The sequence below is a fragment of the Alosa alosa genome, chromosome 2, assembly GCF_017589495.1.
Source record: "Alosa alosa isolate M-15738 ecotype Scorff River chromosome 2, AALO_Geno_1.1, whole genome shotgun sequence".
NCBI lineage: Eukaryota > Metazoa > Chordata > Actinopteri > Clupeiformes > Clupeidae > Alosa > Alosa alosa.
The window spans coordinates 10,977,486-11,049,574 of NC_063190.1; the positions used below are offsets into that span (position 1 = coordinate 10,977,486).

At 39.7% G+C, this 72,089-nt stretch overlaps 1 protein-coding gene and 1 pseudogene across 5 annotated transcripts; both read right to left on the reverse strand.

The window, feature by feature from the left end:
- Nucleotides 1–4,098: 4,098 nt before the first annotated feature.
- On the reverse strand, nt 4,099–20,428 carry LOC125290186 (protein mono-ADP-ribosyltransferase PARP14-like). 5 transcript variants are annotated; one of them, XM_048237133.1, is made up of 17 exons: nt 19,869–20,422; nt 19,630–19,718; nt 18,549–18,588; nt 17,529–17,789; nt 15,988–16,215; nt 13,187–15,816; nt 12,703–12,939; nt 11,078–11,299; nt 10,835–10,949; nt 10,464–10,613; nt 9,686–9,748; nt 9,347–9,532; nt 6,858–7,091; nt 6,169–6,780; nt 5,933–6,075; nt 5,557–5,734; nt 4,099–4,880 (listed from the first exon to the last, which is right to left on the reverse strand). In XM_048237133.1, exons 1-17 carry the CDS (start codon nt 20,050–20,052, stop codon nt 4,597–4,599), a joined length of 5,856 nt encoding a protein of 1,951 aa, XP_048093090.1. In that variant the 5' UTR covers nt 20,053–20,422; the 3' UTR covers nt 4,099–4,596. The 5 variants fall into 5 exon arrangements, with proteins under 5 accessions (XP_048093090.1, XP_048093085.1, XP_048093088.1 ...); XM_048237128.1 differs by lacking the exons at nt 4,099–4,880; nt 5,557–5,734; nt 5,933–6,075 and having other exon boundaries at nt 6,701–6,801; nt 6,886–7,091; nt 18,549–18,585; nt 19,869–20,428; XM_048237131.1 differs by lacking the exons at nt 4,099–4,880; nt 5,557–5,734; nt 5,933–6,075 and having other exon boundaries at nt 6,701–6,801; nt 6,886–7,091; nt 17,529–17,786; nt 18,549–18,585; nt 19,869–20,427.
- A 28,879-nt stretch (nt 20,429–49,307) lies between these two features.
- On the reverse strand, nt 49,308–56,501 carry LOC125290254 (annotated as a pseudogene).
- Between the last annotated feature and the right edge of the window lie 15,588 nt (nt 56,502–72,089).

Consider the following 72,089-nt stretch of genomic DNA (forward strand, 5'->3'; position numbering starts at 1 on the left):
AGTACTTATAGGCCTACATCAAACTCATATGGACTTTGTTTTGTGCACCCTAATGACAGCATCACGCTAGAAAAGTTCCTCAGAATGGACCAAACTGTTTGTGAATGTAGACTTCATGACGATGTGCTTGATTTTATACACCTGTGACAATGGGTCTGAATGAAACATTCAGTGATTCAAGGGTTTCGTGTCCTAACACTTTTGTCTGTAGCCTACAGTATATATTGCCATATAGGCAATGTAAAGAAAAGTATGTTTTTTAGAAACTTGCCAACTGACTATATATTTAAACAACACAAATTGTGTTACTGGTACGCCCACAACATACAGATAATGTGCTATTATGTTTCTTGACAAAAATGTGACCGGGCAAAAGGATGTTGTCAATTGTAAAGAGAAAAAACTGTAAGGACATTCTGTTTGGAGGCTTGGGATTTTTTAACATAGGCCTATATTTTTTTGCTAAATATAGGAAAAGTATGTGTATTAGCTAGAACAAGACATTCTGGCACTGGAACTTGATGTTGAGACCAGTGCAGAAATGTTCTTTTATTCACAAGCATTAGGGACAAGTACCAACCCCAAGTAAGACGAGGACTAGGCTACAATGTTACATCCTGCTTCACACTAACCTGGGAAAGCCTCATAGACCATGGTTCTCAAACTGTTACAGGTACCACTGGTACGCAGACTCTCTCTAGTGGTAGCCTACTTTGGGAGTCTCTGAGATGTTTTTTTTTATAATGACGAAATAATCACTTCAAATTATATAAAAATACTGTATAATAAAACAAATCCTTAACCATGCGACCCCTGAAGTTTAATTTAAATTAGATCTAAAAAGAAACAATGCAAAACAGTATGTACAAATTAAAATATGTAGCCAATTGCTTTCTGAGGTGGTACTCATTGTGAAAAGACATAACTTTGATTTCTCAGGTCTGATTTAATGAACAATTCTTCATATTTATTTCTGTACTTGATATAGAATAGTGGAATATATTGCTCAAAAAAGCAGAGCATCTGTCATGCATCTGTAGCTGAATATTATGGGATCAAGGTAACAATTATCTTGCTGTCTATATAAATAGCATATCATTCTTTAAAATGTTCTTTTATTCTCAGTGTGCATGAAATGCTTACCACTAGATGGTGCTAAATGATAGAATAGTCAAACATGCAAAACAACATAAAAAGGATATATTCATTAATATCCTTTACCAACCCCACTCCCACTCGAGTAGCCTATTGCTTAATTCTACTCCAGCCACTCCAGCTACAGAGAGGGACGTCACTTATACAAGAGACTGTTTTGGGTAAAGTCACACCCTTACAAATTTCATATGACCATGACTCATTCCACAAAATACAGTTTGTCTTCTCTATCATCAAGTTATTCAATTAAGCTAAACATAGCCTTAACTCAAAACAGCTGTTAGACCCACTGATAGGCCTACATCTGTAAAAATGTCAAATGGAGCTTACTGCACCTTTATTATAACAACATGCAATATTCATGACTGAATGTGTGGATGGATTAATGTTTCCCCCAGTCATCCTATTTTGAAAGCTGATCTAGGCCTACCTGCGGGGATCATTGGTCGAATTTTCTACAGGAATGACATGTTTTGAACGGGCACTGCTCTAGTAATAGTCATGTAGTAATGCAGAGACAGGCATGTGGTTGAAATGTTGGACCACTAACAAAACATTATACAATAGAAGCGATTAATAGAAGTGAATACTAATCTGCATTTATTGCATAGAGGTGATTAACATTTACAGTTTTTATATGTGTGTGCTTAACCTTATATTTTTTTTCTGTGCATCAACTTGGCTTAGTCAGTCATTTGCACTCTCCATGTCACGATTTTCTAATAAAGGCCATGCAACCTCTTTTATCAGGAGTGAGTGGCTTTCTGCTTGGGGCAGACAAGTTGTAGTCAATTAGGAATATCTTGTGGAGTAGCATACCATGACCAGAAATGCTGAAGGATGTACAGGACTGTGCACGGGACGAAGGGCCTTGGTCAGACAGGTAACCAAGGACCCAATGGTCACTATGAATGAGATCCAGAGTTCCTTTGAAAGGATGATAGAAGTGTAAATAAGGACAAACATCAGTGCATCACTATGGTAGAGTGGACAGATAGAAGCCAGGAGTTTCCCAAAAAGCACCTCAACGACTGTCAGACCATGAAAAGTAAAATCATCTGGTCTGATGAAACGAAGACTGAACTGTTTGGCCACAATTCCCAACGGTGTGTGTGGAAGAAACCAGACACTGAGCTGCACTGATGTTTGTCCTTCTTAAAGCTTTTCTCATCCTCTCAAAGGAACTCTGAATCTCATTCATAGTGACCATTGGGCCCTTGGTTACCTGTCTGACTAAGGCCCTTCATCCCAGATTACTCAATTTGGCTGAGCGGCCAGATCTAGGAAGACTGTTGGTTGTTCCAAACTTTTCCATTTGAGAATGATGGTGCTACCGTGCTCTTGGGCACTTTCAATGCTGCAGAAATGTTCTTGTATCCTTCCCCAGATCTGTCTTCACAACCCTGTCTCGCAGGTCTACGGACAATTCTCTTGACCTTGTGGCTTGGTTTTCACTCTGACATACACCATCAACTGTGAGACCTTATATAATGTCAAGTGAATTCATTTAGGGACAGGTGGACTCCAATCAAGTTGTAGAACCATCTCAAGGACCATTGATAGTGGTATGATGCACCAGAGCTCATTTGCAAGCGTCATAACAAAGGGTCTGAATACTTATGTAAATAGATTATTTCAGCCTTACAAAAGCTTACAAAACACTCCTAAAACCTGTTTTTTTTGTGGAGTGTTGGAATATTGTATTAATGAGAAAAAAATGAATTGAATCCATTTTGAGATGAGTCTGAAACATAACAAAATGTGGAAAACTTGAAAGGGTCTGAAAACTTTCCGGTTGCACTGTATAGCCTAACATTGTTTGCATCAGACTGTCATGACGAGTGCAGAGGAGCGCCAACAAAGTACACCTTACGCCTAAAAGAGATAGAATATAGTAGCCGGATTGATTGATCAAGGGGAATGTCAAATGTGTGAATCGGCACAGCTTTACTGAACTTTGTCTGTTATGCTGTCTACTTCTTGTCCCTGTGAAATAAATAAAACAAGGGCACAATATAATTACAATGAGAGCACAATTTACTAAATCATGCTCTCCATACAATATAATTTTTTTGCAATGGCCACTTCCAAGCTCTATTGTCTCCTGCTTCTTAACACCCGAATATGTCACTGTCATTCAAAGTTATGCGAGTATAGCAGCCCATTTCCTTTGGCAAGAACAGATCTTGTACAACCCCTGTGAGTGGAACTCACATACTATGATTGACGACGGATCCTAAGTTCCAATATAGTCCCTGGAATGGTGGAATTAATTGGGACTCAGAATTCTCAGAAGACTCATTTTATTTACCATTCTTCAGATTTATTTGAGATCAATTATACAGTATAGTTAAATACATATCTTACAGAAACTGTGAATTGTCATGTATCTGTTACTGGACAGTTTGGCATCAATACAACAGTTTGAGTTGGCTGTGACTTTAGGTCAATCTGATCAAAATATAAATGGTGTAAAATGTTAAATTTGAGTATATCTATATGTAAGCATGAACTGCATAAATGGTTAACACTTGATGGTGTATCATGTTAAAGAAAATTCAGGACTGGTTACAGTCTCAATCACAAGTGAAGCATTTTAGGATTACTGAAACTGCATTATGAGGATACTTTCACATGAATGTGAGAGGTTTCAAAGAAGAATGTTCCTGAGTGCCTAGCTTGGAATGTGCATGGGTGTCATTGTTATTTAGGGGCAGCCGTGGCCTTTAGGGGCAGCCGTGGCCTACTGGTTAGCGCTTCGGACTTGTAACCGGAGGGTTGCCGGTTCGAACCCCGACCAGTAGGCACGGCTGAAGTGCCCTTGAGCAAGGCACCTAACCCCTCACTGCTCCCCGAGCGCCGCTGTTGTTGCAGGCAGCTCACTGCGCCGGGATTAGTGTGTGCTTCACTTCACTGTGTGTTCACTGTGTGCAGTGTGTTTCACTAATTCACAGATTGGGATAAATGCAGAGACCAAATTTCCCCTCACGGGATCAAAATAGTATATATACACTTATACTTCAATTAAGGCAACATTAATGCTTTTTTAATCAATCTAACATACAATAGGCTACAATGTACATACAGTATGATCAATCAACAAGCTAAGAAATGTGTTTGTATACATTAAATTGCATTTGTTTTGTTTGATTATGTGTATTTGTTAAAGACATAGACTGTATATACAGTCTATGGTTAAAGATGCCCAGACAACCTGAAGTTCTGAACTCACAGCTGTTCGCTGTTCATTCCTTGATAACATGTGTCCATTTTTAATTTATATAACACAGCAGGTAGAAACACACAAAGACTCACATTTCGTTTAGCCAAATATCAATATGCTTAAAAGGAGAGTTGGATGGAGTCACACCTAGAAAAGGTAAAAGTACCAAAAACCTTACAGATTTATACAGAATAATGTTTTCCTGAAAACAGAAGATATCACTGAAATGTGATGATGTACTCAGGATAGGCCTGGACATCATTGAAGATTACAAACATCTTGGGGTTTGTCATATTATCTGTTACACTGTCATACAAGTCAGCTGAACTCCCAGAATTCCGGGCAGGAGCTGTTAGCAGGCCACCTGATCCTAGAGTAAATTCTCCGACCAAAACTCTTGCAAGGTACATACGCTGGTGTCCCTTGCCATCGGCCCTGGCATAGCCACTGGCTGAGTATTGAGGGTCAACAGCAAAATAGGAGCCATTTCCATACAGGGCACCTTTAAAGAGAGAAATTTAGATCAGTCACACATTTATGAATTTCTCTGTAAAAGAACCAGGCACACCTGACATTGCACTATCTAACTGCATTGTACCATGCAGGAACATCAGCTTGTGATGCACTGGGTACAAGCTTTGATGCAACTATACAAATAGGGACCCAGTATGTTTCAAAGACAAATTGCACAATTTTTACATTGTGTTGCTTAGCCTTAGGTTTTGTAAACATCCATGTGTTTGTGCTTTGACATGCACTGATGTCATTTTCAAATTAAAAGAAGTTGACTGAAATTAATGACATGTCTAAATGAAATTACTGGCTGCCTACAAGAGTATATCTATTTTTTACAACTACCTCTTTAACTACACAATGTTGCTTTAAAAGCAAGAGAAATAGAGATGAGAGTTGTTATTTCAAACTGCTAAATGACAGGGGACTACCTACTGAAAATGCATTGTATTTCTGCATAATGTGGCCCTCTACTGTATGACATGAGAGGCTGTGATTTACGGGCTGTACAATGACATTCATTATTATGGACACCATTAAGATGTGTCATTATATTAGAAAAGTTAAGATGGACAGATAATTGCTAGACACCACACCAGTATTATTTGCATGCAACTGGTTGCTGTGTCTGGTCTTATGTTGAAAGTAATGAAAGTAGACCATACCGACTTGAGACCCAGCAAAGCTTCGGTTAAAACCCTGATTGTTGATTTGGTCTATCTTATTTGCACTTGTGCCATGCCAAAGCCTTTTCTCATTGTTTGTGTGCTTATTCCTCTGATCAAGCTCTTCCTTCTTTATCATGTAGTTCCTCCAAAGTGTGCTGTTTTGGACTCTGTCAATCTAGAAAAATCAAAGGCACAATGATAAAATATTTGTAAAAAAAATTTCAGTCCACACTATAATTAAAAAAATCTTACTTGGCTGTGTACTTATGTATTATATACTTATTGAATAAAAGTTAGTTTCTGTCTTTCCATCCATTTTCAATATCAACTAGTAACATTAAATATAATAAATTATGAGTAACTAGGCTTTCACCTGAATTATATTTGATGTTATGCCAGTTGTGCGGAATTCCTTCTCAACGTCATTGTATTCGTTGGTGCCTGCTTTAAGCTGGATTTGAACAACAATCTTGCCCTTCATGTCATCCCAATTATTAGGTAAGCTCACTGATGCATCTGCCATTAGAATAATGTATTTTAGAGTATTATTGTCAACATAGTTGTCTCTGTCAATGTTTTAACAAGACAAACTTGTTTTTTTAAACCTACCTTTTCGATCGACTCGTTTAAGTTCTATATCATTCCTTCCATTTGAGGCTACTTTACCCACCAGATCTGCCTCATATTTATGACTGCCGATGTTGATTGTCACTTTCTGCATTTTAGTCTGGAAGGCCTGCTCTAAAGTCATATTAGTGTACATATCAAATGCCACAAGTTGATTGTTACGATCCAGATACTGCCATTCTACCAGGGTGCTGATTATGAAGGCCTCCTTTCTGGTTGTCTCCTTCCTGTCTGCCCTCCGAATCATATCTCTGATTCGTCCTTCGACCTTGAACACGTCACGAGTCAAGCCCTCCAAGTAGATGACCGGCTCAGCCCTCCTCTGGTCCACCCTGATGCTGACGGTCAACTCCCTCTGCAAATCCTGGAGCTCTTTAGAATCCTCCTGGGTGAAACGGTTAATCAGTGGGTCCTGAATCTGAGTAGAAGTCTGCTCCTTCATGATCAAGCTGGTCACGCAGTCTTTGGCTCTCTTGACCTCCTGAGACGTCTCTCCACAGAGCTGGAATATAGCGGGAGCAAACTCCTCACCCACCATCACAAACTCCTCATCATCAGATGCCTGTTCCTCAGATCGACCAGGTGAAAAAAAGTCTACTACTGCACCGGCAAAATCTGCAAAACGCAAACAGTTTTTAAAAGCCTGCAAAAGGTAAACATTTTACTCCAACAATTCTTTGTTTTGTTTTTTGGTCTTACCTTTAAATTTTTCAAAAACCCCTTGTCGTCTTCCCCTCCTTTTGCTTGTCGTGCCAGCAAGCTTTGGTGGAACACTGAAACCATGTTAGTTTGGAAGATGAGGATCTTCACACTCCGTATATGTTGACTCTTAGTCTTCTTCACAAAGCTCACTATGGCTTCAATCATTGCATCAGCCACCGCGGATGCACTTGCTCCACCTTGGCCTGGTGGTGAACAGATGTTTCAAACATGAAATCATTAAGGATGAAGAATATCAATAATCAATTAAAGCATAAATCATTATTGCAAATGCGCAATATGTACCGGTAGTTTGTTTTATTACAAATAAATGCTTTATTTTTATTAAATAAAATGTTTTTACTTTTTAAAGCTTTGAACTTAAAAAACACAATGTCGTTCTTTTGATAGCTACAAACCCATTTTGATGCTACACTAACAAATAATAAGAATGGCATTCATGACTTTACCAAGGTGGACCTGGAATGCCTGGTATTGTACAATGTTTTTGTTCTGGGTAGTAGCATGACCTTTTTCATCAGTTTTAGATGCATTTCATGCCACCTTAGCACCAAAGGCTAATGAACATTGATGCCAAAAGGTATAAATACCAATTTGTCCATCATGTTACTTAAAGATCAAGATTTAGATACAGCATTACCAACATGCATGTGTGTGGTGAACATATTTATCTTTTTTTTAATTATTTGATTTCATTAAGATTTCCTACCCACTGCTCAAGGTAAAGAAACAAATAACAAAACTAGTGCAGTGCCCATTCAAAGCATGCCTATTCCTGGAGAAAACCTGTAGCCCATTTACATGCCCACAGGTAGGCCTTCTCTAAAAAATAGGATGATAGGTAGGAAAAAACATCATTCCAGCTAAGCATTCCATAATGCTTATAATAAACATGCAGTAAGTATAAATTAAGCACCACTGCATTTGGCAGATCAAAATGGCACAGGCCAACAGGAACAGCGGTTTTGAGTTAAGGCTATGTTTAGCCTAAACTAAACACCATTTTGTGGAATGATTCATTGTCTTATGAAATTTGCTATGGTGTGACTGTCCAAAAACAGTCTCTGGCATAAGTGACGTTACGCTCTGCCCTCGCTGAAGTGGCCAGAGTAGACCATCTCTGAATGCTTTTCATGATTGTGGCATTCTGAAACCGTCCTTAAAATTCAAGACGCGATTATTTGCTTTAATGTTATCTTTCATATACATGCAAACATTTTACTCGACACAGCGCTCACTTTCTACATGATTGATTCAGTTTTGCACTACAGCAGCTAAAGCGGCAAAAGTCAATGTGTGCTTCTTTTAACGATATCTTTTGCATTTATCATCCAAACAATGTTACTTGACACTGCAATTATGCGTGCCCTTAGCAAGACACCTGCCTAGTCAGTCCCTCCAGGAATTCGCCATTAACACCTAGAGATGTCCTTTTAGCTCGTGTCATGTTTGCTAGCTTGTGGGCTCAGTTTGTGTAGTGCAGTGCTACCAAAATAATAGAAATTAATAACATTGTAAGACATTTCCCTCTTCTATGATCCAAGAATGATTTCATACGAGTTTATTTTTAACATTTATTTTAACTAATGACATAGAAAACATCCCGAATTATATCCACATATCGTAATGCACTATGCAAAAAGTTATTTCCAGTCGTAGCCGAACACAGTGAGATGCAAGTGTTCCAATCCACTTAGATATGTAATTACGCTACTCTAACGTCCTTAAAGTGACAGGCAGTCAATTAGACTTACACACTACCAATGTAATAACATTAAAGAAAAGTGTAGTCTAATAGTTTAAATCAATATGAAATTACTAGATACTTAGTTGGCCATCAGTAATTATGCAAGTCACAGAATATGTATTATTAAAAAGATATGAACTTAATATGAATTACAACATATATGAATGTATTGAAACATATGACATTATGCCATCTCTTTAGGGGGCTGTCTTTTTTGGACAGTTCTACGAAAGGTTATACTGCTTTGTGAATTACCCCAGTCAAAGTATTTACACAAATAAAGTAGGCCTACTTTGATTTTCTGTAACCCTTACTATTTACCTTTACTTATCCTTTTTAATAAGCATCAAGATGATTTTGGTCTTACTAACCTTAATTACCCTCAATTAAAAAATAATTAAAAACACCGCAACTTCCATCGCAATTTTTTAGAAAAGCTGTCGCGAAATCAGGCATTTTAGATCGCAACAATCTCAAAAAATCCTTGCGAAATCCTGGAGGGACTGCCTAGTATAAAATCAGTCAGATGAACGGTTTGACAGATATGTGAATAACAGGCACACACACACACACAGACGGACAGACGTTCTTGTCATTATAGATACATGAGTCTGAAGACATTATTTTAAGGTAAAAGAATGACATTGTGTTGCTTTAAAAAATAGGAATGATAAGTTTTGTATGGCACTATACCTGTGCCAAGAGCTGGAAAGGAGACAGAGGTAAATTTTCTCTTCTCACAAAATGTGAGAACCTCACAGACATTATTTGTGATATCACTGGGATTATTTCTTCCCACGAGATGGACAATATGTTTACATGGAAGTTTGCCCGCCATCGTCAAAATCATTTCACAGGATTGGAAATTGGGTGAACTCACTGTGAATGTAGAAAGAACATTGTCATAATATTATTCCACACATTCTGCACCTTTTTTACCATATCCATATGCAATTCCCCTTCTTAACTTCACACTAGTGAGCTTAATCGAAATAAATATAAATACACTGGAATGGGAGTGTAGCAACTAACCAAACTCTGAACATTCTGCTTCTACTGATGGGCCAGCAGCCTCGAGGATCGCCATGGAAACCCCTGAAAGACACAACATTAGCAGCTATTGAAACACTAGTATAAATGAAAGGATTATTTCTTGTCCTACGCATCAACAAATATTTAAAAATTCCCTCAGTTTCTCTCTTTTACTTTTCAAAACTATTTGGACTTACACTGAACGAAATAGAGCATTACTTTAACACTACTTATTATACAAATGACACAAATTGATCAGGACTGACTGATAGCCCAGCATAGACCTCTGAAGTTCAGCTACAAAAAAGAGCCAAAGCTGCCATCTTTGCCCATATAAAGAGATCCAGGTGTTAATTGAAGCTATCTACCTATGGCAAGTTGCATTGGAAGTTAGCTCTGGGGTAGCAAAAATCAAAGTGTGCCACCTTCACGTACCGGAGATCACAGTGTCCACTCGAAGGCAAAGGACAAAAGTATGTTTGGGAAAACATCTACATTTCAGACTTTTTGTCCCCATGAGAGTAACAGGTGCAATAATTCAAAATCCCCATGTTATTTTCCCATAGCAAAAATCGCCAGATACCGGATCTCAAAGATGGCAGCTTTTTTGTAGGCAAACTTCAGAGGTCTATTGTCATTCTATATAGTAGTGTATAAAGTCAGAGAACTTTTGGAGCCATGAGGCTTTCTAAAATTTGATGGCTAATTACCAAATCATTCCAGATGCAAGTTCTAAAACAGATAAACATTTTCTCCTGGTCAAATGCAATGACCTCACCTGACTTGAGAGAGAATGTGCTATTGGAAGAATTCACAATGACATCTGTAGCCTCTTTGGTGATGTCACCACTTGACACCTCTAGGGTCAGGTGACCGATGCGCACAGAGTGTATCCCCAAAGACGTAGTCTTGACTTGACCCCATAGTCCTGCGCACAAAGAGCAATCTATCACAGTCTCATCTTTCTTCAATGCACTTTAACTGCACAACAGATGGAAATGCCATGTGTATTAAGTCATTAAGAGTGATATCAAGGAGGGGCCAATAGCTATACCTGCAATATTTGAAACCACTGAAACCAATGCACACAGAATACATAAACCAGCATTATCAAACACGACCAGGACGTATCAAACAATTAAATGTTACCTGATGGTTGTTGTGCTTTCTGTTTGTGAAAGCCCTGCCCTGTTTTCTTGTTGATGCCATGAGGTTCAGCTTTGCTTTGTCTTTTTCTTCCTCCTTGGAACGCCCTCCTGAAGCACTACAAAACCAATCATTCAACTATGTTGCAATGTTTTAACCAATAGCATTAATGTAACAATATCACCACAAAATCATCATATATGTCACATTAACAAAATTATGTGTTGGCTAAAGAAAAACCCTTACATCCACACTCTCTTGGTCAGAGGGGTGTACTATGATGACAACCTCCCTTAAGCGTTGAGGATTGATTTTCTTGCAGAACATCTCTGTTTCCTCCAACATAATCCTGGGGACCAGGTCTTTCGGAAAACCCAGATTCCCAGTGCCGATAGCAGGGAAGGTAACAGAGGCCAGTCCACGCTTGTCAACCTCTCGCAGACAATCCTTTATAATGGTCTTCAATACCTATTAATGAAGCATTTAAAGAACTGCATGACAATAATTAAACATACCTTAATGTCAGAGCATAAGGACTGCCCTACAGAATATCAATTCAAGAATGTGTGTACCGGTATACAATGTTCTCTTTGATTAAACATAAATACGGAAATTCTGACCTTTGGTACATAACACAAGTTGTGCTTAAGCATATGATACACTTGTGTTGTTTCAGTTGTAATGTCCAAAAAAAAAATATGATGATAGACAGCTTGTTAAATATGTTGATGTTAAACATACTATTAACTATTATCGCTTTTCCACTGAATGGTACCTGCTCAACTCACCTCGACTCTAAAAAAGTACCCCCTTTAATGTAGCTGCTTGCCATAGCGACGCAGAAGGAAACTACTATGACATTGACGCGCAGCGGAGGGGTCTTGTTCCGCCCTGAAGGGGCTTATTTTCCCAATAATGACCGGCGTTCTATACATTATCCCACTTATTACACGGCTACTTGCCAAAACGAAACAATAAACTCCCCACGATGTGACTCTTTAGCCTACATAGCCTAGGCTATAGCCTATTTGTTACCGTTTCATCGTGGCTTTGGGTGAGAAACAAATAGTTTGCAACAGCACACGCTGAACTTGAATCAAACATTCTTTAGAACACAGCTGATCAACCGTCTGCTTTCGCTTTTGAATGAAGTTCCAGTCCTTGCGCAGTAATATGAAAGACGTAAATTAGAAGCACAAAGTCCATTTTCCTTGACAGTGGTCTGTTATACTTAGCAACGGTCTGTTATTGAGAATTAGCAGACCACCGAACGTTGGGAAGGCCCATTCAAGTGAATGGAGCATTCTGCAGCACTCTGAAGAGCCGTGTAATAGTGAATAATAACCTAACGTCTAGTTGTGAAAACTGTTAAAGTTAACTGCTTGCCGTGCTAGCACAGTGTGGCTGAGGTATTTTTTTAAAGAAATGACGGGCTTGTTCAGAACACAGCAATGACAATAGTGACCAATCAGTAACCTGCTTGGAACCTCAACGGAGGTGATACCAAAATAGTACCAGGTACCACTTTTTGCTAATGAAAAAACAAAAAAAGTCGAGGTGAGTTGAGCAGATACTATGCATTGGAAAAGCTTCTTTAGTGTGTATATGGAATGGTTTGGAAGTTTTTTGCAAGCCCACAACCAGGCAATCTGCAAACACTGCCCATTATAATTCCAAACTGAGTATATCTTTGCCAGAAATTGAGACCTGTCTCAAATATAATGTACGGTCCTTGACTTCGTGTCAGACTTCACACCCACTAACATTGCCTTGTGTGTCATATTCTTCTATAAGTAACATGGGTATTTACCGTAATAAGAAATGAAAGAAATAAGAAAATAAAGCCCACATTCCCCGCCAGCTGTACACACCTCTTCTGACTTGCCACCTCTGTGGTCCCAAGGAGGGCAGACAGTATGGAAAACTTTCCTGCATCTGAGGTTGAAGCCATCCGTTATCACCATTTCCCCATAACTCATCCTGCCTCCTCTGGCCTCATCAGAGGCTGCTGACTGGAGCTGCGGTCCAGCAGCCCGGAGAAGAGCATTGGAGACGGCTCCTTGGGTGAGGTTCAGGTTCTCTGCAACTGTGTTCACCACAACCTCTGTCTGAAGGGTGTTGAGATTGTAATATAAAACATGTTAAAACTAACAATGTATTGCAAGTAACAATACTGATGTTCACAAACATTCAACATCCAATATCTACTTCTGATTGTTTATGGTAATACTGCTATGTTTCTCTTGGAAAAAAATAAAGTATTGTCCAATTTGTGCAATACATGCAAATCAAATACAGAACATTTTACACCAAATCACATGTAATATACAGCTGACAAACACATGACAAACTTACAGATGCATCTTGAATGCTGCCTTTCTTCAGAAGTATTCTGACTCCGTCAGATGTTTGTTTGCTCTCCAGGACTCCTGATGTGTCTGGTTGAGTGGTCCACCCCTCTGAATGTGGCTGTGCGGATGAGCTCTGCCACTTCTTCTCTCCTTCCCACTGATTTCCAGGCCCATGGTTATATTTTTCTGAATGTGGTCGTGTGGATGAACTCTGCCACTTCTTTTCTCCTTCCCACTGATTTCCAGGCCCATGGTTATATTTTTCTGAATGTGGTCGTGTGGATGAACTCTGCCACTTCTTTTCTCCTTCCCACTGATTTCCAGGCCCATGGTTATATTTTTCTGAATGTGGTCGTGTGGATGAACTCTGCCACTTCTTTTCTCCTTCCCACTGATTTCTAGGCCCATGATTACCACTTCCACTGTATGTAGGTCTTCTGGATGTAGCTTGTTGTGGGAACTCAGATCTTGGATTCATGTCATGGAATACCTTCTCAACAGCCTGGACCATTGCATTCACAGTCCTGTCATCATTGTTGAGCAGGTAGACCTTGTTCAAGGAATTCCTGCCTTGTTGATGACCCCTCTCAAAGTATTCACGCACAGCAGTGGCAATGGTGTCTGTGCAAAGGTCCAGCGGGAATCCAAAAATTCCAGAGCTGATAGCTGGGATAGCGATGGAAGTGCAGTTTGCCCCGGATGCCCTGTTCAGACTTTCAGTGATGGCACGTGTAAGACGCTGCACTGCGGTCTTGCTGTCTGTGTCTGAGAATCGTGGACCGACAGCATGAACGACATGTTTGCAAGGGAGACGTCCAGCCTCTGTGATGATGGCATCTCCAGGACGTAGTGGTCCATGTTTGGATGTGTACCTGTCACAGTCACTCTGGAGCTGACGGCCAGCAGCATTTAGCAAGGCTAACGCCAGACCACCAATGTGCTTCAGGTCTTCGTTTGCAGCGTTCACAACAGCATCCGCTTGAAACTTGCAGATGTCTGCTTTGCTGACTGCAATGAGCACCCCACAAGGCATCTTAACCTCACAGTAGCCTTGCTGAGAGTCTGAGAATGTTGAGAATTTTCCATCACTTCTTTCATCTTCATCATCCTCATCCTCATCCTCCAACATACTGTCGTCCTGAAGCAGAACAACACAGCGATGGTCCCTTACCATCATTGATAGTAGCAAGCTACCTTGTTCCTGGAAATACTTCTTTGCTCCAGGCTTACAGACTTTCAATTCATCTATAAACAAACTGGTCACCATCTTTTTGAAAGCATCCACAGCAGGTTTAACATAAGTACGCTCTCCTGACAGCTTGATTCGTGGACGTTTTGGGTCAAAAATTACCACCACCTCACCAACTTTTGTAAATCTTTTCCATTCTTCTGATTTATGTTCTTCAATAAACCTTTTAGCTGCACAGCATTTGACCTTCACAGTGTTTACAACTCTTGCATGATCTTGCAGGAACTCTTGAAGGATTTGGCTCGCTTCCTTGACAGGCTCAATAAAACCAGTAACGATGAGACTGTCAGATGAGTTTGAAGATATTTTCAACAGCGAAATCTTCCCGGGTGTGTTGTACATACTAAGGACTTCAGTGTTCAGAGTTTTCCATTCTGACTTACTGAGCACCTTCCCATCCTCAACAGTAAGGACCCTGAAAGCCAGAGTCTCCTTCATCCTCTGCATAGACTCATTCAGGGATCTTTCTGAGCTTCCAGTCAAAAACACAGCTCTGTCCTTGATCACATAAATGGCATGGATTCCACGGGAGAAGAAGAGATGATCAGACATCATCTCGCTGTCCACTGCCATCAGGAACTCCACTATGTGACGGTCAAGCTCCACTGGCAATTGTTTCATCTGCATTCTCTTCTCAAGGACCCATGTCTTCATAATTAGGACCTCATTGGTAAGACCTGAGAGGATCATTTTCTTTCTGTTGAGTTTGTAATCAAGAGACACCTGAGGGCAGGAGGCTGCCATGTATTGTGACAGGCCATCAAGCTGCAGGAGTTTAAACATGTCAGCAGGCAAATCCATTTCCTGTTCAACACTGTTCCTCTCCCGCTCAAGCTGATTTGTAGTCTTATTCACTATACCATCCACTATCTGTCTCAAGTTATCTATGTCTTTAGTCATTCCTGCCAGTGTTAATTGTCCTTTAATGGGATCCATCTTCATGCCAACATGGTCCTGCACCATTGGTAGCAGCTCTTCTGCCACTGAGCTACACACATCCGGGTTCATCGTCTTCTCAAGTGTTCCATATTTGGACATGATCTGGTGGAAAGCATCTGAGGTGTTCTCCTTCCAGCCGTCTATGTGTTTGGCTGTGAGTCCCTTCATCTTCAGCAGGGTTGGAAGTGGACTGAGCAGAACGTCTATGCTCTTCATGCTCACCTGGCAGTGGTGTGCCTGCATCTGGTCATTGATGTGAGATGGTAGCTTCTTATTCTGGAGAAACTCCAGAAGTGCTTGGTGAATGCTTACAGAGAAAGAGTCTGGAATCTTCCATCTTGGTCTGTCTTTACCACACAGCGCTGTGCCTAGTGACTTGTAGTATGGATGGATGCTGACTTCAACTTTGCTGATCTTGTGTTGTGTGTTTAGCATGGTCACAATATCTGAAATGTGTTATGAAAGTGTCAGGAATAACAACTGGACACACTGTGTAATTTGAAGGAAATTGTGTGTGTCTAATTAAGAATGGTGAACAGAGACTAAATAGGAACACTGAAAAAAATGTCTGTTGTAACTTTCCTGTCAACAAAATGAATAATGGTATGATGAGTTACCTTCAGGCTTTTGGAATGTGACGACAGCTGCATTTTCCTCTGGTATCATGGCAACACTCTTTACTTCAACTTTCTGTTTCTCACAGTAGAGCTCTATCAGGTCTTTGTTGGCATTAGGTGGCAGACACTCCATCCTCAAACTGCAGGTTCTTTCCAGGACCCTCTCAGTCAGATTGTAGTTCTGAAACTTTTTGTTGAGCTTGGCTTCTGTCTGAAATTTCTTCACATCTGAAAAAAAGCATTGCAGTATAATCATGGTAAAGTGCAAGTGATCTGTTTTGATTGCAGATGTAAATTTAATAGGGCTGCAGCTATCGATTCTTTTTGTAATCGATTAATCTAGCACTTTATCGATCGATTAATCAGATACATTTTTTTTGCATTTTTAAACAACCAAAACACATAATGCATAACGAAAATGACATGGCTGTAAAATGATCAAGCAATTGGCACAGAGGTATTTATTCTAACTCCAAGATTAGGCTACAAAACTAAGCCCATTTATTGCAATTTACCCATTTAGTGTTTTTAAGTGCCAGTGCCATCAATTAAATAATGTTCAAAATGCTCTCTGTAAAATTGCAGCCTCTTGTGCATGACTTAGCTGGGCGAACAAAGCTGTCCATACTATGTTGTGAAGTGCTGGGAGGGAGAAGAGGGAAAGCAATTTAATGTATTAATATGTAGCCTAGGCCTACAACAAGTTTCATGCTGTAATCTAGACCTGACATCAACATAAATATCTGTTTTATGTAGATTTCTACACCTGCAGCATTTACCTTTAGGCTACTAACAAATAATTTTACCATTAGGCTACTAAAAAATCATTTCTGGGGTGAGTCTATTTGCTATGGTAACCTAGCAACCTGTGTGTGTGTGCACGCGTGCGGTGCGTGAGGAAAGATGAGGGTGCATGCATGTGAAGGGTTCTTTTTTAGGCATACTGTCTTGCAATTGAACTTGAATAAGTTTACTTACTTAAAAACAGGCTAAACAAGCTAAACAAGCTATCACGACATCGCTACAAATACAGTATGTGATTAAAATCAGCCAATATCAATGTAGGCTATTGGCTACGTAGATTGATGATAGATATAGGCTAGATAGATTGATAAATAGCCTAGCCTACTTTATTGGCTTGGTGAAACAGCATGGAGTGGATATTTAGGTTCAGATGCTTGTTCTTTTCCTTTTTGAGTATGTAATGATCCCAAAACTTTACTTGAAAACTTTAGACATTCTCTGCCATTTATGGATATCTTGACTCCGCCATCGCGCCAGCTAAATTCAGAATGTATAACGATTCACGCGCTAGTGGTGTGCTTCCTGAACAACGGTCCGTGTGGAACAATCAGATCCCTGCGGGTATAGTGCGCGTCACAGGAATTTAACGAGGCTTCGAGGCAGGGTTTTTGCCTCGAGTAATTTTTGTAATCGAGTTATTCGAGTAACTCGATGAATCGTTTCAGCCCTACAATTTAAAACCATGTGGATAGAGAAATATGACATTGGTGCTGCAGTGATCAGAACTAAATACATACTATCAGGGTTAGTGAATGTTACAACAGCAAGTTGAGACTCGTAGATCAGTTCCATAGTGTATTCATCCTCAGAGACACCAGTGATGTTCTCCAATATCAGTCCCAGAATGTCCCTCGTCATGTCTTCTGGGATGTTCTCCACAACAACAGCTTTGGGCTGATAGATTTCTTCAGCCCTCTCCTCCTGAACGTCAGTATAGTCAGAGGCACTGGCACCTTCATGCTGAGGATCTTGAAATTGGGATCCAGTTCCCTTTACTTCTGGCAACATGAAAGGTAAAGGTTAGGCTACCAATTATACAGTAAACTGTGAAATGCATGCAAGTCAATCAGTAGAGATGACAGAGATGCCAATCAGAGCTCCTAGAGTGATACATCATCTTAAAATATTATGCTGCAAAGATTGCTTGAATGCATCAAAAACATGTTAGGGCCTCTATATTCATATAATGACAGTAGAACAAAATTCTGGAGCTAAAAAGAGGTGGTGGTTCATAATAGCATATGATTGGCCTGAAATAAATGGAAGTCAATACAGAGATGCCAGAGCTCCTAGAGTGATACACAATCTTAAAATATTATGCTGTAGATATTGCTTGAATGCACCATAAAACAGATATAAAGGCCTCATTCATATAATGACAGCACAATACAAGTTTGAGCTATAAAGTGGAGACATGTCTTCCCTGTGGTCCATAATAGCATATTGCCTGAATACTAAGCTGAGGGTAGTGTAAGTACTACACACTAGAGTCTTGTTATGCCAGGTTTGTGTGGTAGGCCTATTCAAGGTGCATCAGTGTGTGAGCAACAAATGAGCAACGAATGAGGAACAGATACTACTTTATTGTACTTCAAGTATCTCAAATCATCATTATCAACTAATAAATTACCAACGAATGTCATCTGCTTTAGGCACATTATGGTTTCCTTAGTTTGTCTTGTATTCCCCCGGCTGCCACGCCATGCCCCGCAATACCCATAAAACTGGTCAAAGTACAGTGCAGGTGCAACACGTACCGGATGACTGACTTCCAGAAGGTGGTATTGTTGACTCCTTCTAGAAAACAGAAATAAATATCAATGTGTCAGGCCTAGACTAAGCCAGGTGTTGTTTATGGGTAGTAGGCTAGTGTAGACTAATAAAATAGTGCTGCTGGTATAAAACTCTTAAAAAAATGAAAATGAATAACAAGATGTGTTAGCATCAAAATGAATTCAAATTCAGGTTGGCTTACAGTTGAACAATGACTTGACAATGATTATTAGTATTTTGTTTTCATTCTCATTTCATTCAGCCTTCCTGCAATTCTTCAGTTAATGTAATAATGACTATCAAATTATTATTAGTTTCCCCATTCTTTGACACAAACATACGGGCATTTGTGAGCGGTAACAGGTAGGCTGTAATGCTGTTGGAGGTGTAAACAAAAGCCGCAACGCATCATAGAGCATGGGTTTGTTTTCCCCTCCAGGCGATTGATTGAGGGGGATTTAAAATTGAGCGCGCTGTGTTCAGGGTTGGCTTAGGCCTGTTTTGATTAAAGAAGTGATCAATCGTGGCCTTGTGATCTGTCATCGTCGGGCCTAGGCTACTCTGAAACACTGGAGAGAAAACCCGCACAAGAATATCAGGTCACTCATTGACACAAATTGTGTCAGTCTGGGTCATATGATTCTGTCAAAGTTACAGAAATGTCAAGTAGCCTACGGTAGCCTATAGCTGCATAATCCAGATCAACGTCTCCGCTAGCAAAGCAGCACACTTATTGTTCTTCTTAAGTTTTATTATTTTTCCCGTCTCCCTCATTTTTTGTCAGCCCTAGCGCCTAGGCCAAGTATGCACAATGTCTGTGGGCAGTCTTGCCCAATCATGAAATCCTTGCTCTGCCATGGGGATAGTATGGACTTACAAACTGAAATAGCAAGGAGAACAGTAGCTATATATAGCTTACATAATAGAGTTGTTTTCACATTGACGGTATTCAAATAAAAAATGTCCTTATTGTTAAATGTCATGATGGATGGATGCAGTCTAGTTGTTATCTTCTATTTAATAGTAGGCTAGAATCTAGCCTAGAACTGGCTGTCATAAACTTACCGATTTTCTCTCCGTCGTGAGGTATATCTTCAACTGCTTGTTGTCAATGGTGATTTCATGTTGCGTGTTGAGAAGAACCCTCGATAAGACTAGGGGTTTTTTTTAAAGCAAAAGATTCTTTAAAATTATGAAAATAGGCCAACAACTGGGTTGTAATGTAGGCAGCCTAGTTTAAGCAAAGACAAACGCCACACTTGTGACAAGCTATTTTACAACTAGGTTACATTTGCGGGACTTACCCTCCTCTTGTTTGAACCCAATAGTAGCCGAGTTCTCTTTCTCACCAAATTCCACGACACAATCACCCCCGCCTGATTTCTTCTTACTTTGAAAGTATATTTGGAGTTTTGGGAGCACTTTCTGATGGTTAGGCAATCCTTCACTCTCTATCTCTGCGTAAACTCGATATGGATACTTGTCCATCTTGGTCGTATCTGAAGCCGTTTGAGTGGATCTGCATGCTATTTCAGAAAGCTAGTAAGTTTCACTTTCATTTCAGATTGCCAGCTTGGGCGTTGGAACATGTTCCAGGAAACTGAATGCTAGAATAGGCCTATCTCCCATTCAATTGAGTCGAAGAACTGGTTTAGACCACATAGTTCAGTTGGTAATTAGCCTACTTTGTCTTTAGAAAATATTAGGCTAATAAAGTTGCAATTCCGTGACAAGCTTCAAAACAAGAGTAGGGGAGACCGAGGCTGGTTGAAACACTGTTAATATCCAGGCTACTAGAGGGAGCTGCAACAAAATTCCAACACTAAATTGACGGCCTTATTGAGTAGAGTAAACTCACGTATGTAACTGGGCTCCCTTTAGGTGAGAACAACTTTTTAATTTTGTAGTGTCAAAACTTAGAATATGCACCTCCCACTAAATACATCCTAGAAGGGTAATAGTTAGGGATAAAAAAAAGATTGATTATAATTGATTGCTAGGGGACTCATCTATAATTTAAAATGAAGTTTGAAAACCTGAGGTGACTGATATTAGCAGGCTAACAGCATTTGTGCAAAAAAGTTCGACCTAATGTTGGCGGGGCAGGTTGGCACACTGATTTTGGGGTTGGTTGGCACATACATTCCCTATGGCTATTTTGTGACAAATCTATAAACTTTGTATTTTATGCATAAAAACATCATCAATCTTTATTTTAACATTGTTATTGTAATTACTGAACATAGTTTTACATTTGGAAGCATTTCAGACATTTTCAGACAAATTTAAACATTTGAAGTTAAAAAAAAAAATCGGTAGGGAGCAAATTGATCTTGACGGTGGGCTCTACTGAAGAAAAACACACAGGAAAGACATCAGCAAAGCCCTACAGGCAGTGATATAGATGAGCACTTCAAACAAAACCAAAAGGAGTACTGCAAAGGACTATAACATAGGTGTTCCAACCAACCCCGACTACATGTGCCAACCAACCCCGTGCATGGGGCAAGTTGGCACACATGCACAACACCACTTTAATCATAAATAACTCAAAACAAGGGATAATTTGTTGACATTGAATGTATACATTTTGTAGCTGAGATCCCAAGCTGTCAGTTAATCACAATTTGACCATTTCAACGCATTGTAAGACGGAGAAATATAACCGAGAGTGAAAAGTGTTCCAACCAGCCCCGGTCTCCCCTAGGCCTAGCCTAATACTCCGCGTTGAATCATCAGCCGCTATATTTCTATTCTCTTACAAAACTCAGAGCAATCTAAAGACTAGACTATATGACTGCTATGTGCTAGCAGTGTTTGTCAAACTTTTTCAGACCAAGGACCACTTAACAAATAAAAAAGACTCATGGACCACCTAGCTAAAAGAGAGAGGAGACCTACTAGGCTACAGGCCTATTACACAATAGGTCCACGAACCACCTTGCTTATTGTCTTTGCATCTTAAGTATAAGTATATACTCTTTTGATCCCGTGAGGGAATTAGTGAAACACAGTGAACACACAGTGAGTGACACTAATCCCGGCGCAGTGAGCTGCCTGCAACAACAGCGACGCTCGGGGAGCAGTGGGGTTAGGTGCCTGGGCGCACTTATTGTGTCAGCAGATTCATATGATTTAAACTGGCATGGCTTACATAGGTAGTGTTGCAGAACTGTTTGGATTTACATACAAGTTAGTTCAATATTGCAAACGACTCATCTATATTGTATTTTGCTTGGGATAGCTTGCGGACCACACCTTTCAGAAACACTATAGCACTGCATAGTGTAGCCTATACTATGCCTGAATTTTAGAAAAGCTGTTACAAATAGCTATGCAGGAAATGCATTTTGGACACGAAAAAACCCTGCATTGTAGGCTAGTCTATATGGTTGTAGGCCTACTCCATAGTACTGTAGCCTACTCTACTGCAGAAATTAAGTATTTTCGACATGGACATTTTTATTTTTGTAGGGGCTCGTACTTGAATACAGCCTGTATCGTGATTACGAGGAAAAAAAGATGTCTAAATTATGTAAAGCCTAATTTACAGTTATTATCACAGTTAGATGGGATTTTTGAAATACAGGCCCTTTATGCACTTTGTTTGCAGGCTGTGGGAGGTCATGGAGAATTATTTCTACCAGCAGATGGCGGTAAACAGAAAATGAACATCCCTGGGTTTGAAGCAGAGCAGGCAAGGAAACCATTAGGCCTCTCATAAGGCCTCTCTTCTCTCCATTTACTACCATCATCAGAATTATCAGGTAGATTTACAGTAGCTACTGACGTGTTGCCAGAACACCAACCGTATGGACCCCAGAGCGATAGCACAAAATCAATACGTCTTACAAGGCGAAAACGCAGAAAGGCTAGATTCAGCGCTAGCTATCAAGGTAATCTCTCTGATCTAGAAAATATGATTAGACAAATTAGGAAAGAAACTGACCAGGAATTGAATCGTAATGTTAAACCAATGACCTTGCAACCTACTCTTGAATTAAGTTCACCTGAAAGCGTGGAAGTGAATGAATGTGTTGAAGCAGATGTTGAACAATGTGCAGGATTACTAAACCAGATCACCCTGACCTCAGAAATAGTTGATGATTATTGAATGTGAATAAAAGAATGGAAAAAGAACCATAACTGCAAACAATGACCTCATAATAAATAATAAAGTGCGATGAATGAAATGTATCATTACAAGTATTTTAGTAGCCTGACCTTGTAAAGTCTAGGGAATTATGCATGTAAAGAATTGTATGTCTCAAACTGTGAAATGGGTAAAGTGCCTTAAACTGTTTAAATGAATGTATTCAGATTGCATTGTGTGAAGAGTTAATGCCATAAGTGTTTGTAACCTGTAAGAATGTAACCGATCTCTCTTGATGACTGTAAAAGTGTATGTTGCTAAATGTAATGTGTCACATGGTTATAATTGCCATTGAATGTAAACTGTTTGTGTAACCTCTGGAAACTATCTGTAAACCTGAATGTAATGTATCATCTCCGAAATGTAACCCGGAGAAGTATGTTAATGCGTGTCATCTTAAATTGTTGGTTAAGATCAGTGACTTCTAGAATGTATTAGCTATCGTGAGAATTTTCCCAGCTACCGTGAGAATTTTCCCAGCTAACGTGAGAATATTCCCAGCCATCGTGGGAACTTCTAGAAGGTTCTAAACTGTCGTGGGAAAATAGGATTGATTTGTCTCAGGAATGTGTGGGGGAGGTCAAGTCCACCTAGTATAAATAGGGGCCGAACTAAACGATCGGGGCTGCTTCTTCTTTTTTCTTCTACTGCTAATGCTTTTTTGCTGTTACGCTTTGATTGTTAGGATTAAGTTGTCCCGTGCCGTTGAGAAGCCAAGTGTTGGAACTTTGTGCCAGGCTGAAGCCGCGGACCGTAACTCCGCACCACCTGTTGCCGGGATCGCACTGCTACTGCGACAGTGAGAGACTGCAGAACGATGGATTTTTTCCCTTTTTGAGGACTTACTCTTTTTTTCCTTATATACCCTTTTTCTCCGTTTGTGGATTTACTATTGTATTCTCTTCTCCATCTGTGGATTACTATTTTTATTGTACTCTCTTTTGTGGATTTACTCTTTTTATATTTTCTATAACATTGTAACCTGCAAGTGGATATTACGCCGCATTTTGTTAACAGCCCCAAAGTGCTAAAAAGTAAAGAACTCATTTAACCTTGGCATCCAATTCTTCAAGCAGTATTTTTGTCTTTTTCTTGGTTTTTTACCTAATTCCAGCAGGAGGGTAAGATAACTGGTTTCTTCTGTGGTTATTCATCTGCTCTGTCTAAGACTTGGGTTAGTTGGACTAATAAAATCTCCATCCTTATAAAACCTGAGCAAGAAGTAGCCTATAACCTGTGTCTCTAGATAAATTCTAGGGTCAAACATCTTCAAGACGCTAGCCAACTGTTCGAGACCTAGCATTAGTCGCTCCTTATTTCATAAACATCTCAATAAATCCACCACGGAAGCCTGATCAACTTCCAAGGGGATATTTAAAATAGGAGTAATTGGTTATCTGCGCCAAGAGAGGGAAGGCGTCTTGACTTCTTTCGACAGTAGGTCCCTGCTATCTACAATAACCTCAAGGGGGTATCGTGGGTCTTAACCGCCTGGGGTTACGTCTGAGAAACGGCTGACGTTGACTAGGTTCTGGGGGTTACCTGCAGGGGGCAACACACTACTCATTGGTTTTCTTTTTCTTTCTTTCTTTCCGAGTTCACTTTTGAGTGGTGGTAGTAGCTAGTAGCTAGATTTATATTTGGATTTGCCTGTAGCCTAGAACAGCTGTGAACTATTCACAATTCAAATTATATTGCTATTGAATTAAGCAACTTAAACGTGAAAATATATGTGAAAAATATACTATACTTTTCTTTATTTCTAGTACCCCCGCCACACACACACATGATCCTCTCATTTCAAAAAGTAGGTACAAGAAAATAAAAAGGTGTCTTTGGGGAGACAGTGCACTAGGTTGCACTGTCTTTATGGAGGTGAAACTGTTAAATCAATGATCATTACTACATTGCCCCAGTGAACTTCTGCGCTGATGCAGAGAGGCTTCCCCCCATCCCCACAAACAAGCATGCACACATACGTATCAGCAACAAGCTGCAGTCAAAGCAAAGCTCTTAGAAATATACAGTATATCATTCACATGGTCACTCTGATTTAACACTGTCCCTACCCAGCTAACACACAACAGACACTGTGCCTATAAGTTGCCAGTTGGTCACGGCCAACTAACCTTCTGGCAACCTTCCTGCAACGTGGCCACAACATTGCCACTATGAAGTTGCCATTTGGTGACTTGAGCAACGTTGCCACAACGTGGCGCTAAGGTCATTTTATACATACATACATATATATATATATATATATATATATATATATATATATATAGCCTAGAAATCTAGACGCGCCCCTAGCGGCAGCAAATTACATTTGCTGCCAGGGCTAGTCTAGCAACTCTCCGTTGGCTTGTGAGCTCCAGAAATCGAAACTTAATCAGGCATTGAAATCGTGTATAGAGTCATTTGGTGGGCTTAACATAATGATTGATGGCAGAGTTGCAACGCTTTGGCTTGAATTCCCTGCTACTTGAAAACAAATATCCTATTGCGTCCTATTGCGTGCAGAGGGAATTTGAAAGACAACTGATTATCCCGCCCCTCGGACTGAGCACTGCGAACGGTGAGTGCCCAGACCCTACATTTTAATGTGGGTCTGGCTCGCCAGGCTTATATATATATGACAATTTCTAGTGTAGAAATTGTATTTCCATTTTAAAAGGGAACCTTCACGGACAGCACAGCAAAACCATAAGCATGCTATAAGAATAATCAGAGATATTATTTATTTCATTTTTTTAAGTCAAACTATCTTCCAGCCAGAAAAATGGACCACTGGTTTGTATTGTTTATTTACTACCTGATGACTCAAAATGCTCAACTGAGATTAATGTTGACCATCCAGAACTACAATTTTCTCATTTCCACAAACTCTGACCCAGTTGAAAAATAGCAATCGAATATATTCAGATACTGAACTGATGAATCATTTATTTTAAAATGCATATGCAGGGAGCACATTAATAAATAACACTGACAATACTTTCTATTAACATTTGAAGTAAAATTCATGTGTCTCATGAATTCAAGTGATGTGTACAAACAAACCACGTTGAAGGGTAGGCATTGGTCAACCAGGAGAGAGCATAAAGACCTTGGAGAGGCTGAGGTGGAGAGTAGCTGACTGCCAATCAGAATCCAATCCAAACTAATGTTAATGCTTTCTAGTCCAAATTTAAGTTATAAGAAAATAACAGCAGTGCTAAGACTGTTGGGTAATGATATAATCACAGGTGTTTTGTTTGGCTGTAACCTCGAGGTTCTGAGGCCAAGTGGCGAAGGTAACAACCCCGCAATCACAAATGCTGTGTTGATTCAATACATTAATACCACCGCCGACTAATTAACCTTAAAACACCAGATTATTCTATTGACCTCGGATATTCACACTTTTGGGAATAGCTGTCTCCTGTCCAATAAGAAAACAAATAATAGTCCTTTAGCCTGTTGAGGAGTACGATATGTGATCAGACGCAGCTGGGCACCTGGGAGTACGATCACAAATATGTGGTAGAGGGAAATCTATTGACACAGGAAGGCATACAGTTGACTGTGTCTTTATAAGTTGACAGCTCCCCGTTGAAAAATGGCCAACTGCTCCTTGGTTCCATGTGCATGCTAAAGACAAATCATAGAGTACATCCAATGAATGGGTCCTTATGCTGATGCAACCAGCGCAAGATCATGATTTACTTCTAAATGGTATGTACCACCTCTGTTCTCTTACTTCATCCCACCCTTCACCCATCTTCCTCTTTCCCTTTACATGTTGTTGCACTTTCAAAGAAAAGATATGATCTTACAGACACATTTAGAACAGGCTTCATGAAATATTGAACAATGCTTCTTCCCCCACCTTGCGTATATGGTCTTTACGTTACACCCACCCTCACAGCTTGGCTCCCTTGAGACCCACAGCGAATCAGCCAGTTCCCTGAGAAGACAAAGGCTCTAATCCTCAATAGAATGAGCAAGAACAATTAGTCACAGGAGGGAATAGGCCACTGGTGGGAGCTATTGACTAGCACCATTAACCTGCAGGATCAGATGGAAGGGTAGTTTTGAAATGTTTCCCTGTTTCAATGGGATCGCATATTCTTGTCACTGGAGTGGTGTTTGCTGTAGTGGGCTGTATTGAGTAACGGAGGCTTTAGCTCAGCATACAGAAAGACAAAATGGGAGTGTGTGTGTGTGTGTGTGTGTGTGTGTAATCCCTGGGCCCTCCCCAAACTCCTGTTTCCATGACTCCTTATAGGGCTCTGTGCACTTGACATTGTTTTATGGACTGCAGTGAAATAAAAGACAGTCCCTCCAGGAATTTGCGATGTTGCGATTGCAACAATTAACGCAAATTCAGCAAATCCTCGTGAATTCTGGGCGACCTCGCAATTTTGTCCAAACACTGCAACTTTTTCGCAAATTTGACCAATCATCATGGTTTCCCCGTGAAATTTCACCTACCACAACAGCCCCTCGCGCAGAATATTGACTCAGATGCCACACTCACTTCTGCAGACACCAGATAACTTGCACTCCTCTGCAGTTTTGATGACAATAAATAGAAGGCTAACGTTAATGATCTGCTTTACTTGCATCTGTCATCTCAACCTAGTGTTGCTAACCTGCCTAAGCTATGAAAGTAAGTTAATTAAGGCCTACTTGGTTTACTGACATTTGAGTAGGCTACAATATGCAACCCATTGGCAAACGTTTACACCTGGAGATGTCCTTTTAGCTCGTGTCATGTTTGCTAGCTTGTGGGCTCAGTTTGTGTAGTGCAGTGCTACCAAAATCATAGAAATTAATAACATTGTAAGACATTTACCTCTTCTATGATCCAAGAATGATTTCATACGAGTTCATTTTTAACATTTATTTTAACTAATGACATAGAAAACATCCCGAATTATATCCACATATCGTAATGCACTATGCAAAAAGTTATTTCCAGTCGTAGCCGAACACAGTGAGATGCAAGCGTTCCAATCCACTTAGATATGTTATTACGCTACTTTCACGTCCTTAAAGTGACAGGCAGTCAATTAGACTTACACACTACCAATGTAATAACATTAAAGAAAAGTGTAGTCTAATAGTTTAAATCAATATGAAATTACTAGATACTTAGTTGGCCATCAGTAATTATGCAAGTCACAGAATATGAATTATTAAAAAGATATGAACTTAATATGAATTACAACATATATGAATGTATTGAAACATATGACATTATGCCATCTCTTTAGGGGGCTGTTTTTTGGACAGTTCTACCTAAAGGTTATACTGCTTTTGTGAATTACCCCAGTCAAAGTATTTACACAAATAAAAGTAGGCCTACTTTGATTTTCTGTAACCCTTACTATTTACCTTTACTTATCCTTTTTCAATAAGCATCAAGATGATTTTGGTCTTACTAACCTTAATTACCCTCAATTAAAAAATAATTAAAAACACCGCAATTTCCATCGCAATTTTTTAGAAAAGCTGTCGCGAAATCAGGCATTTTAGATCGCAACAATCTCAAAAAATCCTTGCGAAATCCTGGAGGGACTGAAAAGAAGCATATGACACAGGATGTGTATGTTACTGTGAGTCAAGTTGATACACACCATGCATTGTACTATTGAGGCCTGTGCAGTTTCAGTTTTGTAACCTATGGAATGAATGTTTAAAAAATGGCAGAGGATTCCACTGATGGGATCTTATGTCAAATGTCAGTTTAAACTGGAAACTTAACTGTGAGTTCTTCCAGGAAGATTCTAAAGCTGTGTTATTACATGGACTCCACTAGCACTTCTTTGCTGATTTCAGTAGTGCTGGCATATGATGACCACCACTAGTTTGGTCCAAGTCCTATCCAGGCATAGGCTCTGCCTCTGCCATCTGAAGTACACTGCAAAAGAAACCATGCCTCTAACTGTACTGTGGATGGGGCCAAGACGAAGGACAAAGAAGGACCACTTCATACTTCACTGAGTCTGGTAGAATTATATACCCACTATAAATGCAATTGATTTAGCAGTGAGAAATAAGGTTAACAGACAGTATCGATAGCACCCCAGGCAGACAAAACCATTACAACAGAGAGGTAGGGAAATAAATAGAGGAGAGAGATGCATACAGAGAGAGAGAGACGTTCTACAGTGGGTCCCAGTTAAAGGAACCGTATGTAAGAAAAATATTTAAATTAATCATAAAATGGCCCTGATATGTCACTAGACATTAAGAAATCATGTTCATTTCAAATACTTATATCACTGACAACAGTAGTCCGGCCAGGATATTGTCATTTAAAAAGTTGCAGCCCTCAACTGATGTTGATGTTGTGTTTTGGCCTGATGCGCCACCCTCCACCTATCTACTAATCACAAAGTCAGTAGTGTTTCGCCATCAGGGTTGGCAACCTCGAGTCAGGGGGGAGGGGGAGGGGATACACCGCTCTTCAGTATTTTGAAAGTGATTGCAGTACCAGTTTTGGCCACAATCTTACATATGGTTCCTTTAAGTTTGGACGGGTTCCTTCATTAATCACGCACCCCATTTTCTCAGCAGAAATGGCACAAACTGCAGTTGACACAAACAACCACAAGGTGTCACTTGGGAGTATTTTTCACTATTTTTGATGCGACTTGACTTAACTGCTTCCATGACGCAGTGAGCCCTTACCAAACATATTATAATACAATAGCGTGAGTTTATATATCTTATACCCTATTTGTCACGGTTACTTATAGATTTGATAGTGTAACGATAAGCGCATGAGACTTCAGTGGGGGCACGGGAACTTAAATTAATCACGGTAGTTTAAGCTTACACTTAAAGGAGTCATAGAATGCAAAACCGAGTTTACTTTGTCATAGATGAATAGTGATAGTTCAGTGGGTGAAATGGACATACAGAGAACTTCAAAACCCCACCAACACCTCCTTCCTATGCAAGTCTCACAATTGAAACTCCCGCCATAAAGCGAGGCCGAATCAAAGCGAAGCTGCGAGTTTCGCAAACTTCGCGGGGTGGTGTTTCTATTTGGCTCTGGCCTGTACATTTGTCACGCCTCAAAATTTACATACAGACCAGCCCACTGGTGCTCTGAGCCCAGGAGCGTGAATGGAAGGCGAAGATGAGACAAACACTAGTTTAGCTGCCTGCTCCTTTACTTCCACAGGAATTATAAAGCAGACAGTTCTTCAAGGATATCGAAAATGAGCCCGCGGTTATTAAATGCAGTGTTCCAGGCTGAAACTTAGGCTACAAAGCTGAGACTTTCCATAGTCTTCCCAAAGGATTCAAAAGTTCGAGGGGCATGGATAATGTTTTCTACCAGAAGATCCCTGCAAAGTTCGACCTCCGTTAGTAATTTGCAAAACATTTCACGAAGGCAGTTTTCAAAACCTTGTACAGTTAAGCAGGATTTGCTAAGCTGCTGCTACTGAAGCGAGGGGCTGTTCGACCCTAAGGTCATCATAACCGCATGCTGTAAGTATTATTTTGTCGCTAAGCAGTTATTAGCCATGCTAGCGTGTATCTAGCAAGTAGAATGTGTGATTTAGTTCATTGGCAAGGCTATTTAATTTTCCTGTGTGTCATTGGATAAAACCTGTGTTGTCATGTTAACCTACATTTTTACAGTACTATGCATGTTTGTGAGATCTCTGACAGGTTATGTTTTTTTAGCAAGATAGCTAACTGAAGCTGAGTAACACAATAGTTTGGTTGCTAAGCTGTAATATAACACATCGTTTATTTTAATACGTTTATTTTTTTAATAGTAAATTTACTATTTATTTTTTTTTTATATTTTACATCAGAGTATCACTGGGACGATTGTTGAAAAAAAAAAAAAAGTTTATCATTTTGTGGTGTTGATCAAACTGTGTTTTTGCAATATGCTGAACCAATAATGAATGTGTATTGGTTAAAATATTTTATTTATATACTGTAACTGCTAACACTTGTATCAGATTGTCCTCACCTTTCCATTCCTCTGATTCTCAAACGGCCATGGTCAGCTCTGTAAATATTCATTGCATTTTGCAAATATAGAGGCACAACGGATTGAGGCCATGATGGTCATTCAGGTCAGCTCCTCAGGAACCTGGGTCATTCTTTTTAATAACCTGTAAAAACAAACATAATGTCCCTGCTGTTATTTAAGTAATTTTGAATGAGCAGGTAGCACAAAGTAGCAAATGTCTCAGTTTTAGTTACCAGAGTTGTAAGATCACATATTAGGCTACTACATGGAAAGAAGGTAATAATCTCAATCAGATGTCAGCAGGATAGTTACAAGATTACATTACACTGACTGTACCTACTGTATTTTAAACAGTGATATTTATAGGATTTTTGATTATTGTACTCTACTCCATAGTAGCCTACTATGTAAATTGCCCCTTGGGGATAAATAAGTGTTTTTGAATTGACACAAATTGGCCTAGTAATATTTTCGTTGACCTCGTTTCACTTCAGCCATAGGCTACAAACTGCACAGAGCTCCTGCCCAGCTAACTGGTCGTCCCGTTGTAAGATCATACATTACTACATGGAAAGAATGTAAAAAATCTCGATAATCAGATGACTTAATCAGCAGGATAGTAGTTACACGAGTACATTAGACCTACTAACACAAACGTAATATTTTCATTGACGCGAGCAGTAGGCTACTCGTTTCACTTCAGCCATAACGTTATAGCCTACGAACTGCACAGAGCTCCTGCCCAGCTAACTGGACGTCCTGTTGTAAGATCGCATATTACCACTGAAATAATGTATGTAACTCCTAATCAGATGACCTATTCACCAGGAGAATATACTTACTGACTAAACCGGTACTTTCCTTGCAAGCAGCACTCCTTTCACTACAGCATAGCCTGAACTACCCACTGACGGGCTACAAACTTTTTTCAGCTAGCTTCTAACTGGACATCTTGACAAAAATTGCACAAGGGTACAAGTTGTAAAACATTTTTTGGAAAATAATAACTTCTGTTGCTTACATTACAATGCTAAAACGAACCTAATACAATTATTAGCTTAGTCTCGACACTAGCGTCTGCGAGTATTACAGCTAGCTAACTGGGCTACATGTGGCAAACTCAAGTAAATGACAAAAGTTACCACTCTGAAGTAGTCATTTTCAATCTATGGTGACTGGTTGCTCCTCTATTTCAGATTCTTCCTCTGATTCAGGCTCAAATATGCTGTTCAACACCTATGTCTCCATAGTATTTCCACCTTGGCTGTTTCAGTGAGTGCTGTTGGCCATGTTTGAGTCTTTGCTCCGGAGCTTCGCTCGTTGTAAACCAACCAATCAGCGCGCAGGTCATCTAAATATTCATGAGCATACCATAAAAGGAAGAAAACCTCTCGTTTCATTCTAGGGCTTTTAACAAGCAACACTTGTTATTGAACTAATAACAGACGCGTGTCGAAAATTGACTTTATTTTCCATACGGAGAAATAACATGCAGAGTCTGACCAAGGTCAATCTTGCCAAAAAAGCCCTCAAACCTGAAAACACAGTCGTTTTACTCCCCATATGCGCTCATTATAAAGAACGTTTAACATGTCCCAAAAACAGCTATCAATTAATCACCAAACGTCTTATAAACAAGTATTGCCAGGAGCAACACCTTGCAAAAAATGATAACAATAGGCCTAGGCCTTTATATGACTGTAGCCTACATGCTGTGGCAGTCTTGAGTGACCGAATTCGTTTTCCTTTGTCATATGAATGCTGTCATTTTGTTAACATTACTGTTAAGGAGATGCTGTAGGCAAAGGCTATATTTCAACCTAGTTAGTGTGGTAAAAAAATCAGAACTATTCACAAGGTTTCTGGGCAGCATATTTATGTTCTGTTAGCAAGCGAACTTTTCCTGACTGCCGACAAAGTAGCCTACTGCCAGCTGATGAAGCTCTCATTTTAAAACATTACTGAGAGACAGGCCCTGAACAATCAAGAAATCTTGCCACTGAATCCAAAACTATGTTTAACATTATGTACTGTAGCGTCGGTGGATGTACATGTTTAAAGGGGTGATAGAATGATGATATAGGGTATTTTGTGCTGGTCCTTAAGGTCTCTGAATAGGGTGTGTAACATTGGTTGGGCTGAAAATGGCATATGTGCTGTTCTATGCGCCCTAATGCAAGCCTGGTTAAAACATGTGACTAGTGAAACTCAAATGATTTTAGAAATATTTAGCCAAAGCCAAAAAGTGTTAGAGAGAAGGAGAGACGCCGGTGCAGCTCAGATGTCTTAATTTTCTTTATAAAAGGTGCAGAACATTATTAAACTTTGACTAACGTTTCGATGTTCGTTAGTCAAAAACATCGACACATCGAAACGTTAGTCGAAGTTTAATAATGTTCTGCACCTTTTACTAAAGAATAAAGAAAATTAAGGAGACATCTGAGCTGCACCAGCGTCTCTCCTTCTCTCTAAAATATCTGTCCTGGCCTGGTTGCACCGGATTGTGGCCAAACGACAGAAGCGCGGAGAACCCTCCTTTGTCTACCAAAAAGTGTTACTTTGTGCCCCGCGCTCCCCCACTGCTTGTGAAAGAAGGGGGGATGGGGGCTTAACGTAAAAAAGCTTAATGTCCCAAAACGGCAACAAGTCATACTATTGTAATTCACAATTAGCTGGCTTACCCGCTTGTGTAACAAGATCATTACAGCTGATTCAAAATGCTGGAGCACGCCTGGTCTTCAATCAGCCAAAGAGGACACATAACTCCTCTCCTAGTTACTCTCCATTGGCTCCCTATAGTAGCCAGAATTAAATTTAAATCTCTCACTTTGGCCTATAGGACACTAACTAGATCTGCTCCTAGTTATTTTAATTCAATAATCAAGCCTTGCATCCCCAACCGCCCTTGGTCTTCTGGTGGCGTATGTTGTGTCGACCAGTCATGAAAACTGGGTCTAATTCCAGACTCTTTTCTTCAGTGGTTCCATGTTGGTGGAATGAACTGCCCAGTGCTCTCCGTTCCTGTGGTAGTTTTGGGTCGTTTAAGAGGGGTCTAAAGACATTCCTATTCAACATATACTTGTTTAAGCGCTTATGTGTTATGGTTTATATAATGTTGTTTTATTTTAATTGGGCTGTTAATTAATTTGACATTATTGTTTATTATTGATATTCTCCTTAATGTAGTCTTAGCATGTCATTGTTTTTATATTATTGATTGAATTGACATTATTGTTTTATTATTGCCTTTCCCCTTTTTTACGTTGCTTTTTATTAGGCTATTGCTTGAATTGATATTATTGTGTACTACAACTATTCTCCTTATTTGACCTACATTTTAATCTGTTCCCTGTTCAATTTTAAATATTATTATGTTGTTTTGTATTTATGTGTCGCTTTGGACAAAGGCGTCTGCTAAATCCATCACCATAACCATAATGGTAGGCTACAGGAAGTGGGGGGAGGGTATGGGATGACCAGAGCCGTCTTCGCTGTGCTATTCAGAAAGCATCTTCTATTGTCTTTCCAGGCGCACACAGCTAGTTATAGCCTATCGAGTGCCTTAACAGATAGGCTCTGCTCTTGGGTTTGGCCTCACAGCGAACTCAACCCTCTTGTTGCTTGCAGTTTGTTAAATAAAGCGATGCAGATTACATTATTTATTTCTGATTAATTGCGTCTTTTGATGTCTTTTGCAACATCTGCTTGTTAGGCTGGGCTACAATGTCCTGTACAGGTAAATGTTCAACAATTGCTGGTCTACAGGCTATAATCAATTAGGGACTGTTCGTTATTTATTTAAGGGGCTACCGGAGGAGTTTTGGGAGCGTTAGTCAAAAAAGACGTGACCCTCCCTCGCCAGCAAGAAATTGTTCTATGACCCAAAGTGATTGAGAAAAAACGCATGACCCTCCCGTCCCAACAATTTAGGCTATTGATGCCTTCTGGGTCAATTTGGGAGCTTGCATGCTACGACTCCTTCCTTGAAATGCTTGAAAAGGCTGTCGTGACCGAAACAAACCAACTTTTCCCGGGTTTATCGCGTATTTTAACTTTTTCCTCGCTGTCTTAGGAGGAGCTGCAGGGCCGTCGCAAGGGGGTGAGGCCCTGTGCGAACTTGACAGATGCATGAACTTACGTGCATGAAATTATGCGATACCTTACTTTACACATAGCCAAGGCTACCGTCGGTGCATTTTAATAGTAGCCTAGTCTAATAAGCTACACCAGCTTGTCTTTAAGAGGGGAAATTGTATAGCCTATAACATTAGCTGAGTCACATATTTGGCCATATGGTGTTTATCATAGGCTACGAAACCAAATAGTGTAACAAAGGCGAACACTTTAACAGGGGAAATTAATTGGGCATGAATCATTGTGCTGAACGGTATTTGTCAATGAGCAGAAACACACACGACATTCAAACTGTTGATAAGACGTGCACTACTATGGAAACTGGTCTGTAGGCTAACATTGGACAAATAAATGACACTGACTCGCCATATCCTGACTCAGGAAAAAAAAACATTGTCTTGCTTTGCCGCAAACTCAGCAATGAAATCATAGGCCAGTTTGCAGGTAGCATAACGTCTTTTTCAATCCATAGAAGGGAGAGCCCAGTCTCTCCTGTGACACTGAGGTGCGCAAATAGTTTTTAATAGCCTGTTCAACTTCGAAAAGCTTCGTTCACCTGATGCCAGTCACTGATCGCAATTTCAAATTTCGGGAAGCTTCATTCAATCTTTTTAAGTTTTAAGTGCAGTATAGGCCCCTATCTGCCCCTTTTGAAATTATATCTCGAGCCTATTATAAGGTCCAGTGCGTTATGTCCTGGGATTTGGACGTGCTCATAAAGAAAAGAAAAAACAGTTTTTTTATAGATGGTTATGAGGACCAATATGAGCCTGAACTCAGTGTCATTCAGACTCAACCCTCTTGCTTTGATATCTTTTTCGTTGTCGTTTGAACGTCGGCAAGCAGGCATGTTGCGGTTGCAATTTAAGTGAAATTTCTAGGCCTACAACATGCAACATGCTTGTTAGACTGGGCTACTGTGAATGTACTTGTACAGGTAAATGTTCAACAATTGCTGGTGTACAGGCTATAATCAGTTAGCTAAAACATTTGTCCAGCTGTTTAAAAAAAAATTCGTGCTACATTCAAACGCAAAAGGTGCTTTGATATCTTTTTCGTTTGAACGTCGGCAAGCAGGCATGCTGCAGTTGCAATGAATGAGGATAATTGGTTTTATCTGCTTTTGCATTATTTTGAATATGACTCGCTCCAGTCTCAACAGCACGTCTACTTTTTCCACACGCATCTAAGTTCTAACACACATCCCCTCTTGCTTTCTCTCTCTCCATCCCTGCTCACGGGGCTTTCTTAAAGGAGCTGCACTATTTTACAACAATTGCATCTACATTTTCATTTTAGAATGTTTTGTCTGTTTAAAGGGGTGATAGAATGATGATATAGGGTATTTTGTGCTGGTCCTTAAGGTCTCTGAATAGGGTGTGTAACATTGGTTGGGCTGAAAATGGCATATGTGCTGTTCTATGCGCCCTAATGCAAGCCTGGTTAAAAGCCCTAGAATGAAACGAGAGGTTTTCTTCCTTTTATGGTATGCTCATGAATATTTAGATGACCTGCGCGCTGATTGGTTGGTTTACAACGAGCGAAGCTCCGGAGCAAAGACGCAAACATGGCCAACAGCACTCACTGAAACAGCCAAGGTGGAAATACTATGGAGACATAGGTGTTGAACAGCATATTTGAGCCTGAATCAGAGGAAGAATCTGAAATAGAGGAGCAACCAGTCGCCCATAGATTGGAAATGACTACTTCAGAGTGGTAACTTTTGTCATTTACTTGAGTTTGCCACATGTAGCCCAGTTAGCTAGCTGTAATACTCGCACGTTAGTGTCGTAGACTAAGCTAATAATTGTATTAGGTTCGTTTTTAGCATTGTAATGTAAGCAACAGAAGTTATTATTTTCCAAAAAAAATGTTTTACAACTTGTACCCTTGTGCAATTTTTGTCAAGATGTCCAGTTAGAAGCTAGCTGAAAAGTTTGTAGCCCGTCGTGGGTAGTTCAGGCTATGCTGTAGTGAAAGGAGTGCTGCTTGCAAGGAAAGTACTCGGTTTAGTCAGTAAGTATATTCTCCTGGTGAATAGGTCATCTGATTAGGAGTTACATACATTATTTCAGTGGTAATATGCGATCTTACAACAGGACGTCCAGTTAGCTGGGCAGGAGCTCTGTGCAGTTCGTAGGCTATAACGTTATGGCTGAAGTGAAACGAGTAGCCTACTGCTCGCGTCAATGAAAATATTACGTTTGTGTCAGTAGGTCTAATGTACTCGTGTAACTACTATCCTGCTGATTAAGTCATCTGATTATCGAGATTTTTACATTCTTTCCATGTAGTAATGTATGATCTTACAACGGGACGACCAGTTAGCTGGGCAGGAGCTCTGTGCAGTTTGTAGCCTATGGCTGAAGTGAAACGAGGTCAACGAAAATATTACTAGGCCAATTTGTGTCAATTCAAAAACACTTATTTATCCCCAAGGGGCAATTTACATAGTAGGCTACTATGGAGTAGAGTACAATAATCAAAAATCCTATAAATATCACTGTTTAAAATACAGTAGGTACAGTCAGTGTAATGTAATCTTGTAACTATCCTGCTGACATCTGATTGAGATTATTACCTTCTTTCCATGTAGTAGCCTAATATGTGATCTTACAACTCTGGTAACTAAAACTGGAGACATTTGCTACTTTGTGCTACCTGCTCATTCAAAATTACGAAATAACAGCAGGGACATTATGTTTGTTTTGACAGGTTATTAAAAGAATGACCCAGGTTCCTGAGGAGCTGACCTGAATGACCATCATGGCCTCAATCCGTTGTGCCTCTATATTTGCAAAATGCAATGAATATTTACAGAGCTGACCATGGCCGTTTGAGAATCAGAGGAATGGAAAGGTGAGGACAATCTGATACAAGTGTTAGCAGTTACAGTATATAAATAAAATATTTTAACCAATACACATTCATTATTGGTTCAGCATATTGCAAAAACACAGTTTGATCAACACCACAAAATGATAAACTTTTTTTTTTTTTCAACAATCGTCCAGTGATACTCTGATGTAAAATATAAAAAAATAAATAGTAAATTTACTATTAAAAATAAACGTATTAAAATAAACGTATGTGTTATATTACAGCTTAGCAACCAAACTATTGTGTTACTCAGCTTCAGTTAGCTATCTTGCTAAAAACATAACCTGTCAGAGATCTCGACAAACATGCATAGTACTGTAAAATGTAGGTTAACATGACAACACAGGTTTTATCCGAATGACACACAGGAAAATTAAATAGCCTTGCCAATGAACTAAATCACACATTCTACTTGCTAGATACACGTTAGCATGGCTAATAACTGCTTAGCGACAAAATAATACTTACAGCATGCGGTTATGATGACCTTAGGGTCGGAACACCCCCTCGTTTCAGTAGCAGCAGCTTAGCAAATCCTGCTTAACTGTACAAGGTTTTGAAAACTGCCTTCGGTGAAATGTTTTGCAAATTACTAACGGAGTGTCGAACTTTGCAGGGATCTTCTGGTAGAAAAACATTATCCATGCCCCTCGAACTTTTGAATCCTTGGGAAGACTATGGAAAGTCTCAGCTTTCTTTGTAGCCTTAGTTTCAGCCTGGAACACTGCATTTACGACCGTGGCTCATTTTCGATATCCTTGAAGAACTGTCTGCTTTATAATTCCTGTGGAAGTAAAGGAGCAGGCAGCTAAACTAGTGTTTGTCTCATCTTCGCTCTCCATTCACGTTCCTGGGCTCAGAGCACCAGTGGGCTGGTCTGTATGTAAATTTTGAGGCGTGACAAATGTACAGGCCAGAGCCAAATAAGGTACCACCTGCAAGTTTGCGTAAACTCGCAGCTTCGTTTGGATTCGCCCCTTTTATGGCGGGAGTTTCGAATTGTGAGATTTGCATAGGAAGGAGGTGTTGGTGGGGTTTTGAAGTTCTCTGTATGTCCATTTCACCCACTGAACTATCACTATTCATCTATGACAAAGTAAACTCGGTTTTGCATTCTATGACCCCTTTAACGTTGAATGAGTGTCTCCCAGAATGCAGTGCGAGTGAATGCTAGAATGTGTAATGTCGGTTATAATGGTTGTAGTTACGTTTAGCATGTTGTGTATTTGTTAGCGTGTTAGTCTCTTTAGTTGTACCTCATGTGTTTATCCTCGTGTTGATGTGTGTGGTAAACCCTTGTTGTGTGTTACATGTGCGGCTGAGACTACCCTTGTGTTGCCCTATGTAGTTATCCGTATGTCTGATTGTGTCTGAGTTTTCCTGTTCCAATAAATGGCCGTCCTGGCCAAAGGTGAATCTTGTCTGAGGGTGAGATCGCTACAGTACAAAGCTTATAGGCTACAGTGGACTAGCATGTTGCAGGGGCTGCTAAAAACACAGAGAAACACACTGAAAACTCGGCCAATCACAGCCCTTGCTGTCGAATGCTCCGTCTGGTTCGACAGTGAAACGCCACAGCGGACTATGCTGCCCCCAAGCGGCTGTAGTTGTACTTACATTTCACCCAGCTGCGTGAATCACCTTGATGGTGAATGAAGTGTCAATTCTTAACTGGAACCCACTGTACGTACATAAACTGTCTGAACATTTCCTAATTTTACTGAAGCGAAAAGAGGAATGTAGTCTAAAAGCAATCTGTCTGCATTTGGCTCAGGCTATGTAACCCAGCCCTGTCCAAGGGTCTGTCTGTGGGTGATTGAACCGGAAAGGCTAAGATGTTAATATTTTCTAAAACAGGGCCTCTGCAAACCTCCCCTCTGCCCTTTACCCATTCACATCTGCACTCATCTCAACTGTGAGATTGGAAGTTTGAACCTGGGCTTCTTACTCTCATAAAATCATACCATCATACATGAACAAAGAGCAAATTAGGCCTGCCTATAATTTTGTCATATTAATGACTGAATGCAGTGAAATCAACATAAAATCTGAATACTTGTAACACCTCACAGTCTGTTGTACATAAAGTCTATTTGTGTGTGACGTGTTTCTCGCCTCCAGTAGAAAAACCTGCAGACATGTTATTTAGTATTTTCTCTGTAAACATGTTCATAATATTTTCCCCCATTCAGCTTGCACCACTAAATGAAAACAACAACGTTTATCTGCAGTACTGAACTAATAAGTTCATTTACAGTGTGGGTCTGGGCTTCACAGTCAACTGAGCACAAGAGATAAAGAAAGTGTGTGTGTGTTTGAGAGAGAGAGAAAGAGAGAAATGATTCCAGTAAAGGGCAATATGGGATTTAAAAAGGTATTTACTCCAGAGGGCAGAGCTGTCTGTGTAATGTTGAGAGGTTGCACGCTTTTGGGACTACAGAGATGAAGTGATTCAGGGTGCATACAGTGACTTGCACACCCAGACAGAAGACAGGCTGAGAGTTCTGTGTCTGTGCGCTTGGCCACAGTGAGCCTCTGTTTGGCTGCTTAAAATGCAGATGCACATGAATAGCGTATGACCATAGGATGGCTACCAAGGAGGGTGACGCCCAGAAACTCTGATATCAGTATCTCAAGTAGCTTACTTCATCATCAAATCTGCCTGCTACATCTATGTTTTTCTGACTCTCCCTATCTATCTATCTATCTATCTATCTATCTATCTATCTATCTATCTATCTATCTATCTATCTATCTATCTATCTATCTATCTATCTATCTATCTCTCTCCTCTCTCTCTCTCTCTCTCTCTCTCTCTCTCTCTCTCTCTCTCTGTCTGTCTGTCTGTCTGTTTGTTTGTGTATCTTGTGACTTCAGGGCTGTTATACTGCCCTGGCCAGTGTTTGGATGTGGGCAAAATGTGTTGTGTTCCCATAATGAATTATGCAAAGCTGTGATTCATCATGGCGGAATGGGGGCGTGATTAAGTAAACCTTTGGCCAGAAGGGGAAAAAATAGCTGCACGTAGCATATTCCTGAAGAGAGGCAATGCAAGGTCATTTGATTAAGGGTATAATTGCAGTACAACATTATAAATCTATACTGCCAGATATCAGTGGATTTGTTCAATATACCAACAAACTAATTCACGGTCACTGGGTAATTCACTGCCTCTGCTTCCGTAGACTGTCATAAGCGTATTGGCACTAATTGCTGCACATCTCAAAGTCTATCGCTATGGTTAATTAATGTCTGTGATTTAGCACTAGTGGGAGATGATGCAAGGCCTTTGTGTATTTTTAGACTAACAAATGGACTGTGCTGAAACCATGTGGCAGAGGCTGACCAAAACAGTTCCCAGTCTCCCCAACATGTCTTTTGCGTCATAGTTTCTTGGTTCTTAACAGTCAAACAGTATTCCCTTGAAGTCCCTCCCTCTGCATGCTTAGTGCATTACGTGAGCTTGACATGAGCAAATGATTGGCAGGAAAATCATGTTCTGGTGGCTGTTGTTGCGGCTGGCTACATACCCTGAGGCAAATAGAACATACTGGTTTTTTTTTACACATTTACCTCTGTCAAGGCGTAAGATTTTCAATGCAGTTTGTCAGTCAAATCTATTGATCCTCCTACTCACAAAATACGTAGTCAAAAGTTTGGCCTATGGATGAACCCATAACATTGCTACTGTTGTACTGTTCATGACATGCAATGAATTAAAGAAACACAATGTAGTTTGTTTACCTTAAAATAACGGCTTCAAACCCATTATTTTGCTATTCAGGCTTATAATATGGAGAATGAACTCGCTGCCATTGCACACCTGGGATGCTTAATATTACACTATGTAATCGTTGATCGGGTAGGATCATGACCTTTTAAGTCCGTTTTTTATTAACTGGGTACCATCTTAGCGATCATGTTAAATGGTGTTGAACCAAGGGGAATACAGTAGATATCAGTTCTTCCATTGTCTTTCTTTAAGTAACAGCATCTTCATATCAGGCTGAATTTTGTAGATAGTAAAAGCCAGCTACACACTGATATCTGCCTGATTATGCCATTTTTGTCTACAATCAATGTATGTTTAAAGAACTCTCCCACTCTAGGTGGTGTAGCAGAATGATCATGTTTGGAGGTCTACAGAAAGTGCCCTTCTAGTCTAAATTATATGTAAATAGGAGGACAACTTTGTGAAATAATGTATAATCTGTTCTGACTCAGCCTTTTCTGATGTAGCCTATCTTTTTATTGTATCTTTTTTATGCCCAAAAAATGTTGGTCACCCATTGGTAAGCACTATATCAACAAGGTTCAACCGAATTGGAAGGTTGATCAAAACGGATTTTTATGCTTAGCTTCATATTAATTTCAGAATATTCTTTTTTGCAGTCATTCCAAACTGTGTCCCTGTCACTTGTGCAAGTTGATAGACTTTTCCCAAAACATCAACATTCTGGTTACTCAAGGCAAGATAATGTGTGTGTGTGTGTGTGTGTGTGTGTGTGGGGGGGGTCCTCAAAACCCTTTGATATCAATGATGAAGGACAGTTTTGTGTCCTCTGGCTAAATTCCTGCTATACATTATACATGCAAGCAACTTAGAGGAAGACTCCCTACTGTTCCCCTGCACCTGCACCCTCGACATGGAACAGAGAACGCGTCCAGCTGCTTAGGTCAACCCCTCACTCTAAGGATATCAGATTTATTGCTTTGTCACAGAATATAATCTAGCCTCCCCTCTGCCTATATGAGAATCTTTCATTGTCTATGTATTGTTAGTATATTATTGAAATAATATGATTGCCATATCAATTTAGGCAGGAAATGCAATGACTCATCCCAAAAGTGCTTTATCACTGACACACTGTGGCAGTGTTAACTCTCCTGGATGCTGGGAATGTTTGAATCTGCTAGTACAGCAGAAGATATCATGCTGCTCGCTGTAGTTGTGGTTTAATTTACTGGGGATCAGGCGTTCATTCTGAAAATGTGTCCTGGGATCAAACCTAACTTTGAGATGAACATTCTGAGAGAACCCCATCTGCTCCTTTTCTTCCTTTCTTTCTCTACACACAGTAATGCTGTGCTATAGGGCAGTGTCAGCGTAGATAGGCGATAAATAATCTTCTACTTATGCGCGCACATAAACACACACACACCTTCATTTTCTATTCTATGATATTTCTTAAAAGCAGCGTTTCGATCAAATGATGCCTGACGAAGGTCCAGGGTGATCGAAACGTTGTTAGGTTTTTAAAGTAATAAAGTTTATATTTTTGGAGCAATTGCAGCGTGCAGACCACACTTCTTCCACTGTCTGACATTATTGTCTGGCACCTGCGGAAAACATTTCTTTGGATGTGCGCACCCACTCTCCAAAAAGTCATGGCCATTTCAACACAACCAAGCAGTAAACCAAGTTTACCATATTTTATTTGAGTTAACCCTATGGTGTATGATGTATGGAAACATTATGACACACTGTAAAAACAATTCACTCACCCATCCAAATAGTCATCCACACACTTCACTCTCTAACTCAGACACACCTCACATGTGTAGCCTACCTCACCCCTCACTCAATTAAAGTTGTAGCCAGACTGTTCGGATTAATTGCCAGTTAGCAAACTCATTCAATTCCAACCAGTATTCACTTTTATTTATCCTCAGTAAGACAACAAAGGATACTTTGTTTATCTTTGGGCTCGTGATTTAAAGTCATTTAAAACTTTTTCAATTAGTAAAATATGATATAATGATAAGAATGATATTGAAAGCATAATTGATGGCATATTAATATGCGGTTGCATAATATGACTTGTTTAAGACTCGAAAAAAATAAGGACTTGGACTCGGCTTTGGTGAGACTCGACTTGGACTTACAGTACTTGAGACATTTCTGTCTGGACTTGGGACTTGACTTGGACTTCAGTGTTAAAACTTGAGACTTGTGACTTGCCAAACAGTGACTTTGTCCCACTTCTGATACAGTTAAGACAGGCCCTGTTTTGGTAAGGAATCATTGATCTGATTCACATGACGGTGTCCTCCCAGATTAACATTATCAAACTAAAATAACCTTAAACCCAAACACATAAAACAAATGTAATAGCAAGCAAGTTACATTTCTTGGGCAACCAACATTCTTAAATCAAACTGACTAAAAAAAATAAAAGTCAAATTGAACTGTAGGAAAGAAATATTAGCTTGTGACCTTGCAAAACCTTATTTGATGACCTGAGGAAAGTCCACATGCTGCTCAAAAGTGGTAAAGCTAGCTTGATTTGTTTAACCAACAATTCACATAGGATATCTATTTGGTCAAAGTATCCTTGTACAACTGGCTATAGCTAACTCAGTATAAAACCTATATTAGCTATATATTTAATAGGCTCATTCAACTAGATCCAGCATTGCACAGATCTGGCTCAACAAATCAAAAAATATATATGACAATATTAGACAACACAAAATATCAACATAAAATCTCCAAGTATTATTCATACCTCAAGATTGAACATAGCAGTAGATACCAGTAAAATGTCAGGTGAAATACCAATGCACAACAGAAAGATATATAGTACAGGGAATGGCAATCTTGACCTTCAATGATATTTCAAAATAACTTTTGCCCGTAATAAGTAGCTTTTCTCAGCTATCCACTAGGCCTCTATAAAAACACATTTCATAACATTGAGCAAAGATTTGCCAGTTTACCATTGATGGTATTTAATGCAGTAAACCCAACACATGGCAGTGAAAATGTTTATTCCTAATATTGCGTCTGCCACAGGTCATCTGTGGACCCTCAGTGTGATCTTAAACTCAGCGGTAGAAGAGCAGCACAGCAGCTTCAGTCATCTCTCTGGATGCACTCCAGTCTCTTCCTGTTCCATAACCATTCCAGTCAAAGCTTGTGAAATCACCACATTGAAGAGGAGCACCTTCAGGGAAGTGTCCCCCTCCACCAATGCAATACTGTAAAATAAATAAAGGGTTACTAATACTGTGACAGATATAGCAGATTCTGGCCTCACAAAGTTGGATGTGGTATACCATTTACTATGCACATTCATACACCAATGCTGGAGGCTGCCATACAAGGCATCAACCTGCACATTAAGAGCTGATTGGGGTCCGGTGTTGTGTTCAAGGACACTTTGACAATGTCAGAGGGAATCAAAATGAAACCAGCAACCTTATGGTTGGTGAAGCACTCCTCTACCTCCTGAGCCATTTCTGCCACATGGTATTTGACAGGTAATGCATGGTAAATGCACCCTTGGCACTATCTATTTGTTGCAATTCCAAATATTAATTTCAAGGACTCAGTCTTACACTCTTCACAAAATGTTAAAGCCATGTCTGGCCCTACAACAATGCAAACCACTAATTTCCAAGATAGTGAGTTTCATTAAGTTGTCATATAAATTAATTTAAAAAAAAACACACAATCTTTCCCCACATTCAAGATTCTCACATGGTGTCAAGTGAGACTATAAGCAGATATGGTGCATTCTGCAAGATCCGTGTAATAGTTGTCATAAGTTGTCATAGAAATTAATTAATCAAGTGAGCCATCTTTCTAGAAATGTCAGGAGAAGTTGTGCTGTGGTCATCCTTACATGTTCAGTGTGGCACCCAGTGGGTCTGACTCCAGAACACATGGCCATGGCTGCCCTCTCATTGTTGAACACTCTGAAGGTGACGTAGCCAGGAATGATTTCATCTGGGAAAATAAAAGCATTACATTAACATCCATGACATGTAAGAATGTATAAATTGGCATTGTATGAGTTGTAGCCTACTTTACTCTATTTTGTGAAATGCTACAATTACAACAGCTGCATTCAATATAGACACCTTGACTATTATTACATGGGTACTGTAAACTTGTAAACAATAAATAAACAAAATCGTTTCATACTTCTAACATTTGGGCCATAAAGGTTCCTTGTAGTGGCAGCATTTCCATAATCATACACCACAGGAATAGATGGCCCATTGTTGGTGCCACACGCTCCAATATTATACCTCACAGGGTAACGCTGAAAACCAAAGGTGATGAAAGACAGACGTTTAAGTAAAGAATGTTAAATAACTTGATATGTGTCTTGGTGTCTATGTGAGCACAGGTGTGTGTGAACATGATGTGGTGTTTTATGGACCTTGAAGAGGTGGTAGAGGTTTCCTCCATATAGAGTCAGAAAGCTTGTCTCTGTGTGGTATCGCAGGATGGGAGCAATGGTCCAGTGTTGCAGTGGAATATTGTTAGGAACATGCCAAACAGACACATCTTGTGCTATGATATCATAGTAGCCAGGATTCTGGATATAAAGGACAGGTACCCACATTAATTTCTGGATATCCACATGGAGGGTAGCTCCAAGGAAATAAAATGGAACAAATTACCCACATTTTCTAATAATTTAGCAGTATGTTTATTGGTTCATGTAGAAGGTGAATTTTAATTAATAGCACAAAATAAAGGGCTTGCCTTCTTGGACACCATATTTCTGTTGAATATCTCTGCAGCTAGGTCGTCCAACAAGGTTAAATTTGTTCATAATTTTATTGCAGTTCATGATTTGTGTTGCATTGTCTGATATTGATTCCAGGTAGAAGGGAATTTGGATTCTCAAGGTAAAGGGAAAGCTCCACCTGCCACAATAGAAATGACATGTGATCACTGTTGGTCAGCACTCTGTGTTCAATAAGTAGGCTATGTTATATTCCACCAATCTGTGAGCAGGATATTTACATGTATAACAAACAAAAACACTGTCATAGTCAGAAATCAGACACTGAATTATACATCAGCATAAAAACTGGGACACACTTTCTCTTTCTCACAGTTTACTCAACAAGTTCAATGAGCTTTTCAAAAACACTCGACGGGCTGTGATGACGGTGTAAGCCATATCAACAGAAGAATACCTTGCAACATGTTTGTGAGAAAAATAAAATGTCCAAGAGAAGGGAAGCTCGCTGTAAGATTGACAACAGTGTTGTTTGCTGCAATGTTTCCAAAGTTAGCAAAGCAAAAAGGACAATGAGAGACTATGAAGTAAAATTTTGGTCTGAGGCATTTTATACTTTGTGGTTAGCTACAAAAAAAAATCTCAGGAGCTATTAAAGCAAGACAATCTGATAAGTAATATTCCTTATCAAATAATATTCCTTATCAAATATTTGATAAGGAAATAATAAACACACACTTACACGTGCACACACACGTCACAAATTGTTTTGTATTTGTGTGTCGCTTTGGACAAAGGCGTCTGCCAAATCCATAACCATAAATAGCCATAAACAAACTCAGGAGCAAGTAGTCTTTGAGCCAGACCCCCTAATTTTGGTCAATCGGTACAGTTCAAGGGGAATAAGTGTCATAGTAATTTTTAAAAAGGTATACCACTCTAGAATTAGAAAATGTGTGATAGCATTGAAATTTGGGTAGCTTGTTGTGTTTTATCATGTCCATTGTATGTCCATGGAGGAATATCTTACAGGTGAATGAGCCAAAAAATGTAACAAATAGATATCCCCACAAAACTTCCACCCCTCACTGCTCCCCGATCGCCGCTGTAGGGCCTCGGGCTTGTAACCCGGGGGTTGCCCGCTCGATGCCCGACCATTAGGAACGGTTAAGGTGCCGATGAACAAGGCAGTCACTGTGTGTTCACTGTGTATGTTCACTAATTCACGGATGGGATAAATGCAGAGACCAAATTCCTTGTATACACAAGTATACTTGGCCGAGAAACCTGATTTACATTTTACATTTCACAATTATTAAACCTGAACACTGGATAAAGTCAGGTTCTTTTTTGTTTTTGTTTTTCCTTTTGGACATAATTAGAGTGAAGTGTTATTACAGTGGGTGTTTTAGCCATTAAAGAAAATCTACAGTATCATCGCCATATTCTCTGAACCAGAAATCTCCACTTCAATTGATATACTCATATGAGGAGATTATAGAGGAGGTTGTTTATATATGATTTGTGATGTATGGAAAGTAAGCAAAAGGTATGGAATATAACATGGGGTTTGAGCAAATGTATGAAGACGTTATCAAAAATACAGCGTATTAGGAATAACATTTCACTCATATGTCACCAAAATGAAAAACAAAAAGAAGAATTTTGAATTTGACTTCATCCAATGTTGTCAAATGTACTTGAAATGTATGCAAAAAATGTATGCATATTTCCTTAGATAATGGTTCATTTACAAATGTATACATACTATTTAAAAACACTTCCAATGCAAAAAAAATGTTGGCATAATGTAAATATTCAGCTGCAGAAGTTTTGTGGGGATATCTATTAGTTAATTTTTATCCTATTCATCTGTAATATATCTCCTTATAAGCATAATAAACATAAACAGGGTGATGACACAAAAAGCTACTACCAATGTAATGCTATTACTTATTTTCTAACTCTAGGGTAGTATACCTTTGCCAAAAGCCACTATGAAACTTATTCCCCTCAAAAGGTACCAACCAACCCCTCTGGCTCAAGGACTAAAGGACTCAAAACATGTGAGCAATTAAAGCAAGATAGTCTGGTATGAAGTCAAAACAATGCCATAAAGATTGTGTGCCCATGAAAAGATATTCACATGTGTAATAGAGTTTTGTCTTCGAGGATATGATTTGCACAAGTGTAGAGCCGTTATGTAGCTGTGGAATTAATTTGTCTGTGTGCAAAAAAAATGCGTACCTGCAGAAATACAGTATTTTAGTTTGAATGTGTGTGGAACAGCTTTATAGCTACAGGCAATAAAGGAACGTATGTCTTTGCGCATACAATTAGGCAGCAATTGGGAGAAGTGTGACATCTATCTTTTGTGTGCAAACTGGATCTACAAAGCTACAAAATATTTTACAGACACAAATTTTGGAAGTGTTTTGTCTTTATGGCATTGTTTTTCCTCCATAGTCTGGTGTCAGTAAGTAATTAAAGGAAAAGTAAGTTATAAACACACATGCATGTGCATGTGAGCACACACACACACACACACACACACACACACACACACCTTCATGTGTCAAAAAATATCCATTCATTTACAAAGGTCACCATTCCTTATTAATTTCTGTCTTCATTTTGTTATTTTTTTTATTCTTTCTATTGTGACGCAGGACCCTCACTGGTTGAGTACATGCTCTGCTTACCACATCAACAGGCCTACAGTAGCTCATTTCTGTTAGGGATAGTCAAGGAAAGTCCACATGCTCCTCAAAAGTGGTAAAGCTAGCTTAATTTGTTTTACCAACAAGTCAAGATAGGATATCTATTTGGTCAAAGTATCCTTGTACAACCGGCTATAGCTAACTCAGTATAAAACCTATTAGCTACATATTTAATAGATTACACAAAATATCAACAAAACCCCATCTATTATTCAACTAGATGCAGCGTTGTACAGATCTGGCTCATAAAGCCCGTAATAAGTAGCTTTTCTCAGCTATCCACTAGGCCTCTATAAAAACACATTTTATAACATTGAGCAAAGATGAGCAAAGATTTGCCAATTTACCACCGGTGTTATTTAATGCAGCAAAACCAACACATGGCAGTGAAAATGTTGCATCCCACTTTTTATTCCTAATATTGCGTCTGCCACAGGTCATCCGTGGACCCTCAGTGTGATCTTAAACTCAGCGGTAGAAGAGTAGCACAGCAGCTTCAGTCATCTCTCTGGATGCACTCCAGTCTCTTCCTGTTCCATAACCATCCCAGTCAAAGCTTGTGAAGTCCCCACACTGACGAGGAGCACCTCCAGGGAAGTGTCCCCCACCACCAATGCAATACTGTAAAATAAATAAAGGGTTACTAATAATGATAAAATGCTTAAACTGCAACTGTGACAGATATAGCAGCTTCAAATTGGCTGGCCTCACAGAGTTGGATGTGGTATACCATTTACCAGGCACATTCATCATTGGTGGAGGCTGCCATACAAGCCATCAACCTGCACATTAAGAGCTGATTAGGGTCCGGTGTTGTGTTCAAGGACACACTGCTCTTCACACTGCTAACACATGACTGTACAACCACTCACAGCTCCAACCATCTGGTGAAGTTTGCGGACGACACAACACTGGTGGGCCTCATCACTAAGGGCGATGAGGCTCACTACAGAGAAGAAGTAGACCTGCTGGCTAAATGGTTGCAAAGACAACAACCTCCTGCTAAATGTCAGCAAGACCAAGGAGATTGTTGTCAACTTTCAGAGAGGCCACAAACAACTGCCACCACTGTCCATCGACGGAGATGCTGTGGAGAGAGTGAGCAGCACAAAATTTCTGGGGGTACACATCAGCGACGACCTCTCCTGGACCACCAACACAGCATCACTGGCTAAGAAAGCCCAGCAAGCCTCTACTTCTTGCGCAAATTGAAGAAGGCAAGTGCCACACCTCCTGTCATGACTACATTCTACAGAGGGACCATTGAGAGCATCGTCTCCAGCAGCATCACAGTGTGGGGCGGAAGCTGCACAGATCAGAACAGGAAGACCCTCCAGCACTGTTAACACAGCTAAGAGGATCATTGGAGCACCACTCCCCTCCCTGCAGGACATTTACACCACCCGCCTCACCTGCAAAGCACTAATGATTGTCAAGGATACAACCCACCCTGCACACAAACTGTTCAGCCTCCTGCCCTCTGGAAGCGGTACAGGAGCCTCCGCCTCCCGCACCACCAGACTGGCAAGTAGCTTCATCCACCAAGCAATCAGGATGCTGAACACTCTACCCACTCTCCCATCACTGACCCCCCCCCACCAGCCTGCCAGGAACCTAGGAAACTAGGATCCTGTCTACCCTAACCCCCCCCCCCAACACCGCCCTGTGGAACTGCACTGTGACTGCACAGCCTAACGTGTTGCTGCTTCACATCAAGCCTGATATACTTGAAATTACTGCATACTGCATATCAATGTAAATATACAGGTCACACAAGCACAAGTTTAAACTTCATGTAACTGTTAAGACTATATAAATATACAACACAACTACCTCTATTTTTTTTATATATATGTCCTATATTTCTTTTTTGATACATACATGTTCTATATTTCAGTCTTGCACTTTAATTTAATGTTTATTGTCTATGGCTATGTCTATAGTATGTCTATGTCTGTATTTAAAGCATGTCTATGTCTGCATGGGAAAGTAAGAAACGAAATTTCAATTCTTTGTATGACCAGTGCATGTAAAGAAATTGACAATAAAAGCCGACTTGACTTGACACTTTGACAAGGTCAGAGGGAATCAGATTGAAACTGAAGCACTCCTCTACCTCCTGAGCCATCGCTGCCCTATGGGTATATCACAGGTGTTGCATGGCAAATGCAGCCTTGTAACTATCTATTTGTTCCAATTCCAGACATTAATTTCAAGGACTCCTCAGTCTTGTACTCTTCACAAAATGATGCCTTACATTTCCGATTCCCGACAGGGCGAACAGGACTTGCTTTATCCTGAAGGGACTTATTTTCCAATAATGACTGGCATTCTCTCTATTACACGGCTACATGCCAAAACAAAACAAAAATAACCACCACATGATATGACTCTACATTTATTTGTTTGTTAGGCTACCGTTTCATCGTGGCATTTGCTGAGAAACAAATAATTTGCAACACATGCTGAACTTCAATCAAACATTCTTTAGAACACAGCTGATCAACTGTCTGCTTTCACTTTTGAATAAAGTTCCATTGCAAGAAGTGACTATATGCAGAGTGATATGAAAGACATGAATAAGAAGCACAAAACCTCTTGACAGCGGTCAGCGGACAGTGGGTCTGACTCCAGAACACATGGCCATGGCTGCCCTCTCACGGTTGAACACTCTGGAGGTGACGTAGCCAGGAAAGAATTCATCTGGGAAAATAAAAGCATTGCATTATGATTGATAACCTGAATGTATACACAGACAACGTATTTACACTTTATTCTGTTTTGTGAAATATTACAATTAAAAAATAAATATAGACGTCTTAAGTTGACTATCGTTCAGTTAATTTATGGGTACTGGAGTAAACTTAAACAATAAAAAAAAAAATGATTCATACTTCTAATATTTGGGCCATAAAAGTTCCTTGTAGTGGCAGCATTTCCATAATCATATACCACAGGAGTGGATGGCCCATTGTTGGTGCCACACGCTCCAATGTTATACCTCACAGGGTAACGCTAAAAAACATAGGTGATAAAAGACCGACATTTAAGTAAAGAATGTTAAATAACTTTGTATGTGTCTTGATGTCTATGTGAGCACAGGTGTGTGTGAACATATCTGTGGTGTTTCATGCACCTTGAAGAGGTGGTAGAGGTTTCCTCCATAGAGATTCAGAAAGCTTGTCTCTGTGTGGTATCGCAGGATGGGAGCAATGGTCCAGTGTTGCAGTGGAATATTGTTAGGAACATGCCAAACAGACACATCTTGTGCTATGATATCATAGTAGCCAGGATTCTGTAAAGGACAGATAAGTAAATCTGTATATCCAAATGAGTGAAATAAAATGGAATAAATTATCCTTCTAATAATAATAATTCTTGAGTTGAAGAGTTCTGATCCTCTAAACCAAAGCCTCTAAACGCCACCTCTGTCAAAAATGAGAGTGAATCACCCCACATAGTATACTGTACGTTAATCAAATAATTTGGTTTCAAAACCCACTAAATACCACTTTCTTCCTGGTCTGAAATGTCAATTTGTATAGGCAAAAAGCTATAGTACGGAGCCCTAGAGGGGTCATCGCAAAATGTTTTGCATGTTGAGAGAATGTGCACTCGTTTTACTACATTGTGCGCTCGTTTTACTAAATTGTGCTCTCGTTTAACTAAAGTGTGCTCTCGTTTAACTATATTGTGCACTCGTTTTACTAAATCGTACGCTCGTTTTACTAAATTGTGCGCTCGGTTTACTATAGTGTGAGCTCATTTTACTAAATTGAGCTCTCATTTTAAGCATAGTAAAACGAGGGCACAATAACAAGTGCACTATTTACTAAAACGAGCGCACGATTTACTAAAACGAGGGCACGATTTATTAAAACGAGAGCACAATTTGTGAACATGGTTATAGAACATTGTGTGCACAATCTACTTAAACGTGGCCACAATTTGTAAAACGTGCACTCAATATTGTCTTGACACATGTAAACATGAGCACGTTATAGTATATTCGAGATCTCGATCTACTGAAACGCACCCACAAATAATTAAAACGTGGGCTCGAAGAAATTAAATTGTGTGCACAAAAACGTAGTGTGGTGTCAAGGGGTATCCCCGGGAATGACGTCAGGAGGTGTGTCGCTTGTAGTGACGTAGAGGGAATCTCATTGATTGCAGTGCACCTGGATATAGCCCCGTTAGGTAGGCTGTAGGTGGGAGAGCAGATGATTGTGATGGCCCCTTGCCATCATCGTCGAGCTGAATGTTTGCCGAAGTTTTGAGTGTTAGTAGCCTGAGAAGAGCATCGTGAACGCCACTGTTTATGCTTCCCTTTTTATAGTCCGTATCAAAGCTTATCTCGTTGTCTGCATCATTGGTGTGCGGGTGGGTTATATGGTGAGGCCCATCGGGCACTAGAGGGAACCTTTTCTGTATTGGGTGGGTATTAGGCTACTACTAATACGCAGCAGGGCTTTGAACTGGTTCAAGGAATGAAAACGAAAACCGGGAACTTTTTGTATTTTACAGGGAACAGAAACGAAACCGGAAACGTTATTATTTTTTATGTTCTGGAACAGGAACACTTATTTAAAAATAATGGTAACCGGTTAATACCGGTTTTATTTCGTTCCTCAAAGTTTTCGTTGCCTAATTAACTAAAAAAAAAAAGTAATTATTTTCCTGCACACGTTACCATGACGGCTGAGGTTCACTTCCTGTGTGACATCACATCAGACATTCGCTGGCTGAATGGAGAGAGAGCGGTGGATAAAGTCTCCACTCCACATCTTAAATAAGAAGTAAATTACGATCCATCGTTAATGCAAGACAAAACAAAAGACTTGTTACGGTATGAGTAGGCCTACTGGATGGCCTTCCCCCGACAGTTGGAATTTGTTGTTGCCCGAGTGGCATAACCACGTGTCTTAATAATGTCGTTACGTTTGTGTGGAAATTTTCTCTTTTAACAATAAACTACACATTTGAAATAATTGTAGGCCTATTTAATTATTATTATTATTATTAATATAATTATTATTATTTAATAATGGTTGTAATATTATATCACATTTGGTTTAAGCTGGATGAGAAAGATGTGACATAATTCTATAGCATTAAACAGCTGACAGGAACGAAATTTATCTTTCCGGGAACAGTATTTTTTTGTTCTAACCAGTTCGAGAACGTCAATTTATTGGTGGAACTCATAACCGGAAACCTTATAATTCCGTTTCTGTTCGGAACGAACCGATTGGGAAAAAAATCGGTTCAAAGCCCTGATACGCAGTAGTGGTGTGCGATACTGTAAAATTTGGTTTCGATCCGATACCAATTAAATATAGGGCCAGTATTGTCGATACTGATACCAATACTGATATTTGTAACTAAAAGCAGTTTATATACTTTTATGTAGGGGCCGAACAGTGTGTTATGATTTATGACATGAATAAAACATCAATATGCTAATGATTTTATGATTCCCATTTCAGCAACGAAACATTGCAAAGCGGGCATGCAAGATGTGAAAGGAATGGTTTGCTTGACTGTAGGCTAGCCCTTGGTGAAACAGGAACAATGCATTTTGAACAAATTGAGAGATATTGGAAGTGAACTGGAATTAAAGTATCGATCCCATCACACTGGTATCGATCCGATACCAATACCAATGTTGGTATCGATACTATCGATATTTGGATTGATATGCCCACCCCTAATACGCAGTAGCCTATTTGTACCAACAGTAGGTCTACGTGTTGTAATTGTTTGGGAGCTTGTCGCTGTGATGTGCTTCGATTGCCTTCTAGACCTCACAGTTAAGTCAACAATCCAGGAGATAGTAGAAACCGGTCATTACAACAGAGCCCGAGTAGCCTTTGTAGCCTAGTAGAATTTCCCCATTATGGGTCTCCATAGCTGGTGGTTGACACCACAGGTGCCCCTGCTACAAAGAGTAGAAGTCCGCTATAAACCATGACCACCTAAAGGCTTTAATTAGCTGCCTACTTTTATCATCACATTACCAATATGAACTGTTACAGACAGCTGTAGGCCTAGCAGCTAGTCCATGTCAAGGTAACACGAAGTTGCCACCACAGCACAGCGAGCGGTGAGAAAATGTCGTGAATTACTAAATGTGAGCACGAAATACATATTTCGAGAGCTCAATTTAGGCCTACAACGGGGTCACGTTGTATTAATTTGAGGGCTCAAATAAAGGAAAACGTGCTCACAAATTATCACGACCAGAAAAAATATCACTTAAAGTGAGCTCTCCCGGTCCTGATAAAAAATGTTAATTTAAAAGAAAAGTTGTCAGACGGATTTAGAGGGTTTTGCATCTGAAATCTTCAGATATAGGAATGCATACGTTGGAGTGCCAACAATGGACAGAATTTAACTAAATGTGGCTTGCTGAGTGTAACATTCCTGAAAATGTTATAATGATCCTACATGCAGAATTTTGAGAGGTTGGCGAGATATTGTGAGAATATCTGATAAGTGATAATTTAGCAGGATGTTTATTGGTTCATGACATGGAGGGTGGCTCCCAGGGACAAAAAGCTTCTGTTCCTTATCAGCATATATGCATACCAGGTTTCATGTGTCCTGGTGTTCCAGTGTCCTGGAAATCATCGACCGAATGTCATCAATCAATAAAAATACTGATGAATTATCAACATTTATCATTTTTAGCTCTTATAGCTCATACAGACGGCAACTAACTAGAGGTTACTATTCATTTTACCTTGTAGTCATCACATGTTGCACCCTCTGCAGTCCCAAAAGTGTTCATGTTGGCCCATGTACCCTCTCTATCAGGGCGGTTGGGATTGCTTCCCTGCTCACTGGACCACCGGTCCCCCACAGTGCATTTCCCATACATGTTGTTCTCGTGCACACTGGCTACCAGTGTCCATCCACCACCTGCTGTGGTCATGTCACAGTAGGTCTAGTACACAACCCCACTGGAGGTGGTGAGGTAATACAGACCATCTGAAATTAAATCATGCAAAAACAATTAATACCCTTATATTGAAATACCTAATCTGTAAAGGTGCACATTGACTTGAGGATACAGCTTATAGCTCAGGTAGAAGGTGAATTTTTAGCACAAAATAAAGGGCTTGCCTTCTTGAACACCATATTTCTGTTGAACATCTCTGCAGCTACGTCCAACAAGGTTAAATTTGTTCATAATTTTCTGCAGTTCATGATTTGTGTTGCTCCTGATATTGATTCCACGGGAATTTGGATTCTCAAGGTAATAGAAAGCTCCACCTGCCACAATAGAAATGACATGTGATCACTGTTGGTCAGCACTCTGTTCAATAAGTATGTTATATTCCACCAATCTGTGAGCAGGATATTTACATATGGAACAAACAAAAACACTGTCATAGTCAGAAATCTGACACTGAATTATACATCAGCATAAAAACTGGGACACACTTTCTCTTTCTCACAGTTTGCTCAACAAGTTCAATGAGCTTTTTAAGCTTACTTACCTGGACGACACTCGACAGGCTGTGATGACAGTGTAAGCCATATCAACAGAAGAATACCTTGCAACATGTTTGTGAGAAAAACAAAATGTCCAAGAGAATAACTATGTATAAATGTAATTACAGTAGGCCTAAGTACATTTGTAAATAAATAGAAAACTATGGGTGAGAGGGATAAATTAATTTTATTTAATCGTAAAAGTAAATTGCATTAAATTAAATTGCAATTAAAAAAATCTTTCCAGTAGGTTTTAATGTCGCAAAAAAAGTACAACCAAAGCTGAGCTTGATCAACTACAACGTCTAAAGAACCAGAACTTCAGTGTAGTTTTTTGCTGGGTCCCAGGCCATGTTGGTCTGAGGGGAAATGAGAAAGCGGACAGTGCTGCTAAGCAAGCCCTCAATGAAGAAGTCACAGAATCTCAAATCCATGCCCCAGACCTTAAACCTATACTGAACTCTTACATCACAGATAAGTGGCAATCTGAATGGGATTAATGTACCAACATCAAGCAAGGAATGTGAATTTTGGCACATTTTCATGATCCACTGGGTCGTTATGGGCCACACAAAATACAGTGTTGCTAAAATTACTCCTATTGTGGCTATTAGAGACATGCGTTCATGAGTATTCAGCTACATTTAATGAGTTAAGTAAAATACATTCACACACAAAAAAAAACATCACTAATGTTGTGGACAATCCTAAACAGACATAAGGTCTTTATAGAGCAAATCCATGTAGATTATTTGTCAAATAAACCAGTAAAACAGAATTAGGGGATGGAATATATAACATTCTCATAGCTCATATTTTTAAAATAAATCAGTGAAAAAGTATCCTGACAAACAAGCAGCATTTGAATTCCTTAGTCATATTTCATCATTTCAATTCTTCTAGGTTACCTGATAGCCCAGTTTGAGAGGTCCAAGACACGTGACATTATTTATTTTTGCAGCCAATCACTGCTGTTGTTTTATTTTATTAATTTGATCTTAGTCATAGAAGCTAAATTCAAAGGCAGGCCACAGGTAAAATCCAACGAACGCATTCATCCCGCAAGCCAGTTGAATAGCCCTCTCCTAGAGCTTTTGCGGTATTGCCACTGCTCCAACACTGAAAGGCACTGTTAGAATGCTTGGATCAAGCCAGGTTCAGCATAGCGTATGCCACTGTCTGCTCACGTTGCTGACCGGACCAGGGCAAGCACACTTTTGCAGTTCCCGCCGGAAATGCAGTCTAGTTCTTAAAAAGGTATACCACTCTAGAATTTGAAAATATGTGATAGCATTGCATTTGGGGTAGCGTTTTGTGTTTTATCATGTCCATTGTATGTCTATGGAGGAATATCTTACAGGTGAATGGGCTAAAAAATGTAATAAATAGATATCCCAACAAAACTTCCACCCCTCACTGCTCCCCGATCGCTGCTGTAGCCAGGCAGCTCACTGCTCCGGGTTAGTGTGTGCTTCACCTCACTGTGTGTTCACTGTGTGCTCTGTATGTTCACTAATTTAAGGATGGGATAAATGCAGAGACCAAATTCCTTGGGGGCAGTCGTGGCCTACTGGTTCGGGCCTCGGGCTTGTAACCGGAGGTGCCGGCTCGATCCCCAACCAGTAGGAACGGCTGAAGTGCCCATGAACAAGACAGTCACTGTGTGTTCACTGTGTGCTCCGTGTGTTCACTAATTCAGAGATGGGATAAATGCAGAGACCAAATTCCTTATATACGCAAGTATACTTGGCCGAGAAACCTGATTTACATTAACATTTCACATTTTACAATTATTAAGCCTTAACACTGGATAAAGGGATTAATTAGAGGGAAGTGTTATTACAGTGGGTGTTTTAGCCATTAAAGAAAATCTAAAGTAGGCTATCATCGCCATATTCTCTGAACCAGAAATCTCCACTTCAATTGATATACTCATATGAGGATGTTATAGAGGAGGTTGTTTATATATGATTTTAGGAATAACATTTTCCTCAAATATGTCACCAAAATGAAAAACAAAAAGAAGAATTTTGAATCTGACTTCATCTAATGTTGTCAAATGTACTTGAAATGTATGCAAATTATTGCATATTTCATTAGATAATGGATCATTTACATATGTGTACATACTATTTAAAAACACTTCCAATACAAAAAAATGTTGGCCCAATGTAAATATTCAGCTGCAGAAGTTTTGTGGGGATATCTATTAGTTAATTTTTATCCTATTCATCTGTAATATATCTCCTTATAAGCATAATAAACATAAACAGGGTGATGACACAAAAAGCTACTACCAATGTAATGCTATTACTTATTTTCTAACTCTAGGGTAGTATACCTTGCCAAAAGCCAGTATGAAACTTATTTCCCTCAGATGGTACCAACCAACCCCTCTGGCTCAAGGACTAAAGGACTACAAACATGTGAGCAATTAAAGCAAGATAGTCTGGTATGAAGTCAAAACAACGCCATAAAGATTGTGTGCCCGTGAAAAGATATTCACGTGTAATAGAGTTTTGTCTTCGAGGATATGATTTGCACAAGTGTAGAACCGTTATGTAGCTGTGAAATTAATTTGTCTGTGTGCAAAAAAAAATGTGTACCTGCAGAAATACAGTATTTTGTGCACTTGTGAAAAACATTTGTCCACAGGGATTTAGTTTGAATGTGTGTGGAACAGCTTTATAGCTACAGGCAATAAGTAAGGGATAATTTATAGAACGCCGGTCATTACTGGGAAAATAAATCCTGACAGGGCGAACCGTTCCGCCCTGAAGGGACTTATTTTCACAGTAATGACCGGCGTTCTATACATTATCCCGCTTATTATACGGCTACTTGCCAAAACGAAATAATAAACTCCCCACGATATGACTTTAGCCTACATAACCTAGCCTATTTGTTACCGTTCATCGTGGCATTTGCTGAGAAACAAATAGTCACGCTGCTGAACTTGAATCAAACATTCTTTAGAACACAGCTGATCAGCCGTTTGCTTTCACGTCTGAATGAAGTTCCAGTCCTTGCGTAGTGATATGAAAGACGTAACAGAAGCACAAAACCCGTTGCCATTGACAGCGGTAATTATATGTTTGCAGCGGTAATTACATGAATTTATTTACTGCTAGAACTTTGGGAAATCCCATTCAAGTCAATGGAGCGTTCTACTAGCATTGTGAAGAGCCGTATAATAAAGGAACTTGTATGTCTTTGTGCATACAATTAGGCAGCAATTGGGAGAAGTGTGACATCTATCTTTCATGTGCAAAATTTATCTACGAAGCTACAAAACATTTTTACAGACACAAATTTTGGCAGTGTTTTGTCTTTATGGCATTGTTTTGACTCTAGTCTGGTGTCAGTAAGTAATTAAAGGAAAAGGAAGTTATAAACACACATGCATGTGCACGTGAGTACAGACATACACACACACACACACGTGTCAAAAAATATCCATTCATGTACAAAGGTCACCATTCCTTATTAATTTCTGTCTTCATTTTGTTATTTTTTTAATTCTTGCTATTGTGACGCAGGACCCTCACTGGTTGAGTACATGCTCTCCTTACCACATCAACAGGCCTAGCTCTTTGGCATTTGGGTCAAGAGTGGGGTGGCTTGCAGAGGCCATGAAACTGGTGTCCACTGTGTGCCCGGTAGATCTAAACCCAGCTTTTTGTTGTTGCAGTTATGGTACATGTTTATTATGACCGCCTTAGCTTAAGCCGTCATATAGGGATTGTCAAAGTTTTTTTTGTTGTTTTTTTTCCTGTCATCTACTTCCTGAATTTTTGGTCAACGATACCCGGGACACCGAACCACCGGGGCACATGAAATTTGGTGGGTATGTAGCCCCACTAGACTTTTACGGAAAAATTTTGTTTCGTCCCCGGGAGCCACTCCCCCCCCATGCTGGGCCCCCCGAACCGCAAAAAAAGCAGTTTTTCCTAAATAACTACCTGAACCGTGGCACTGAGGATGAAGAATCTTTTATGGTATGTTGGTCTCAAGGGCCTACATCAACCTGGCCCATAATCACTCATTTGTGATTTGCACCCCCCCGGTAAAAAATGAAAATGCAATATTATTCTGCTTTAATCGCCCCTATCTTCAGTTAAGATGTTCAGAACTGCACCAAATTTTATGTGTATGATTGACCCGGCATTCTCTGGGGGTATGCCAAGTTTCGTAGAATTTCATCCATGGGGGTCTAAAAAAAATTAGGTTATGTGTACATTAAGTGACTGTACACTCATTGGCCTGTAGATGGCGGTGCACACATATACACATGCACACACACACAGGCACCCACATACTATCGGTATTAGAATGGCCAATACATAATTACAAATTCAGTAGGATTAAAAGAAAGCCAAAATAAATATTCATCATCATCATCATGGCTGCATTTCCAGTATTGGCGATAAGTAGTCGTTTGTCCACTAGGTGGCGCATCGTTACAGTGAGACGTAATTTTGTTGGAAGTTAAAAGTGGGTTGGAAAAACAATGGACGCTTCCTACAAGGACTGTAGTTAACCGCAGAGAACGTCTAATAAGGATAGGACGATGTTCACATGAAATGTAATTCCCATTTCTTCTTGAAGCCCTAAATAAATCTGAGGATGTTTATCGGACATGCTTGGTTTTACTGCAGGTACGTTAATCTTATAATATCAATAAGGACCTAGGTAATGTTACCTTTAGTGTTGGTTGAGTGATGGAGGCCAATTTGATTGATTGCATTTATAGAAAACTATAAATGCGGTTATACCAAGCAAATTGATAGCAGCACTGTAATTGTATCTTTCGACTGTCATTTGTTGCACATGCTACAAAATCATTCTGTGCAATGGAAGATTTACCAATGTTACACCGGTCTGATACAGTTTTGCCTATACATGCGTGAGACTGAGACGCCTGTTTATTTTGTTTTAAGTGCGTGCAGGGTGTGAGAGGGGAATCGATGTGCTTTGATTCCAGCTTGGTAGTTGTAGTCTGTGAAATTAAAAAGCACGTGTGTGTGAAGTTTCCAAACAATGACACCTTCATTTCATTATGGCTGCTTTAGCAACACACCTTAAGCTATGTAGTGGGTCCCATTTAGAAGTGGCTACTTCATTCGCGCTTTCCTTGACTCATGGAGCTGCGTGAATTTTATTACAACTTTTCGCCACGATATGGCAGTTTAAGTCCGCTTGATACTGTAAGGCGTAAGCCATTGGTTTCCAAAGGAGATTTTATTTGTGTTGCCAGCATAGCCTATTGACAATTTATGTTGTAATAAATAGGCCTACCTTATAAGCCTGTAGCTTAGGGAAGCTAACAGCTTTCTATTAGGATCTAGTTTGTTAGTTACAGTTTTGTCATAACTCCCTGATGCATTTTTGCATTTAGAATAGCCAGAGCGTGGATATCTCAATCGGAAAATTAAACAATCGGGTGCCTATGGACTAGGCTGGGTGAACCCAGCCTGATCTGCCCGCTATTTATTTTTTGATTGAGCTTGGTCTGGTGAAAGCCAGACTAGCCATGGACCTCAGTTACACAATGCAAGGGAACATGAATCAGCCTATATTTGCACGAACAATAACGGACAACTGCTCTTTAACTTTGGCCCGTTAAAATGTGTATGAACAGTCTAGCGACGCATTTCATCAAGGCCCATTTGGACATGTCAGTTATTTGCACCACTGGTTAGATGTAAAACAGCATTTCGTTTCAGACTACTGTTACTTAATTTGTGCATTAACAATAACGTTTCAGACTACTGTTACTTAATTTGTGCATTGACAATAAAGTATTACATGAACTAAAGAGGACTAAAATCTTATGTAGAAGAAGAATCATTCACAAAAAAATCCATCCATCCAAAAATGACCTTTGTTTTTGATAGCTGTTGAAAACGGCATGGAACTGACAGAGATGTTTTTGTTAATAAATAAATAAATAAATAAAATTATGCTGATACCTTTTGCCCTACTTGTGATTGTTTAGAGATTTTAAAGGTTTTATAACAATGCTACATCTTCTTTGGCTATTCTACAATCTATTCACCTTTTCAGCACCAGTAGGCTACTTTCTGTGCAGCCGCACACACACTCAGGCATGCCAAACAAGCATACACAAAAGTTTCAAGAGTGGGGGAACGGATGTACAGGACTGAGCGGTGGTCATATGTTGTACCGCTATGCGGTACATCTAGTTACTCTACAAACTGGCCACTGTTCTGTCAATGATACGCTACATTGAACATGCACATTTGTACACGTCCATTGAACACTGTTCACTGCTTCACTAAAGGGAAGAGGAGAGATAGACTTCTCTGCATAGTCTGTCTGCCTCTCCACCTTTTTCCATGTTTGTGTACTGACTGTCCACTGGCTTACTGTTTTTACTGCTACACTGTAAACAGACAACAGATTGTCTGTTTATCCACAGACATCTTAAAAGCAGGTGGTAAAAAGCTGGTCAGGTGCCATAAAATTGAAAAGCAGGTGGTTAAAACTGGTCAGGTGCCATAAAACATATCTAAGGAGGAAGTGTGAATTTGGCCGTGGATGTTTGCAATTCACAGCCAGGGGGCGTGTTTCCCAAAACTATAGCTGCTAACCTATATACTGTAGCTGTTAGCAACTTAGTTGGTTGGCAATGGGAAATTGCATTGCAACCAGCAAAGTTGGTAAGTTGTAGCAACTATGATTTTGGGAAAAGCGCCCCAGATCAAGATCATCTGCAGCTGCACTATAATACCTCAGCACATGCAGTGAGAATGAATGTGGGGAATGTGGACAGGCCATCACGGGTGAGAGAGTGAGAGGAATTTCCTCCTTAGATAAGATTCTGTATGGATGATAAAAAAAATCCCCCTTCCCAGTCAACCATGTTGAATTTCCTGATGAGGTTTAATGGCATACGATTTTGTTGTACTGTATAATGTGATTTGTTTTCCTATGCTGGGACCTTGCCCTTGATTTGGGCCTTCTTTGACCTCACTTGGAACTCTGAATCTTCAAAACCTGTGGACATTATTTTCAGTTTTTGGACTGGATTGCATAGATACATACAGTAGTGGTATACTTGAACTGGCAGTTTGTTTTGTTTTGTCTTGTTTCGTCCTGTTTGGTGTTTGTCTGTTCATGAATGTAATACAGAAAATCTTTAAAATAAGATTCTTATTTTTTTTTTTTTTTTAAAAAACATGTTGAATTTCCTAAAAACATTTCTACCTGAACTATAGTGACCTGGCATTGCAGATGAGAATGTATTATGAGAACATGCAACAGTTCAGCAGTAGCAGATTTTAAGTGGAACCCCTGTTACAGTTCTTTTCAAATGCTTACACACTAATCACAATTTTCTAAACATGTCTTCCAAACATCATAACCCCACACCAAATCTGCAAAACCATACACTAATTCTCAGTGTTTGACTCAGTTTTCACATTTTGCAAAACACCACACACAATTTTCTACTTAAAATCGAACAGGAAGTAACTTGATTTCATTTTTCAAATACAACCCATCAAAATGCCACACTTATTCACCAGTGCTTCACTCTCTCTTCACATGTGTAAACACTCATTACTTTACGGAACACCATCCAATCATTGCCTTAGTATAGGCCTATGAAGAGATATACTCTATATGTAGGTATGGACCCTTTCAATCTGGCCCTAGAGGATTTCCGGTTGAAATGTTCAGAACCAATGCAGATCCTTTGAAAGGAATGTTCTACAAAAAGTCGACTTTGTGTACAGTAAAACTTGTCTTTTTTACTATATTTGTGTGTCTCCCCAAGTTACCATTAACTCAATACATTTTTCTATAGACCTGTGAATACATACATTACACAACCCCCCCACACACACACACACACATACACACACATACACACACACACACACACATGTACATCTGGTGGTCATTGTATTTTGCTTTGCTTTGTTCTTGTTGGCTGTATTTGCAACAGCAAATTATTTGCGAAAAATCACTATTTTTGGTTTCAATACAGTTTTTTTTCCAAATGCTTACACACTAAATCTTTGCTTGTCACACAATTTTCTAAACATGTCTTCCAAACATCATAACCCCACACCAAATCTGCAAAACCATGCACTAATTCTAAGTGTTTAACTCAGTTTTCAATTGACTAAAACACATTTTGCAAAACACCACACACAATTTTCTACTTAAAATCGAACAGGAAGTAACTTGATTTCATTTTTCAAATACAACCCATCAAAATGCCACACTTATTCACCAGTGCTTCACTCTCTCTCCTCACATGTGTAAACACTCATTACTTTACTGAACACCATCCAATCATTGCCTATAGGCCTATGAGTAGACATACTGTACTCTCTATGTAGGTATGGACCCTCTCAATCGGCTCCTAGAGGATTTACGGTTGAAATGTTCAGAACCAATGCAGATACTTTGAAAGGAAGTCCCCCCACACACAGACACAGACACAGACACACACACACACACACACACACACATAAACACAGACACACACACTTTTCTTTGGAAAAAGCAAAGTAATCACTCATTTCCGTCTTAGGTAAAATCAGCTTTTTCAGAACTCCATGTACATCTGGTGGTCATTGTATTTTGCTTTGCTTTGTTCTTGTTGGCTGTAAAATACTGTATTTGCAACAGCAAATTATTTGCGAAAAAACATTATTTTTGGTTTCAATACAGTAATACTGTGTATTTCAACTTCTCTGTACCGTAACTTTCACTCTTGTATGGAAATACATAAAGCATATGAAAGACAGAAGAGCGTTAGGTTAACAGTGTGTACATGATGTATCCGAAATGTGACAAAAGTGTTTGTAATGTGAGGTGAATGTTTGCTTTAAAGATGTGTTTTTGACATTTTGAATGTTGTGTGTCATTTTGCTGGAGATTTGAGGCATTTTGCATTTTGTGTGAGCAATTGTGGGTTTTGTGTGTGAAGTTTTGAAAAATAGACACAGAGTTTTGAAAACGTGTGTAAGCAATTGTAAAAAAACTGTAATACAAGATAACCTTACCCTATAAGGGCTATATCATCTCGTTAAACTTTTCTGCCAAAACTGCTAGTGTCTTGTCTTAGTTAATTCATCCTTGCTCTCTACAATAAACCCATAACACAATTCTTTCTCGACACTCCAAAGAGTTAGCTGTCAAAACAGTATGTCAGTACATCTGATTTATTTGATTGACATTGCATCCCTTGAAAATTATACATTTCTATTTCACTTATCGTAATCTCTATGCAAGATATTATACATTGATCAAATTGGAACAGAAGAGCTTTTAGTTTGGATGAAAACCATGAAATTAAATAGTAAGTAAGTCTTTTAAGTATTTAAGTATTTAAAGTAGTCAGTACATCTGATTTATTTTATTGACATTGCATCCCTTGAAAATTATAAATTTTTATTTCACCTAATTTCTACGCAAGATAATATTAATCAAATTGGAACAGTAAAAGAGCTTTTAGTTTGGATGAAAACCATGAAATGAATGCCATCTGCAGCATTAGAAAAAGCAAAGAGGAAAGTTCTGGTGGTTAGTTTTTGCGTAGCTCTGTGCAAGCAAATAGACAAACTTCCTGGAGTATCAGAGTGAGAGGACTTTTCCTCCTTAGATAAGATTCTGTATGGATGATAAAAAAAATTCCCCTTCAGGTCATTTGGCATGGGTTGATGCAGGGCCTCTCAGTCAACCATGTTGAATTTCCTGAAAACATTTCTACCTAGACTATAGTGACCTGATATCAGGGCTGCCAACTCTCGCGCATTGGCCGTGAGACACACACTTGATTAGTTTCACACGCCAAATCCCCAATTGCTCACGCTGAAGCAGAGGCGTATCAAGCTTTTTAAAAGTGTGGGGGTTGTGGGATAGGGAAGTGAAACAATCCGGCCAAATTATAAATAACTCCCTACAGAGACGTTGCAAGTATTTTCTGAGACTATATTGCCAGGTGTCCGAGAGTTTTCCCCGAACATTTTTTGAAATTCTGATTGCTAAATACACCATTTTAATGCAGTTTGGGAGGGACAGAACAAGCAGCGCTTCTCATCTGTGTGGCTCATGTGACACGTAGGACTACATTATCTACCTGCTATCTCTTCACTATTTGACACTACCCTACATGGAGACACATTTCATGTTATAAATGAAGAAATCATTTCAGAAATTATGTTTTGTGCATATGGGTTAGCAGGCTACAATAAAATTGCCTAACAGACAACAGCCTAATTTCGAGGTATCATTAATATGCCTAACTATAATACCTATTAAAAAGAACTGTAAGCTCAAATTCAAAAACGTTTGAAGTCTACCCAAACATAAGGGAATATAAATAAATTGTGTTGCATATAGCCAGCTTAATTAATGTCAATTTAAAGATTATGATTAGCAGTTTCTATGCTGTTTCCAATGATAGTTACAGGAAGCCACGTTATTGTTTAAACTATTGTTGCTTCTATCCCACGTTACCTTTCACTTGCTGCAGGGATGCACACATTGCATGAGCGCTCATAAGCGTTCTATTTGAGTTCTACATGGTGGAAATCTTAGTTCTCAGATGTAGAACTCAAATGTGCCGCCGTTTGTAAGATCAAAGACGTTCTAAATGGATCGCGATGTAATGAAGCTGTTTGAAGTCTCTTGGAGACGTAGCCTATGTGTGTTGACTGGGCTTTGTCTATATAGTTGATGACACCAAATTAATAAGTAGGCTATTTCTGAATGGGGAAACTTTTAGCCTATTGTTTATTTTTCTTTCAGTCCGCGGTTCCATACAATTCAAATTTGCTGCATGACATGTGAAGCACCGGGCATAACTTAATTTCGCGGCTACGTGCAGTAGGCCTAGGCTAATTGTTGAGGCCCATAGTTTGAGAAAAGCTGCAGATCATAGGCAGAGAAAGCATAATGCTCTATGAACAGTAGCCAAGGGCCTTCCCTTGCGCGCACCCCCGCTTTCACTTTGACTCCCTGCATTTCTACATTGTGACAAAAACTGTAAGTCAGACAGTGAATTTTCGTTTAGCATAATGTGGTAACAATTATTATTTCAGTTCTACCTCAAATCTGATCACTGCAGACGTTATAATGCAGACCCAAGCAGCAGCACAGCCTTGAAAGACGCACTTAGAATTTGATCAAGGGGGCTCTGGTTCTTCACTGGCGCGATTGGCTGGATGACCGCTCAATCAAATCAACAGACCTATTTGTGTCTCTCTGTGTGTGCGCGTTATCAGAGTCCGCCCTTTTTAGACATAAGGTTCCAACTCTTTACGTAAGCGTTTATTTCCATATATTTTACTTTCGTTTTAATCTGACAAAAAGTGTGGGGGATAGAATCGTGTTTCAGCAAAAGTGTGTACGTTATAACACCCACATCCCCCACGCTTGCTACGCCCCTGCGCTGAAGTGTCAACCCGGTCGGTCAAATGCCTGAAAGATGAGTTTATCTATAGATCTAACTGTTGAGCCACTCGTGATCGATTTTATGCTTTCAGAGACAGTGAGGGGCATATTTTATAGAATGGCCAGATGTCTTATGGAGACTCCAACGGCATCACCGGCGGCCATTTTGTCACAGACAAGCTATCTGGTGGGCAAAGATAATGAATGCGTAGCAAGATGGGTCGTCCTAGTTCATGTCTATGAGGGCAAAGTGGAGTTCAGTCAGAGACGGGCTCTGGTTCAGTTCCCGCCTGCACAGGGGCGTGTCACTGACGTATGACTTACGTTTGAACGCCTCGGTTCCACGCTAGACAAGCCGGAGTACAAAATAAACTTGGTGTACACCTTCATTAATGTTGATTTTCTCCGACTGGAGGGTCATACTATCGCGACATTCTACTGAAATAGGGAGGAGGGTTTGGAGATCATGATACCGTGTCCGAAATGTGCATCCATTGCTCAGAAAAATAAGGCTTTGACAAATTCTGGGAAATTCTTGGATTCTGCCATAGACCTCAATGTTAAAAAGAGAGCCGATCACTGCATAAATGTGCGGGGGCGTGTACTGCTACCCTATTTGCATACATTTCCAGGGACAGGAAATGGCCTCTCATGAAATATCTTCGTAATCAACCATCTTTGTGGTGGGCTCTGTGGTACCTGATGGCTCTTCTTCTACTAAAGGCAGAACAGTGCCCTCAGGCTATAACAATGACACCTTCAGATACCTGTCATTACAGTGCACCATTGAAACACAATGTTATGAGTTAGCGAGCTGACTGTGGCAAGATGGCCGCGAGGTGCGGACGTTGACCTTCATTGGCCAGCAGCGCGGACGAGACATCTAGCCATTCAATATATATCTATGGTGAGGGGGTTCAAGAGCACCCCCTGTCTGTGGAATTTTCTAAATTTTCTCTCATTTGTGATGCTACTTCACAAACAATCCCAGGCGCATTTCCCCCCGCATTTTCCCGGCTTCAGGCATGCTTTGAGTATTCACTGAGTATTTTTCACGCTGAAGTGTCAACCTGGTAGGTCAAATACCTGGCAGATGAGGTTCAACTAAACTAAACCTATACAGATATACCACACATCATGTGAACGAGCGGAATCTAAGCTCCAATGATATTAGCGCCAAGTTGCTGTGATAAATGGTTGAGAAAATTAACATTGAACTTACATGTAATTTAATCATATTTGCATTTTGCACACAGTGCACACCCATTACTCTCGGTTAGATATCTCACTAATCCTTCACACAACACATGGCAAACCCAATATCACAATAAACAGCAAACTGAATATGAGAATATAAAGCATGCCTCTGTGCAATAAGTGGTTCCTGAGTAATCCGGTTTTGAAATTGCAACAAATTTCTACATACCCAGACAACAAATTAGGTCTTGCCGACGTCGGGGCGTGTGTGCCTGCCCGACATAAAGTGCATCGGTAAGATGTCTTATGGAGATCGGTAGCTAATCGGCAAGATGTCAGGAAGATGTCGGCATTAGAATTATCGCCGACCGTGAGCCAACGTAAACCAAATGATTGCCGACCGTGAGCCAACGTAAACCCGATTAATTATTATGACCTATGCGGAGCGATCCCACTAGAGCGAGGAAAGCATAACTTACACTGGAACAGCTGATTTTCGCTGGAAACGCCACAGCATGCTTGAAAATCAGCCCTTCCAAAGTTAAGTCAAAAGGACCGAGGCGTCTGAATGCTTTTCGCCGCTCTAGTAGGATCCCACCGTTATATTAGGTCTTATTGATTTGTTTAGGCTAGGTTTAGTGTTCCAAGGATCAGGTTCCAAGGTGTTCGATCCCTGTATCAACAACACTCAATAACAGTTTATGTGATGTATTAATCACAAGAGCTAGTTGAGAAGTAGGCAACTAGCCCCGCTTGCTTATGAGACTTCGGTGGCTCGCGCGCAGTCTGCAGCCGCTTCCTTATTTTTGAGTTGCCAGGTTTTACAAAAAAAAGTTTAAATTTAAAGTAATTGTTTATGTGTAGGGTGTAATTCATACACAATCTGACAACCTGGGAAATGTCAGTCTAACAGAAAAAAAATAATGGATCAGTGATTTTAAAATTAAGGTTGATGGTCATGCAAATTAGGCTACAGGAGATTTCCGGGAGAAATAACAAAATAGGAGGGCACCGGGAGATGACTGTGAACATTTATTTTAACACATTTATTCTAACACATAGAAAACTACAACACAAATAAAAAAATCCCTCCAAAATAGTCAGTCAGTCTAAAAGAAAATAGTCAGTCAGTTCAAAAAGAAAAAATAGTCAGTCAGTTAGTCAGTTCAGTCCAGTCAATTAATTCCTTTGTCGCCCCCATTCCTGTCCCTGCTCGTTAATCTTTGAATATCAATAAGGACCAGCCAGTTTCTGTCAGTCTAACAGAAAAAAAAATAATGGATCATTAAGGTTTGGGCATCAGCCGGGAGAAATAACTCAGTTGAAAACTACAACACAAATAAAAAAAATAGCGGCCCTCATCAAAATTTTTGTTGAGCAGGATTTTTTAACACCGAACCTAAACAAACAAAAACCTAAACAAACAAAAAAAAAAGCAACAGGGGGAAAAAATAAGACAGTAGCACAAAAGTCTATATCTTCGTTTGATTGTTTCTATAAGTACAATTCAGAAAAGTCATTTTTCAAATGACTTTTCATTTGCAAAAAAATTGCATTTTACAAAAAAAAAAAAACTTAAGACATTGGGTTGAGAATAGTGTGAGGACAGTATATAAATATCGAGAACAACTGATATAAATACAGACACCACATATGTGTTGAATAGTGACAGAATGTTGCTTCAACACATTGTAGAACTTACTCAGGAGTACCTGATGAATAGGCCTGGATTTAAGGCCTGTCTTCTCTCCCCTACCGCACCAGTTGAGCTGGGTTGATAGATCTTGATGAAAGATCTTTGTACATATTCTCCAGACCGTTTCCTTCAAGTTTTTGCCACCAGACAATGACAGTTTAGTTATCTGTAAAGTAAAAGATCAATTTGATTTAATTTCACAACCTGCTGTATTACATTGTCTTTGAAGCACTGCTCTCCCATGCCCACATCCATGGCTGAAGTGCCCTTGAGCAAAGCACCTAACCCCTCACTGCTTACCAAGTGCCACTGTAGCAGGCAGCTCACTGCTTTGGGTTAGTGTGTGCTTCACATCACTGTGTGTTCACTGTGTGCTCTGTGTGTTTCACTAATCACGGATGGGATAAATACAGACCAAATTTCCCTCATGGGATCAAAAGAGTATCTATACTTTATATATAGGTGTCTTATCTGACGATAAATCAGGGCGTGTGTGCTTTAGAGATAGACACAGACAGGACATACCACTTTCTTCTTAAAGGTGCTATCGGTCCTAAGTTTGGCATCAAAAGTTTCCAGATCTTGCAGTGTACGTAGTGGGAGCATGTTCAAATTAAAGTCGTCGTGTGGAACAGAATTATTTTTTTGGAGTAATTTAATTACGTAATCCATTTTTAGCTGCAATTCTCCGACCTGCTCCAAAAGGAGCCTTTCAACAGCTGGGGAAAGTACAGGAAGAAAATATACAACATTATACAAAAAAACAATTAACAAGCAATGATCATAATATAGTACTGTACTGACAACAGCAGAGAGAACCTGTCCAAAATACCTGTGCATCCAGCAGGAGCTGATCTGGGAAATCTTTGAGCTGTGGAAAACAGAAAAAATATAGGTGTTAACAAAAATACAATGTATGAAATGTGTGTGTTTTTTTTTTATAAAACTGTGTGAGAGAGAGAGAGACAGAGAGACTTCCTACCCAAATTAAAACCGAAACAGGCAGCCAGCAGTGACTACTCTGTCTCAGCCTCTAGCCTACCATAACACAGAGTAAAAACATTATAGACACATAAAACACATCATACAATAAAATATGTCTTACTAGTTTGAGGGATCCTGTGTGGAAGGTCTGGACGCGATAGAGGGGACACTTGAAACACAAAAATTAAAAAGGTTAAAACGAAGATTAATGATTCTTTCAGGTAATCAGTGTCAGATCATATTGGATTCAGTCAGAATGACCGTATGAATGAGGGCAGCCTTTTTGCACTCTGCACAGCCTAGCCTACACCAAAGAACCGGCGTCAACTGTGATAGAAAGAGAGAGACTTTTCTTCCT

Bases quoted from the DNA above. Each gene is read 5' to 3' on its own strand.
- LOC125290186 (XM_048237133.1), bottom strand. From the start codon at position 20,052: ATGGACAAGTATCCATATCGAGTTTACGCAGAGATAGAGAGTGAAGGA. The intron at 10,614-10,834 runs GTAACATTTAAT...CTTTGTGCGCAG, and splicing joins GAAAGCACAACAACCATCAG to GACTATGGGGTCAAGTCAAG. The intron at 7,092-9,346 runs GTATAGTGCCAT...GTTCACCACCAG, and splicing joins CTTTCCAGCTCTTGGCACAG to GCCAAGGTGGAGCAAGTGCA.